Genomic DNA, 72,089 nt, shown 5'->3' with positions numbered 1-72,089 from the left:
CTGCGGTTGGCAGGCGTTCGCCCGCGCGCAGGGCCTGAGCGGGAGGTGCACCCTCCACTTCAAGTATGACGGCCTCGTGACCCTCTATGTGAGGGTGTTTGGGGAAGACGGCCGCCGCATGGGGTGCTGCCCCAAGGATGATAGCAGCATGATGAGCTTGGCCTTAGCGATGGTCGTGACGACGATGAGGGTGAGCTTGCCCTTGGCGACGGCCACGCCACCTCCAACAGCGGCGGCTTCTCTTCCGACGAGAGCACCAGCAGCGGCGGCTACGATGAGCCATCGTGCCGCCGGGCTTGGATCGGGGAAGGCGACTGGCCATCGCATTGTCGTGCTCCGGTGAAGCGGGAGGAAGGCTCAGACTAAGCTTCGGGCTTTGCTGGAGCCTGGCCATGGGAGCTGTTGCGGTCATGAGGCCTACTTTTGTTTTTCCTTTCCTTTCTCATGCACTTGACAAAGTAGAGGGCCCCGCTGGGGTGTGTAATGAACTGCGGCGCTTGTGCCACTATGTTATGTTTGCTACTTTGATGTTGTGTCGTGATACTTGTGTTTCCACTAGATGCGGTCAGGGTAACTTAGCTCGATGTGCTTGTGGTAGTCTCCCATGTCGCGAGGGCGCACCTTGCCTGGCCTGCCGATCCTTAGGAGACATTGTATAGATACAGAGTTTCTCTTTGTTCTTCGGAAGGCCTCACAAGGCGCCCCGTCCAACCTCGTGTGAGCCACCAAGTGTGGGTTTGTTGCGGCTGGCACACCGCGTCGTGCTACCCGGAGGCACAGACATAAGAGGGTGCGCATGCCCACAAGCTTGTTCAAGAGCGTCTCGGGAGGATTAAGGACGTTGAAGCCTGGCGAGGTGTGGTTACGGGCGAGCCCAGGCGACACATCTGCCTAGCCCCTGTGCGCGAGGAGGAGCGACGGGCAACCTCCACTCTTCCTGGGGCAGGACGGAAAGGCAAGCGAACAAGAGAGAAAACTCCAACTCTGGCGAACGAAAGACGCAAAAACTCCAAATTCATTCAAGAAGTCGAAAACCAGATACAGAAAGCAAGCAAAGAACAGCCGCATCCGGCACCTAGACTAGTCTTCATGTCTTCCCACCAGCACGGAGCATGGGGCCTCCAGTAGGACATGGATGGGAGCCCCCATGAGGCCCAGGGGTGACCTCAGGAGACTCTGGGGCGTGTACAGACCCAACTCATTATTACGTGAGAGCGTCACGAGCAGAGACCTTCACAAGCATGGGGCCTTGCTTCATGGGTAGAACTTCTGGAGGTGCTAGATGTTCCAGGCGTTCTGGATGGGGATCCCGTCCTATGTCTCCAGGCGCGCGGCGCCAGGCCTGGAGACATGGGCGATCGTAAACGGGCCCTCCCAAATGGGTAAGAGATTGTGCAGCCCTTCCTTGGAGAGCATCCGCCTCAGGACGAGATCACCCACCTCGAGCGTCCTGGAGTGGATGCTGCAGCAGTGGTACCGCCGCATCGCCTGCTGGTACCTCGCAGCTCGAAGCAAGGCTTGGTGGCGGCGTTCCTCCCCCAGCACGACGTCCATCCCCCATGAGGTGTCCTGGCGTGCCTCATCAAATGCCAAGACCCGTGTGAAGCAATGCCTGACCTCGTGAGGGAGAACCGCTTCAGCTCTACAGACGAGGAAGAATGGAGTCTCACCCATTGACTTGGTCGCGGTGGTGCGGATGGACCACCGCACGGACTGGAGCTCATCGTGCCAGCCCCTGCCGCAGTCCTGGAACTTCTTCTTGAAGGTGCTGGCCTTTAGGCCCCTCAGGACCTCTGCATTGGCGCGCTCAGCCTGGTCGTTGCTCCGGGGGTGTGCCACCGAGGCGTAGCATATCTACCTTCCAAGGTTAGCACAGTATGGTTTGAAAAGGTTGCTGGTGAACTGCGAGCCATGGTCGGTGATGATGTGATTTGGAACCCCGAACCGGCTCATGAGGCCCTTGATGAACTTGAAGGCTGACCCTGCCGGGATGGTGCGGATGGCCTCCAGCTCCGCCCAGTTGGTGAACTTGTCGATGGTGACGTACAAGTAGCGGTAGCCTCCGGGTGCTCGAGGAAACGGGCCTAGGATGTGCAGCCGCCAGACCACGAACGACCATGAGAGCAGGATGGCCTGGAGGCTTTGGGTAGGCTAGTGGATTTTCTTGGCAGGAAACTGGCAGGCCTCGCATGATCTTACTAGTTCGATAGCATCATCGAGCACCGTGGGCTAGTAGAATCCACTGTGAAACGCCTTGCCCACGAGGGTGCGTGATGAAGCGTGATGCCCGCAGTCCCCGTCGTGTATGTCAGCCAACAGCTTGCATCCCTGCTCCCTGGAGATGCATCATAGAGAGACACCGTTTGGCCGTCTCCGATAGAGCTCACCGTCATGGATGAAGTACGCGGTGGCCTGGCGGGCCACACGCTCTGCGTCTTGCTCCTTCTCTGGCAGGGTACCTTGGAGTAGGTACGCCTTGAAGTCCTTGGTCCAGCACCCCTCCTGTGGTTCAAGCACGAGGAGGAGGCAGGCTCCCGAGGTCGGCCGCAAGATGGGGCGCCTGAGAGGGGCGCTGGGGGGAGCTCCTCTCGCGGCGACGCTGGTTCCGCGGCGGGGGGAGCTGCCAATGGCTTGAAGAGCCTCTCCTCCAAAATGCTAGCCTACTGAGGCAGGTGCCGAGAAGCCCTCTTGGCGATGTCGTCCGCCTCCTTGTTTGTGCCGCGTGGCACGTGCTGCAATTCCAGGCCTAAGAATTGTTTCTGAATTTTGCATACCTCCTCGAGGTATGCCCCCATGTGCTCGTCCTTCAGCTTGTATGCTTTGTTGGTGAAGTTAGCGTGGAGCTGGGAGTCGCCCCTGATGGTGAGGCACCTCACTCCTAATGCCGCCGCAGCCTTGAGGCCGGCGATCAGGCCTTCATATTCCGCCATGTTGTTGGAGACCTTCTCGCGCAAGAGAATTGCGTGAAAAAGGGCCCCCCCTTTAATGTGCAAGCGAATTGCGTGAAAAAGGGCCGCCGGCAGGGCCCGTCCATAGTTAAGCTTCGGGGGTTCCTGCGAGTCAGTCCAAGGAGAAGAACACAATGCATGACCACACTTGCTATCCTGCCACTGATCATTCCGCAAGAAGATGAAGGCAGTGAGGACCTGGTGAGGTGGCGTGCACGGGGTAGGCTGCGAGCGAGAGCTCGATCACTCAGATTTATCAGCGTTGCAGGGACGAACCCAAGCACAAGCATCGTGCCAGTACGTGTAGCCCCCGTTGCGGGATGAGCAAGAGGCGGGTCCGTAGCGTGGGGAGGCCATGAATGGCAAAAGGGGGCCAGGCAAGCAAGTGATAATCATAAAGCAACTCATGGAAGAAGGTAAAGCAAGTTATGATAAATGCAGCAAGGATACATGCCGCAGGGACGGACCCACGCAGCTTGGGGATAATGCGGCTCGAGGAGCGCCCCCAACTGAATGAACTAAGGGTGTCACCTGGCACCGTTGCTGAAGAGATGTTGGAGTAGTTGAAGACGCGTGCTGCAGAAGTCGCTCCTCATGAGTCGCCCAGGCCCTAAACCTCGGGAGGCTCTGGAGGCCCAGGCGACTCGCAAGGATCCATCGCCAGCTTCGCCAGGATCGCTTGGTGCCTAGCCTCACGAGATTCCATGACGCTCGGCATGTGGCGCTGATGCACGATAGCCCTGCTTAACAAGCCGCAAGGCATGCGAACATAGCTGTGAGGAGGGTCCTCGCATCGGCCAACGCGAGACAGCCAGAAAAGCTCCTAAGCCACGACCCTGCTGAGCCCGGGGATGTTGACGCAGACGCGCAGCTCACTGTCCTTGCCGGGGCAGAGCTGCATCGGGTGGTGGGCGACGGTCGCCCCGCATAGCTCTTGCCTCCCGAAGCTCCTCGATTGCTTTGGTGATGAACTCCTGAGTGCCTGGCGCCTCGCACCCCGTGCTTTCTTCACGGGAGCGCGCATTGAAGCATGCCTCCACATGGTGCCCGAGCGCCTCCCTCGTGACGTTGGCCAGGCCAAAGGCCCTCCGAGGGAGAGCCCCCGAGCCCACCTTGAGGGGGGCGCCGGGTGCCCCTTCCTATGCGAGAGGGGAAGGCGCCCCGTTAGTGGGTGCAGAGCTTGTGGCGGCACCTCTGGACACCCTACTCTCCTGAGGTTCTTGGCGGAGCAGCTTCTTCTTCTTGGGGACCACCTCAGGAGGGTAGGCAGCGCCCTCGTTGTCTGGGTCCTCGATATCCGCGGCCTGGTAGGCGTGCTTGAGAGAGCACACCGTGTCCTTCTCCTCGCAGCCAATCGTGATGATGTCACGGCTCCCTGGCATCTTGAGGATGTTGTATCCATGGTGGGTGACTGCCATGAACTTGGCCAGGGCCGGGTAGCCGAGGATGGCATTGTACGGAAGGAGAATGTGAGCGACGTCGAAGTTAATGAGCCTGGTGCGGTAGTTGTCACGGGTGCCGAAGGTGACAGGGAGGCAGATCTGCCCAATCGGGGTGGTGGAGCTGTCGGTCACTCCTGAGAAAGGCTTGGTTGGCTGCAGATGATCGTAGGACACCTGGAGCTGGTCAGATGTCTCGATGGAGAGGCAATTGAGCCCCGCACTGCCATCGATGAGTGTCTTGGTGACGATCATGTTGCTGATGGTAGGTGAGCAGAGCATTGGGAGAGCGCCGGCAGTTGCCGCACAATTGAGCTAGTCGGAGGAGCTGAAAGTGATGGTGCACTTGGACCACCTGAGCGAATGTGTTGCCTCGAGCTTGGGGAGGGCTGCATTCACGTCACGCGCAAACTTCTTGAAGATGCGATGGGAGGCTGGGGCCTGAGCATCGCCTAGGATGCAAGCGACGACACGAGGCTCCTGGAAGCCCCCAGCCCCCTCGTCCGGGTGATGGTCGTCGTTCCTCCTTGGTGGTGGCAGCAGCAGGGGAAGGCCAGTGTTGCCCTGAGGGCGGTCCTCGTGAGGCTGATCTCTCCAGGCACCCTCGCGACGCTGGCCCTGCCAACAGTCCCCGCGAGGCTTGTCGTGCCACTCCTAACGAGGGTCGCGGACGTCCCAGCGTCCTCCACCTTGGCCTCCTCTGTGGCCGTAGCTTCGATCGTTGCACTCAGGGCGTCGACCAAGGCGCCCGTCGTGGATGGCTCTGAGCTCATGAAAGTCATTGGTGTTGTGGCTATGCACGTTGTGGAAGATGCAGAACGAGTGGCTCCCCTTTGATGACTTCGGATGATCACAGTCGCGCTTCATCTCTGGTTCGGCCGCGAGTACAGTTGGTCCCTTGCGCTTCACGTCCTTAGCCTTGGTCTTCTTTTCTTCTGGGTCAACTTCAGGCAGCTCGAGAAGGGAGAGGCGTCCCTCCTCGGCTCTCGCACACTTGGTCGCCATGTTAAACATCTCCAGAACCATGCACAGGTCCCCGTGTATGGCGAGATCCTCCTTCGTCTTGACATCATGGACGCCATCAGTGAACGCTGAGATGATGGCCTCATCTGACACCTTGGGGATTTTGAGGCAAACGCTATTGAAGCGCTGGATGTACTTCTGCAAGGTCTCTCCTGGCTGCTTCTTCATGCACCATAGGTCACCCGTGGCCGGCGGGCGGTCGCGAGTGCCCTAGAAGTTGGCGACGAAGCGCTCTCGCATCTCTTCCCAGGAGGAGATCGATACAGTGGGGAGGTTCAGGAGCCATTAGCGTGCGCCGTCCTTGAGGGCCATGGGGAACCAGTTCGCCTTAACCTTCTCGTTGCCATTGGCCACCTCAATGCTCAACTCGTTGAGGTGCAGGAACTCAACAAGGTCAGGGGTGTCGTCGTAGTGTGGCGGCAGGTCGGGCTTGAACTTCCCTGGCCAGACGATGCGGCGTAGCTCTGGAGTGAACGCGCGGCATCCAGCAGTGGTCGCGGGGGCCCTTCGTGGAGGTGGAGCCTGGTCTTGTCGCCCATGCGCCGCCGCTGTAGGCGGCGCTCGGTCTTGGCGTGGCGGTGCTGGGAGCGCACGCGCATTTTCTTGTGGCCGCTGCACCACCTAGTAGCTTGCCTCATCGTGCGTGGGTGCCCGACACTGCAGATCATGCCGCGGAGCCTCCCGCGTTGGCTAGGTGATGGCGTACTGCCTGGGAGGTGGAGGAGGTGCTCCGTGAGCTACATCGCCCACATGAGGTGGTGGTTGAGGCAGCGAGCGAGATGGTGCAGCAGATTCTCCGGCGGTGCTGATGAGCTCGGCGATGCGGTCGAGCCAGTCCTTGTAGAAGTCATCGACCGGGCGGTAGCGCATGAGCTCGCGTGCCATGAGCAGCGCAGCCTGCGCGTTCGCCGGGCCACGATGAGCATGGGAAGAAGAAGTAGTTGGAGTCAACGACGGAGTGGCGGTGCGCCTGTCCCGCCGCACGGAAGGATGCAGCAACAAGGACTTCTGTTCATGGCCCGCGGGGCTGGTGGTGGCATTCGCCACCGGCGATGGGGGACGACAAGGGCAGCCATCGCCCACCGGTGCTGTCTAAGCGACGCGGGCAGCGAGAGCGGCCTGGTGCCTAGCATGATCTTGACGAGCGTCAGCCATGGAAGCAATGGAGCGGTGGCAAATCGACCGATGGAAGAGAGGCTCCGACGCACCCCTACCTGGCGCGCCAAATGTCGGATTTCGGGTTCCGCCGACGCTTGAGAGGTTCGAACTCTGGGGTACGTGCAAAGAACTCAACCTCCCCAGTCTGCCTACTCACCAATCTCACAGCCTAGCTCGACGAACTCGAAGGAAAAGGGGACACAATAGTTTACCCAGGTTCAGGATACCTTGCGGTGTAAAACCCTACTCCTGCTTTGTGTTGGATTGGCCTTGAGGGGCTGAGGATGAACTAGTACAGCGAGAGAACAACCTGAGGAGGAGTGTTCTTGGGCTTAAGTGAGCTGGTGAGCTGATCAGGGTGGAATGGATCCGATCTATGGTGGTGGCTGTTGTCCTGATAAAAGTAGTCTTCGCCTGCAAAAGCCTCTGGTTGTGACGCCGTGGTGGGCTCAGCGATGACCTACATCTTGCCGTCATGGTGGTCTTGGTCTTGTTGCATGGGAATGGAAACCTTTGGCTGATTCCTCGGGACTCTACGTCTGTGTTTGCCTCCTTAGCACCAAAGAGGAAACTGCTACACAACGCCCGCTGGCACCCACCTGGCCTTGGTTGTCATGGCTCATGTCATCCGAACCTTGCGAGGTGAGGCTTTTATAGAAATCTCCGCTCCTCGGGAGCCAGCCTGAGGAGGCTGCTCCTCGTAGAGGTCTTGGTGTCGTCCGCCTCGCGAGGCTTGGCCCCTCACGAGGGTCTTCCGTTGTTGATGCCGAAGTTGCACCATACCAGGCTGTCGGTGAGCCACGCTGTGGGACGCATGCAAGCAAGTCTGGGTAACCCCCGTTCCCAGAATGCCTACAAATTCACAACCTCAAAGTCACAAAGATGTTGGTTGACGGCGGGGCCGGGTTGAATCTGATCTCCGCAAAGGTTATCGGCAAGATTTAGATAGCAGACACTACAAAAAAAAGACACATCCGTAACATTTTGGGCCGAACAAAAAAAATTCTGTCATACTTATGACACTTCTATGACAATAATTGTAACAAAACACAGTATCATGATAGATGTTTTGGGGTCCAACTTCTATGACAAAAAATCATGACAGAAAATGGGCTTTTCGTCCTGGGCGGGCCGGAGACGCAGCTGCATGACATTCTTTGGGCCATCCATGACGGAAAAAACCATGGTAGAAGCGAGGGCGAGGAAAATATCAGGGTGTTCCCGGTTACGGTGGGTGGTCGGGGCCGAGCGATGCGTGTTTCTCTCATACACGCACGCACATAGGTGCAAGGCGTTGGGCTCTAACTGAACCCGAGCGAGGCATTGGGCTCTAACTGAACCCGAGTGATTGCACTCTAGGCTACGCGTTACTGAACCCGAGCGATTGATCGATGGCTGTTAACTGAACCCGATCGAGCGATTCCTTCGCTACTGCTGCTAACTGAAGCTGATCGATGCTGCCTCTGGATGAACAGTGAGCGTTGCTGGGGGGGTTGGATGAACAGTTCCCGGTGGGGGTGGACGAACAGGACCTCGTAGTGTTGCCTCTGGATGAACAGGACCCCGATCGATCGAGCCGGTTGGGGCTAGATGAACAGGACCCCGTGGAGGGCTGGATGAACAGGACCACCCCGTGGAGGGCAGGATGAACAGTAGACGGTGGAGGGCTGGATGAACAGTAGCCCGTGGAGGGGTGGTTGAACAAGAGTCTGTGGAGAGGGCTGGTTGAACAGTAGCCGATGGAGTAGCGCGCGGTGGAGGCTGGATGAACAGGAGCCCGTGGATGAACAGTCGCAGGTGGAGGCTGGAGGAGGTTGACGGTGGATGAACAGTAGCCCGTGGAGGCTGGATGGGGTCGACGGTGGAGATGAACAGTATCCCATGGAGTCCCGTTTTGCGGTACGCCACACCCCACCCGATGAACAGGACCCCCGTTTCGACAGTAGCGCTCCAACATAAGTCCGTTTCCTCCGTTTTGTGGTACGTCACACCCCTCCTGATCAACAGGACCCCCGTTTCGACCGTAGGAGGTCTGTTTCCTCTGTTTTGCGGTACGGCCAGACTCCTCCTCGATGAAAAGGATCCCGTTTCGAAGGTGGCCGGTCGAACCCAAGGCCGTTTCCTCCATTCTACGGTACGCCAGGCCTCGTTTCCATCGGCTGCTCTGTCCAAGCCGGTTGGCTCCCACGCATGATGTTGCCTCCCGATGAACACGATGCATTCCGTTGCCTCCCCATGAAGACGACGACGACACAGTTTCTCCGTTCCGACCCAGCCATGTACACGAGCCTTGGCCGTACGTACGCGCGAGTAGGCATTCGAGACCCCGCCCGTATGTACGTATGTGGCCGTATTTACTTTCTTGCACCCTGGCCGTTGTACGTACTTGTACATGCTACGTGCGCGCCTCTACTACGACACGTGCGCGCCTCTACATCGACCAGTATGTACGTACACGTTCGCGACCAGAATGACAACGCTATGTACGCTTTGACCAGGTGGGTCCCGACTGTCAGGCACTTCCTTGCGTGTGAAGATGTAGCTGGTGGGTCCCAGCAATCAGGGGGCAAATCAGTTTTTTTGCCCGGACACACTTCCTTGCATGCGAAGATGTAGCTGGTGGGTCTTAGCAGCCCGGGGAAATGTTTTTTCGCGAAATATGGTGGCTCGTCCGGTGGGTCCCCACTGTCAGGTGGAGGAATAATTATTTTGCGCGTAATAAGGAGGCACTTCCTTGCTGCGGCCGTGGACCCAGATGCCAGCCTTTCCATGTATAGTACTCTTCCGATGGAAGTCGTTCCTTGACCATGTTGACCACGCCGCGCTGAGAGCACCAACGCGGTGGATGACGGCGAGGCCTAGGAAGGGGATGACGTGGAGTCGGGGAAGACGCGGCAGTGGATGCCCACGCGTAGAGGAGTATGAGGGTTCACTGGTTCGCTGCGGTGTGAGGCTACCGTTGCCGCAGTATAACAGGGGGTGTGGGTGAGTAGAGGGATGGCCTGGCCAGCGGTGGGGGTAGTAGGGGGCGGTGAGGCCTCCGCAACATCGCAGCCAGCCACAGGAGGCAGGAGCACGAGGCACGACCGGCGCTGCTTTGGGTGGCTGGAGCAAGAAGACCAGAGGTTGAAGAAGCACTACGGCCATTGGATGGACATCATACGGTCACTTGAGCTAGAATCGTTCATATTGACTAAGTTGACAACGCCCTCCGTCCCCGTCAACTTAGTTGGCCCACAAGTCAGCCTCCCACTATTGTGGGTCCAAGCTAGTAGGGGGGTATTCATTTTTTGTGCGTAATAAGGAGGCACTTCCTTGCGTGCGAAGATATAGCTGGTGGGTCCCACCTGTCAGCGGTGGGAACGTTTTTCGCGAAATACAGAGGCCCTTCCGGTGGGTCCCAGCTGTCAGCTGGAGGAATTATTATTTTGCCCGTAATAAGTAGGCATTTACCTGAGTGCGGCCATGGACCCAGCTGTCAGCCTCTCCACGCACAGTCTACTTCCGATGGTGTCGTTCGTTGACCACGTTGACCACTCCACCCCGAGCGCATCCAAGGTGGTGGACGACGGCGAGGCCCCGGATAGCAACGAGCCAGAGATGGGAAGACGCGGGAGTAGAGTCGCAGACGGATAGGTGTACGAGGGTTAACTGGTTCTAGTGCGGTGTGGTTCGGCAGTCGGTGGAGAAGAACAGGAGGTGCGGAGGGGTGGAGGGATGGCCTGGCCAAAGGTGGAGTAGTGATAATCCCCAAGTGCAAGGAATCATCATAGCAATTTCCAAAGGTGGAAGTGATAAGTATATACTGTCGAACCTACAAGGAGCTAAAGGTAAGATCAATATTCTCTCAAGCCCTATCTGCCACTAATACGACTCTACGTACACCAAACGTTTGCTTCCAACTAGCAACGAGAAATAAAACTATGTTTTGGGTATGAAGAGGATAACTTTTTATGATATCGGAGAGCTAAAATATAAAAGTAGGTTCTGTTATCATGAAGTTAGAATATAGTACTAAATATTATAAATAGCGAGTGTGGAATAATGGTGGATCGGTGTGCGGAATTGTCCTAGGCAATCGTTAACAAGACCGGTAATCACTATTGAAGTTTCATATGAGGGAGAGGCATAAGCTAACATACTTTCTCTACTTGGATCATATGCACTTATGATTGGAACTCTAGCAAGCATCCGCAACTACTAAAGATCATTAAGGTAAAACCCAACCATAGCATTAAAGCATCAAGTCCTCTTTATCCCGTATGCAACAACCCTCTTACTCGGGTTTGTGTTTCAGTCACTCACGCAACCCACTATAAGCGAATCATGAACGTATTGCAACACCCTACAGCGGGAACCCCTCATGCTTGCGCGACATGGAGGGTACCATAGGACGGCATCAAAGTAAAACATACAACTCATACCAATCTAGATCATCAATCGACCCAAAGACAAAAGATATCTACTCGAAACATCATAGGATGGCAACACATCATTGGATCATAATATGTGGCATAAAGCACCATGTTCAAGTCGGGATTACAGCGGGGTGCGGGAGAGTGGACCGCGTAAAAGAGATGAGGATGGTGATGATGATGGTGATGTTGATGAAGACGATCACCGCGGCGATGATTCCCCTCTCGATGGCACTCCGATGCCACCAAGAGAGAGGAGGAGAGGTTCTCCCCCTTGTGCTTCCTCCTCCATGGCTTCCCCTGGATGGGGAGAGGTTCCCCCTCTGGTCCTTGGCCTTCATGGTGATGATGGCCCCTCCGGGATCCTCCTCCATGCCCTCCGGTGATGATGGCCCCCTCTGGCAGGGTGCCGGAGAGGGCCAAGATTGGTTTTCAGTGGCTACCGAGGTTCTGGCGGCGGAACTCCCGATCTAGGTTAATTTTCCGAGGTTTATATTTATAGGAATTTTTGGCGTCGGTCTCACGTTAAGGAGGTGCCCGAGGCGTCCACGAGGCAGGCCCACGTGATTGGGGAGGGGGGGTGGCGCCCCCACCCTCGTGGACGCCCCGGGACTCTCCTGGCCCAACTCTTTTACTCCGGGGTCTTCTTTTGGTCCATAAAAAATCGTCAAAAATTGGTACATCAATTGGACTCCGTTTGGTATTCCTTTTCTGTAAAACTCAAAAACAAGGAAAAAACAGAAACTGGCACTGGGCTCTAGGTTAATATGTTAGTCCCAAAAACCATATAAAATAGCATATAAATGCATATAAAACATCCAAGGTTGATAATATAATAGCATGAATACTTCATAAATTATAGATACGTTGGAGACGTATCAGCATCCCCAAGCTAAATTCCTGCTCGTCCTCGAGTAGGCAAATGATAAAAGAAATAATTTATGAAGTGTGAATGCTAGTAAGTGCATAAGTTTCATCAATGATTGTTCCAATCACTTTTTCTAGCATAATTATATATCATAACAGTAGCTCATTTTTCATAAAACTTTTCATGATCAAGTAACAAGCTATTCACATGTTAAAATATAGATCATAAACTCTCTTGAAACTAACAAACTATATTCTCATTCATCCAACAATTGCAATTCATCTTATTTTCAGGAAGGGTCTATGTCAGAGCTTTGATTTAGCAAACTCCACATACTCAACTATCATTTAGTCTTTCACAATTGCTAACACTCACGTGATATTTATGGGTTCAAAGTTTTAATCGGACACAGAGAAAGATAGGGGCTTATAGATTCGCCTCCCAACTTTTACCTCAAGGGTAATGTCAACAATAATAGTTCATGATAACTTACATCCAATTGGATATATATGTCAGGATCTTTCCAACACAATGTGCTTGCTAAAGGATAAAATGTAAAAAGGAAAGGCATGACTCTTGCATAAGGGTAGAAGATAAAAGTAAAAGATAGGCCCTTCGCAGAGGGAAGCAGAGGTTGTCATGCGCTTTTATGGTTGGATGCACAAAATCTTAATGCAAAAGAACATCACTTTATATTGCCACTTGTGATATGGACCTTTATTATGCAGTCTATCGCTTTTATTTATTCCACATCACAAGATCGTATAAAGCTTATTTTCTCCACATTAATAGATCATACATATTTAGAGGGCAATTTTTTATTGCATGCACCGATGACAACTTACTTGAAGGATCTTACTCAATCCATAGGTAGGTATGGTGGACTCTCATGGCAAAACTGGTTTAAGGAATGTTTGGAAGCACAAGTAGTACCTATACTTGGTGCAAAGAATTTGGCTAGCATGAGGGGGAAAAGCAAGCTCAACATGTTGGATGATCCAAGACAATATACTTTATTTAGGATATAAGAAAACATAACCCATTGCGTTGTCTTCCTTGTCCGACATCAACCTTTTAGCATGTCATATTTTAATGAGTGCTCACAATTACAAAAGATGTCCAAGATAGTATATTTATATGTGAAATCTCTCTTCCTTCAATATTCTTTCATGAATTGTTCAAGTGACCAATTCTACGTTTGCTAACTTTCAATAAGTTTACTACCTATACTTATTCTATGTGATGTCATTACTCCCCATGGTATAAGCACATGAAACATATATAAATTCAGATTTATGATATTCAATTATTCAACCATTTACTCATAGGATATACGTGAAGCACGTGAGTAAATGACAAACTACTCCAAAAGATAATAGTGAAGGACACTGAGTAGTCAAATAATTAACTAGCCATGGGAGGATTCTTTTTCATTTAATATTTCAGATCCAATGATTTTATTTGAACAGCAAGTAAAATTGAAAATACGCTCCAAGCAAAACACATATCATGTGACGAATAAAAATATAGCTCTGAGTAAGGTATACCGATAGTTTTGAAGACGAAAGAGGGGATGCCCTCCGGGGCATCCCCAAGCTTAGGCGCTTGAGTCTTCCTTGAATATTACCTTTGGGTGCCTTGGGCATCCCCAAGCTTAGGGTCTTTCCACTCCTTATTCTCCTCATATCGATATCTCACCCAAAGCTTGAAAACTTAAATCACACAAAACTTAACGGAACTTCGTGAGATAGGCTAGTATGATAAAGAGTAAACCATTCACCTTGGTACTGTCAAAGACAAAGATCATAATTGTTATCACTCAATTCCTACTATACCATATCATTTCTACAATTTATATTGATGAATATAAGTCATAGAAACTACAAAACAAGCAAACTATGAAATGAAAACAGAATCTGTCAGAAACAGAACAGTCTTTAATGATCTGAACACTGACCACACTTCTTATACTCAAAAAATTATGAAATAAATTGGTGGACGTGAGGAATTTTTCTATTAATCTTCTGCAAAAATAATCAGCACCAAATCACTCTTCTGTAAAAAAATGGCAGCTAATCTCGTGAGCGCAAAGTTTCTGTTTTTTACAGCAAGATCACATTAACCTTCACCCAAGTCTTCCCAAAGGTCTTACTTGGCACTTTATTGAAACAAAAGCTATAAAACATGATTACTACAGTAGCTTAATCATGTAAACACACAAAAACAGTAAGGGTAAATATTGGGTTGTCTCCCAACAAGCGCTTTTCTGTAATGCCTTTTAGCTAGGCATGATGATTTCAATGATGCTCACATGAAAGATAAGACTTGAACATAAAGAGAGCATCATGAAGAATATGACTAGAAAATTTGAACCTAACCCACTTTCTATGCATAGGGATTTTGTGAGTACACAACTTATGGGAACAACAATCAACTAGCATAGGAAGGAAAAACAAGGATAACTTCAAAACATTAAGCACATAGAGAGGAAACTTGATATCATTGCAACTCCTACAAGCATATATTCCTCCCTCATAATAATTTTCAGTAGCATCATGAATTAATTCAACAACATAACCATCACATAAAGCATTCTTTTCATGATCTACAAGCATAGAAATTTTTCTACTCTCCACATAAGCAAAATTCTTCTCATTCGGAATAGCAGGATCACTAGTTCCTAGAGTTGACACTCTTCCAAACCCTCTTTAGATGATAGTATTATTCATACTCCAAAATATATAAGTGAAGTTCATGGATCATTATACAATTAATATAAACTACCCAATGTCCAAGCTCAAAATGTATAAGTGAAGCACACGAAGAATTCTATAAAACCATACTCAAAAGATTTAAGTGAAGCACAAAGACCAGTTCTATAAGATTATACTTAAAAGATATAAGTGAAGCTCATGAAGCATTCTATAAATAAATGAAGGTATATCTCATCCTAGCATGGTTCATAAAGGAAGAACAAAAAAAACAAAGGACGCAAATCATGTGAACGAAACAAAAACCGAGGTATACCGATAATTGTTGAAGAAGAAAGATGGGATGCCAACCGGGGCATCCCCAAGCTTAGATGTTTGAGTATCCTTATAATATTTACTTGGGGTGCCTTGGGAATCCCCAAGATTGAGATCTTGCCTCTCTTTATTCTTCTCACATCGGTAACTCCTCGTTCTTCGAACACTTCATCCACAAAAAACTTTAACAAAAACTTTGTGAGATCCGTTAGTATAATAAAGCAAATCACTACCTTTAGGTACGATTGAAAACTCATTCGAATTTCGTATTAGAACTATATTTACTGTATTCCAAGTTCACCATGGTTCATACCCCCCGATACTACCCATAGATTCATCAAAATAAGCAAACAACACACGAAAAACACAATCTGTCTAAAACAGGACAGTCTGTAGTAATCTGAAGGTTTAGTAAACTTCTGTAACTCCAAAAATTATGAAATAAATTTGAAAATTTGAAAAAATTGTACATAAGTAAAGTGCAAAAAGTTTCAGACCCATTTGACTTTCCAGTAAAAAATTTAAAATCACGCGCTACAGCCAAAGTTTCTGTTTTTGTTCTGCACATAGTAAACAAGCAATTTAATCATCCTAAAACCAAAGCTTGGCACATTATTTTTATAATAAAATGGATATATATAAGGGGATAATTATTTACAGAGAAACTTCCATAAAAAATTATACATTTTTTCCGTGATCATGAATACAAGTGCTCAAGGTCGACCCTCACTTCTTCAATGCATAACTTTCCAATCACTTCTCTTTTTGAAAAAAAACTTTTTAGGCATGAGAGGCAAGTAAATTCTTTTTGTATTTTTCATTTTTTATGTTTCACCCACAACTAAACAGAAACAAAAATTAAAAACAAAATCTACTTAGTGAAGAAAGCAAACAAGCACATACGAGAATATCAACCCCACGCCATTGCTCCCCGGCAACGGCGCCAGAAAAGAGCTCGATAATCCCCAAGTGCAAGGAATCATCGTAGCAATTTTCAATGGTGGAAGTGATAAGTATGGATTGTCAAACCCACAAGGAGCTAAAGGTAAGATCAATATTCTCTCAAGCCCTATCTTCCACTGATACGACTCTACGTACACCGAACGTTTGCTTCCAACTAGCAACGAGAAATAAAATTATGTTGTGGGTATGAAGAGGATAACTTTGTATGATATCTGAGAGTTAAATATAAAAGTAGGTGCTGTTATCATCAAGTTAGAATATACTACTAAATATTATAAATAGCGAGTGTGGAATAATGGTGGATCGGTGTGCGGAATTGTCCTAGGCAATCGTTAACAAGACCGGTAATCACTGTTGCAGTTTCATATGAGGGAGATACATAAGCTAACATACTTTCTCTACTTTGATCATATGCACTTATGATTGGAACTCTAGCAAGCATCCGCAACTACTAAAGATCATTAACGTAAAACCCAACCATAGCATTAAAGCATCAAGTCCTCTTTATCCCATACGCAACAACCCCCTTACTCGGGTTTGTGTTTCAGTCACTCACGCAACCCACTATAAGCGAATCATGAACGTATTGCAACACCCTACAGCGGGAACCCCTCACGCTTGCGCGACATGGAGGGCACCATAGGAGAGCATCAAAGTAAAACATACAACTCATACCAATATAGATCATCAATCAACCCAAAGACAAAAGATATGTACTCGAAACATCATAGGATGGCAACACATCATTGGATCATAATATGTGGCATAAAGCACCATGTTCAAGTAGGGATTACAGCGGGGTGCGGGAGAGTGGACCGCGTAAAAGAGATGAGGATGGTGATGATGATGGTGATGTTGATGAAGACAATCACTGCGGCGATGATTCCCCTCTCGATGGCACTCCGATGCCACCAAGAGAGAGGAGGAGAGGTTCTCCCCCTTGTGCTTCCTCCTCCATGGCCTCCCCCTTGGATGGGGAGAGGTTCCCCCTCTAGTCCTTGGCCTTCATGGTGATGATGGCCCCTCCGGGATCCTCCTCCATGCCCTCCGGTGATGATGGCCCCCTCCGGCAGGGTGCCGGAGAGGGCCTAGATTGGTTTTTGGTGGCTACGGAGGCTTCTGACGATGGAACTCCCGGTCTAGGTTAGTTTTCCGAGGTTTATGTATTTATAGGAATTTTGGGCGTCGGTCTCACGTCAAGGAGGTGCCCGAGGCGTCCACGAGGCAGGCCCACGCGCCTAGGGGGGTGGGCATGCTCCCCACCCTCGTGGACGCCCCGGGACTCTCCTGGCCCAACTCTTTTACTCCGGGGTCTTCTTTTGGTCCATAAAAAATCGTCAAAAATTGACACATCAATTGGACTCCATTTGATATTCCTTTTCTGTAAAACTCAAAAACAAGGAAAAACAGAAACTGGCACTGGGCTCTAGGTTAATAGGTTAGTCCCAAAAACCATATAAAATAGCATATAAATGCATATAAAACATCCAATGTTGATAATATAATAGCATGAATACTTCATAAATTATAGATACGTTGGAGATGTATCAAGTAGCGCTTTACAGCGAAGCGTGCTAAGTAGAGCTGCTAGCAGTAGGAGGCGGGAGCAGGTGGTCCTGGCGGCGCTAGAGGAAGAGGACGAGAGATTGAAGATGAATGATGGTCGTTGGATGTAAATCCAATGGCTAACGATGTCAGAATCATTTGTTGACTAAGTTGACAACGACTTGCATTGGCTTCGACCTATTGGCCCACATTTCAGCCTCCAAAAATGTGGCACGTATTCAACCCATTTTTTAGAATTTACAGTCTTTTTTGCATGGTAGAATTTACAGTCCATTTGATATCTTTTTTTTTGAATCATAGTCCATTAGCTGGGCTGGGTGAACAAATAATGTAGCGTCCATCCGGCCCATTTATTTTTTTCCTAAAAAATTACATGCCATTTGCACTTTCTCGAAATACATGATTTTGCTGGGCTTATTCTAATTATAATGTTGGGGTGGGTGCAGCAATGTTATCAAAAAATAAACAAGGGCTGAGCATTTTGTTATATATATATATATATTTAAATAATAAGTGATTTATTATTACATTGGTCCTTAAATCTTACCAAGGTTTTGTACACAATCACCAGGATTTTCGTTGCCAACAAAATCTAGGATTTTATTGTTAAGAAATTTATTTTTATAAGTTAATAAGATGTGGGATATTGTTTTCTTACATATGTAAGTATCTGTTAAATATATGATGACAATAACAATAATATATAATAACATATAAAATAATTTAAATATATATAATATAGTTAGAAGGGAAACATAAGTTGGACCAGGCGTTCCTATTCTTATATAGAAAAATATCACAGACCTCTACGTTTTCTTCAAAAAAATACATAAATTGGGCTGCCGATGTTTCAGGAAAAATAAAACCTCGGATGGGAGGTCCATAGGCCAGTTAATACATGACGACCCTCAAGAAAATACAAATAGGCCTATGGACCTTCCATCCGAGGTCGTGGGCTGAGCATGTTAAAAAAGAAAGCCTAGACGGGGCAGCCCAAAACCCAGCTGATACTTGCTGCCCCAGTGATAATAAATGATACCTGCCACCTCCCCGACTTCGTTATGAATTTATCTCCGATAGTAACTACGTTGAAGCACCTAAAAAACTGTAACTATGTTGACAAACCCGTGGGCCCCAACGTCAGTATAGCATTAGGAGGAAGTATTTTTTTCTATGAGGCACTTGCTTGCGTATGGCCATAGACCTGATGAGTCCCGACTGTCTGCCTCTCCATGTACAGTCCTCTTCAGATTCCTCTCCTTTGTTCAGCATGTTCACAATGGGAGACAACGGCGTCTTGGCGAGCGCACAAAGGCGCAGGAGAAGATCTGACCACCTGAGGAAGTGCCTTATTAGTAACGAAACAACCGAACTAGTCTAGTGGCCGAGTGACACTACCCAACAACTGTTCCGCCCAGGTTCAATTCCACCTGTGCAGAGAAAATATCTCCAAAAATTTTACCTCTGCCTTTATTGACATGCGGGTCCCAATTGTCATCTATGCACACCACGGCCAACACTTGCCAAAACTTCGTCCCTCATTTTCTCTGTTTTTCGCACACTCGACATTGTGTGGGCATCTTGAAAATAGCATATCTTTTTGACTGTGCATCATATGAATATGTGCTATGCATGAATGTTGATCAGCATGATGTTAACTGGCTGGTAGTTCCAGTTTTGACCATGAATAAAACTTCCAACATGATGTTAACACTATTTGAAAAGGATGTGTTAATATAAATGCTTTGCCTCTGAAAGTTCCAGTTTCTTATCTGAAACTGAACTTGGAGTTTCTTATCTGAAACTGAAACTTGCAGTTTCTTCTCTGAGAATCACCTGTCAGCGACTGAAAGGCAGGGGAACCTCTCGTCTCCATCATCTCCATTCCAAAACCACCGCCTCGCCTCTCCCTCTTCTCCATTTCAAAACCACCTCTCTCCTCTCCGTCATCTCCATTCCAAAACCACTATCTCGCCTCACCCTCTTCTCTATTGCAAGACCACCGTCTCTCCTCCCATCTTCCAAAGCCAGCACCGGACCACTCAGAAGGACATCTATGGAGGGGATGCATCAGCGAATCAGGAAGATCGCCGGCGGCGACCAGGCAAAGTTAGCCAGGTTGAAGGAGATCCTTACTTGATTTGACAATGAGTGGGAGATTTTGAGGACGGTGAGGGCGATGTGGCAATGTATGTGAAAGAGCGAGGCGACGGCGATGAGGGCGACGATGTAATCCTCGGCGGCAGTCACGCCGCAGTCCTTCGAGTTCATCGAGTATCTCCTCTGGGCGATGGAGCAAACAGATTCGCCCAAGGAGAAAGTCAGGCAGAGGTGGTGGGCATACAGGTCGAAGGTCGAGCACCTAGAGGATAATGAATCGATCAAGTACGGTGTGCCGTTCGTGAGGGTGCAGAGCCAGCCGGGGCCACAGGAGTATTCGTTCTCCCACCATTGAGGAGGCCGGATGGCGCAACATCGCTTCCTCGCCGTTCTCCACGGTTCCCTCGACGCTCGCCCCGTTTCAACGGTGTCGGTAGGGTTTAAGGTAAGCTTCGCACTAACCTAATCTTCCATCTGCTCATGCTTACAATCAGTGTGACAACTAATAAAAATCATGCTTACAATCAGTCTCCGAGTACTACGCCAATCACCCTAAAATAGCTCTGGACCTTTGGGTCAAAGTTGTGACACTGTGTACAAATAAAAAAATAGATTGGTGCTTCTTTCAGAAAAGAGTACACCCCTAGAAAACTGCCAATATAAGCTACTTGTATTTTTTTAAGTCTAAGCTACTAGTATTTGGTTAGAGGATTTGCCGCTGAGAAAGATCCGTCCACAGTGAGCGCCACACATCCCACTGATGGTGGTGGATGCCAATGCTTAGATGGAGCAGGGTTGGTGTCGGTAATTTTTACTTGGCACCTCGCACTGTGCATATATGCCGGTTCCATCCGTACATTTGTGGAGTTCCACCAAAATGCAGTTGAATAACCCTGTTTGCACAGATAATGAAAAGGCGTGATTACATTATAGTGGCACTAGTTGATGAAACATACACTAATAAACAGAAAAAAAAATATTACATCATACTGGAAATTAACCCAAGTCTCTCCGATACACCTTCTACCAGTGATGAACATCAGTGTACAGCGGTAGTACAAGGAGGGGCCTTGAGACATTCAAATCTCTATTTTTGTGCAGATCAACTAAAATTAAGCACCCCAGTTTGCAGAAACGCTTAAACATTAACAATGGGACTAGTTGATTAAAGATACATTAACAAAGAGAAGCACTTTCTTTATCTACATTGGAAATGAAATGATAGAGAGGACACTCGCTGTATTTGAACTGTATTATTACTTCATTTTATCAGTGACACTAGGGTCGAGCAGGTCGCAAACGAGGTGTACCGTGCGTCGCAAGGATGAAGGCCGTGGGTGCTTAGACTGGGATGCTGAAGCTGGCTCTTTCAGTCCCTATCTTCCCCCTGATGTTTCTGTGGTAGCATTTGGGTTGTAATCCAAACTTGGTCAAGCTGGTGCTGCATCCCCCTACCTGCCTAACTTATGTGGCGAACTTGTCTCCTGCTAGTACTCAGTTCGTTCTAGTAGTAGTTGCATAACTGCCCGTTTACACTGAGATGTTGTCGGAAAATGGTTCTCTATGGTTGGGTTTCTTTAATGAAATCCGAGGGAACCCCCTCTTTTCATATATAAAAAAACAGTGGCACTAGCGGTGCCAATACATTGCCTCAAATTAATAGTGCCACTAGATTAAGGTGCAAAATAATAGCATTACTGCTTTATCATGGCGGTGCCAAAACAGTAGCACAAGAGCAGGATCAACATGCAGGATCTTTGGCAAACAGTCAAACCAAAAAGGAACATACCTCGTGATGGGAACCATATCTGCAGTCAACGCCATCGTAGAAGGGATGACACCAGTCACCAACATGGACGATTCAATTCATGGGACCTTTTGGTGCAGTTCACCTAAAATGAAGCAATGTCCCATGAGCTAGCAGCTTCTTCTTCTTCTTTTTTAAGAAAAAGGCTCCAGCCCCGGTTGCATTTCCACCAGAAAACGAAACCCACAGAGCTTCTTCTTCATTAGTTGCAATAAAATTGAGCAACATCAAGGTTGGTCGTGAAGCTCCTGGAAAGTAGGCAGACCAGGACAGTTGCATCTCTAACGAAAAGAAGCAACTTATCTTAATGGGAAATTTAGCAGGACATGAAAAAGTGTCATTGATTCATATTACTGGAGGCATTACATTGAAAACAACATTGGTTTAACGTGTCCTTACTTTTAATAGTGCGAATGCTACATTTTACCAGTGGCATTACATAAGAGCGGCTCGGGGCAACAAACATCAGAAGAGGATATCTGGGTTGGTCCCATTTTTGTTCGGTATATAGCCACCTTATACTGTGTGAGGCTAGCAAATCTAGTGCTGGACTTACTCTGTTGACTTGTCCCCCAGTCCCCACTTTCTTTCCCTTTTCAACCAATTGATCGGGTTTATATTGAGTTTGTACTGCGTTCCCTTTATTTCCCTATTAGACCTAGAGACCAGTTGGATAGCCAGTCTCTGCTACTTTTCGCCCCCATTATTTCCTCTTTCGACCAAGTCCTAGATTCAGGTAACAAATCTTCCCCCACCCCACCCCCTTTCTTCCTTGTTTGAACCAAGTACTACTAGATTCCAGTGCATGAACTAGTTTTACCTCTTAACAGTAAAAAATTAGGTGGTTTTCGAACAGCCGATCGATCCTATCTACACGAGGGGGGCTGAGAAATAGTAAAAGATACAAATGCAGCGACATTAGGAGCTCGGGAAGTAGAGCAAGGCCGGTTTCTAAGGAAGTTATACCTGAGGGTCACCGGGATGTCGCTAGGTGGGCGGTGGGAGGCCGGATCTGCCCATGCTACGGTAGCGAGGAAGAAGGGGTGGGAGGCCCCCCCTCGCTAGCGATGCTTGGGAGAGAACGGCAAGGCACGTTGATCGGGACGCACCGGCAGTGGGTAAGTGTCGTCGCCGAGGACGACCGCGTGAACGTTGCACCTTCTCACCTTCCCCGGCGGAGAGGGTCCGGCTGGATTTGGGACCAGCGGTGAGTAGACAGAGAGTGTGTGGCCACCGCTGTCGTGTTTAGATCTGGAGAGGACGATACAGTGTGAAGAGAGCAACACTAGCAAGCAAGCGCGGAGGATCTTGCCTATATAGTGGAGTACTAGTTTTCTTTTGCCTACCGGCCGGAGCCGGCTTGACCTTGGCAATGACTGTCGAGAAGTCTTCATGCACGTGCCCCGGAGGCGCAGTTGTCGTCATTTTGATATGAAGCACCGGATTGTAACATATAACACGAAAAAATGCCACATGACAAGAAATCATAACCTCGCTGTCCAAAGGAGACAAGATGAATCCCGACAGACAAACTAGACGAGGATCAAAGCTGAAATTAAAGATAAACTCGTAGAAAAGGGGTCTGTTGATAGATGTCCTAATTAACATAGCCGACTTAACCTAGATGGCAGCCGAGTAGTCTTCGTGCATGTACCCCCAATGACTGGCCCAACTCAGTTGTCGCTGTTTAACCCTTGCAGTGATCTAAAGCACATGCCACCTAATTTTGCGAGATGACAAGAAACCTTTTTTTAGATTTCTCATCAGAACTACATCCCCGTACAACACAGCCTGCACGATATGTAGACGATAGCCAATCTAGGCGTGTCTGCTGGAGTCTGGTCACATGCATGGACGAACTGATCTTTCGTGTCTTGTAGGGATCGTCCAGGTACCAACGTATGTGCTTCTATTAAATCACCCGACTTGCGGGGCTAGGGAGTGTGCCTATGGTCGGTTCTCAATTGTGGTCCCACATGTGTGTGCAAACGCAATATGACGCATGTTCCATTCGGAGAGCGGCGTGCCAGACCAACCGACCGTCTGGGGTGCGACGCGAACGCGACGGGCGTGTTGTATACTCCGTACATGTGTACCGCCGTTTTCTTGAGGCTTTGCTCCATGGCGCAATCCATGGATACAAAATTAGTATACTGTACTATTTAAAAGTCGAGGGCGGGGCTTTTCCCGTGCGGTAGGCGGGGCAGTTCCGCCTAGTCAGTTCGACAGAGACGCGAGAAGATGAGGGAGTAGGCTGCTGCAAACGTAGGGTTGTGTGATTTGACAGTGAGTTACTGCTGGGCAGGTGGGGCCCGGTGATTTGACTTGCCATTATCATTTTAACAGCGGCGCTATGACCGACTTGAGTCTCCCGATTCCTGACCACCTCCATACAGGTGCCTCTCCCGATGCTCCACCATGTAGAGGCTGGCTCTTGCTTGAGAGCCCACTCCTCCACTTTTCCCTTGCCTCTTTCCCCCAGATATGCAAAAATGCCATGTAAAGCGGGCTTATAGCCCGCTATTGTACTTGATCCTACAGGTGCTAAGCCTTCCACATTGGCATAAAGTCTGATGTGGCAAGTTATTTAAGAAGAGGGAGACTAGTTTGGTGACCCCAGGAAGAAACGGTGATAAGCGCGTGTACCTAGATGAAGCAAACTTAGCAACAAAAAACTAAGCACCTATGAATTGGGGACTTGAGTTGCTAAGCCATTTAATGCCCATAGCACCTCATCTAAGCACCATTTCATTGGAAGAGCTCACTCCTTGGTAAATGCAATAAATACTACGAAGAAAGAGATAGAGAGAAGTAAACAAAAAAAATACTCTTATAGCCAACCTTATAGCTAACCTTGTTGTATGAGTGACTAAGTGATGACTATGTATGACATGCCAACATCAGATAGCCTAATGCACTGTGTTAAATCTCCAAGGGCGCGAACGCGCGAGCGAGGCGACGGTCGTGGTAGGTGCGAGCATGATACGGGCTGCTCGTAGCCCTTGGATCTGAGATCGAACGGTCGCATGCTAAGTTGCTGAAAATTTGCAGAATAACCCTCCAGGATAGGATATTCACCCATAGGTCTAGAATCATGCCATGCAACCGTTCGATCTCAGATACAAGGGCTCTCAGAAGCCCGTATCATGGGAGAATGGAAATCTTCATATCACCTGTAATTTTCCCGACGCTTGACATGACATCGAATGCCATTTAATTGGGCGTCAAGTAGACATGACATCTAATTGGGCCCCCATAGTACTGTGCATGAATCCATTTATCCACCAGGCAAGCCACTACCCTGCCATTCGCACGCACCCCCCACTCAACATTTTTACAATCGATAAACCGCTCTTAGTCGTCCTATCCTTTCACATTACGGCAGTTCCACTAATCCTAACCCTCCTCCCAAATCCATGGCATCCCAAATCTCCATGATCGGCGGTGAGTACAAGGTTAGAACCATCACCGACGATGAGTTCTACGTCATCTACACCCGTTCTTCCGCAAAGGTCAAAGAATGCCTTGCTCGCTTCAAACGCATGTTCGAAAACCCAAATGATGAGTGGGTCGCTGGGCTAGATGTTGAGTACACCACAGTTCTGGGAAACGAGAAGAATCTAAAGGAGGCAGAGAAGAAGAAGCCCGTCGTGATCCAGGTTTGCATGCATGACTTATGCTTGGTCTACCACATATGCCATGCCGACGTTGAGTGCCAGGATTTTAAGAACTTCCTCAAGGATGGCCGAGTCAAATTCGTTACTGCAGACTTTAGGAACGATAAGGAAATCCTGGGTTGGATAGGCCTTGTTGTAGGCGACCCCTTCGACCTCCAGAAGAAAGGGCTGGTGCCCTCCCGTGATCAGCCTTCAATGCTGACCCTGGCAGGAGCCATGGTTCATCCTTCGTACGGTACACTGAAGAAACCTCCGTTCAAGTTTCATCATGCATGGGAGTGGAATGTACTAGATATAGACCACATCCACTACGCTGCAATGGATGGCTACATTTGTTTCAATATCTACAAGGGTTGGATGAAGAGCAAGAGCCAAGTGTGCAGTTCAAGCAAAGAAGTATCGGCCAAGAGGAAGAGGGACAAGGACGAAGTCGAGGACGTGGATGAGGAGTCCGAGTAAGGTGGCAGTATCGTTGCTCATGGTGGTTCTAATGCAGTGTCTACCAGATTAGTTGCTTAGTTTAATTTCAGGTGTGCTTAGTTTTATTTGAGGGGTGTGTTGTGTTGAGCCCCCAGCAGAACTATTTTATGTTTCTTCTTGTTATATTTCGTACATTTCATCTTTTAGTTGATATAGTACTACCACTCGTCTCTTCACATTATATACGTACATATATATGGCCAACATCATATGGCCAACAATTTAGTTGTCAAAGAATTTCAGGGTGCTTAGTTTTGTCAAAGAATTCCAGGGTGCTTAGTTTTATTTGAGGGGTCTGTTGTGCTGGAGACCATTAACTTATCATTGTGAGAATCGGCTTATTTTTGTCATGTAACATTGTCAACGGGTTGGACGTGAAAATAACAATGTCTAATGGCATTTCTAATATACACTACCTCCCCCAGATTTTCTTTACAGAGGCAACATAGAACTATATGAGTGCCCTGTTAAATTTTGGAATTATTCCGGGTTCGTTTGGCCTTTTTTATACATTAATTGAGTTTCTGGTCATTTAATGTGCATAATTCAAATTTGAACTACAAGCACATGCTCTCGTGCACCAAAGTTGACTAAAAAATCACATGTATGTCCTCAGGTGAATTTCTAGGTCACATGCAAGAAATGGGAATGAAATTCAAACATCTCGGCATCGTGGTTCGGCCAAGAACATTGAGAAGCTTGATTTAAAAATTCTTGTAAATCCAAAACACGCCTCAAAATCATGAAACTTGGCATGGTGTCATGTCATGGTACTACCATGCTGTGGTAAATTTTTTGCAGAATAGGAACAAGTTTTGGTATAAGTTTCTTGCAAATCGGAGCTTCTCTCAAGAAGGCTCGTGGTTCTGAGAGGGAACGTGTCACCTTTGTGTATATAATTCAAATTTTAAATACAAGCACATGCTCCAGTGCACCAAAGCTGGTTGAAAAATCACATGTGTGTCCTCGGGTGTAACGCCCTCGATGCGGCTATATCTGCCACGTGTCGAAGCACGACTTAGAGGCATACCGCATTGAAAGCAATGTCGCAAGTGAGGTAATCTTCACACAACCCATGTAATACATAAGGGGAAGAGATACATAGTTGGCTTACAATCGCCACTTCACACAATTACATGAATAAAGCATTACATCATCCAAATACAATCAAGGCCCGACTATGGAGCCAAAATAAAAGAAGACTACCCCAAAAGCTACACAGATCCCCGATCGACCCCAACTGGGCTCCACTACTGATCAACTAGAACGAAACAACACAAAGGACAAGATCTTCATCGAGATCCTCATTGAGCTTGGTTGCATCATCTGCACGGTTCAACGGCACCTGCAAGCTGGTTTTGGAAGTATCTCTGAGTCACGGGGACTCAGCAATCTCACACCCTCGCGATCAAGACTATTTAAGCATATAGGAAGAGTAACAGGAATGAGGTGGAGCTGCAGCAAGCGACTAGCATATATGGTGGCTAAGATACGCAAATGAGAGCGAGAAGAGAAGGCAAAAGCACGGTCGAACAACTATGATCACGAAGTGATCCTAGAACAACCTACGCCAAACATAACTCCAACACCGTGTTCACTTCTCAGACTCCGCCGAGAAGAGACCATCATGGTTACACATGCGGTTGATGTATTTTAATTAAGATCAACTTCAGGTTTTCTACAACCGGACATTAACAAATTCCCATCTGCCCATAACCACGGGCACGGCTTTCGAAAGTTCAAATCCCTATAGGGGTGTCCCAACTTAGCCCATCGCAAGCTCTCACGGTCAACAAAGGATATTCCTTCTAGCGGGAAGACCCGATCAGGCTCAAAATCCCGGTTACAAGACATTTCGACAATGGTAAAACAAAACCAGCAAAGCCACCCGAATGTGCCGACAAATCCCGATAGGAGCTGCACATATCTCGTTCTCAGGGCACACCGGATTGTCCAAACTTCCGGTAGGCCAGCCCAGAGGTGCCCCTGGTGGCCACCGGCGGCTGACAGGTTGGACCAACACTCAGAGGAGCACTGGCCCGGGGGTTTAAATAAAGATGACCCTTGAGTCTGCAGGACCCAAGGGAAAAAAAGGCTAGGTGGCAAATGGTAAAACCAAGGTTGGGCCTTGCTGGAGGAGTTTTATTCAAGGCGAACTGTCAAGGGGTTCCCATTATAACCCAACCGCATAAGGAATGCAAAATCCGGGAACATAACACCGATATGACGGAAACTAGGGCGGCAAGAGTGGAACAAAACACCAGGCATAAGGCTGAGCCTTCCACCCTTTACCAAGTATATAGATGCATTAATTAAATAAGAGATATTATGATATCCCAACAAAATAACCATGTTCCAACAAGGAACAAACTTCAAATCTTCACCTGCAACTAACAACGCTATAAGAGGGGCTGAGCAAAGGGGTAACATAGCCAAACAACGGTTTGCTAGGACAAGGTGGGTTAGAGGCTTGGTTTAACAATATGGGAGGCATGGTAAGCAAGTGGTAGGTATCGCGGCATAGGCATAGCAAAAGAGCGAGCATCTAGCAAGCAAAGATAGAAGTGATTTCGAGGATATGGTCATCTTGCCTGAAATCCCGCAAGGAAGAAGAACGAGTCCATGAAGAAGACAAACGGGCGTAGTCGAACGGGTCCTCACAAACGCGAGGTTATCGGAACCAACCCGAAGAAGCAACACCGGAAAGAAGCAAACAACATAGTAAACAAACAACACATGGACATAGCATGATGCACAACCAAGTATGATGCATGTCCGGTTTAATGATACATGGCATGGCATGGCAAAGAGCACAAACAATCCTACAAATTAAGTGGAGCTCATTATGCAACGAAGTTGCATATTGAAGAAAACACCACATGACCTATTTAGTTCTCTCTCGTTTATGTACCCAACAAGATTAAATGTTGTTAGCATGGCAAGAGGTGAAACATGATGAAACTATCTAATCTAGGCAAGTTTAAATGAGGCCGGAACAACAAAACAACAAGTCCGGAAACTCCTCATGTGCATATTTTGGTTATGGTACTGTTCTGCCCTAAACCATATTTTATAGTTGTTAAACATGCAAAGTGAGGCCACCATGTTAAACTAGGCAAACTTCTACCCCATTTACATATAAAGTTTGTTAGGTTCGGAGCTACGGTTATTAAGTTATGAAATAAAGCATTTTAGCAAGTTATTTAAGCAAATTTAAACAAACAACATATTAAACATTTTCAACATGGATGAAAAAGACATATTATGAAACTAGATGAAAAACTAAGCAAGTTTCATATACAAAGTTTTTACATGTCATGCTTAGATCATGAGTTATAATATGCATGAAGACTAGGGACTAAACTATAAACTGGCAGTTTTCTGGATAAATAGGAAAATCGCTGATAGAAAAAAAAATAGACGCGGGCCGAAACTGTTAGCCCATCAGAACTAAAAAAACACTGGGTGGCCTCACCATGGGCTTCGGCCCAGTCAGAGGAGGCGGCTGGCAGGCTGTATCGAACCAGGTGGAGGGCCGGCCTCGCTGCGTGCCTGGCGCGTAGCGCTTGAGCAGGGCGCGGTCAACGCTCAAGCAGAGCAGGCGTCCTCTTGCTCGACAAGAAGCAGAGCCGCCGCGGCGCGGTTGCGGGCACAGGGAGACGCAGCTCCGGCGGGCAGGGGCTGGTGTCGTGGCGGCGGAGCAACGCGAAATCTGGGCGGGGGTCGAGGTAGAGGCGGCGGAGAGGTTCCCTGGCTCGAAGCCCTCGCTCGGGGATTAGCTGGAGGCATGGTGGGAAAGCACGACTCGATCCCGAACTGCTGCTTGCAGCAGGGTAGGCAGAGGCTGACGGTGAGGAACTTGGACGACGGCAACGGATTTGGCGCGCAGAGGAGGCCAGCGGGACGAAGAGCAGCTCGGGTGCGCTCGGAGTCGCCGACGACGGGCGCCATGGGGTTCGGCTGCGGCTCTATGGTGGCGCGTTCCGGCGATGACGGCCGGAGCAGAGGAGTCGAGGCCGCTACGGGACTTGAGGAGCTCGGCAGGGGCTCAGCCATCCATGGTGGCTCCTGGTTGTTTCCTGGTCAGAATGAAAAGGAGAGATGATAGACGGAGGGGAAGATGAACAAGAGGACAGGAAGAGGAGGCGAGGTGACAGCGACCTGTTGGGTAGAAGACGACGGCGGGTCCAGCAGAGCTGGGACCTCGAGGTGGAGCCGCACGAGGTGGCTCGGGAGGCCCTCTCCTTGGGTGCTCGGGCGAAGAAGCTTCGGTGGCGAGGCAGATCAGCCGAGGAGACGGGCGCGCAAGGAGGAGCTCGGGCAGGGGATCCAGGGGCGCGGTCCCGTTGGAGCTCGAGGGAGGCAGCGGATCAATGGGTTGACTGCTGACTGAAATCGAGGGGAAGCAGAGGCTGGCGCTGGTTCATAGAACGAGGGGGCTAGTGGATCGGATCTGGGAGGATCCCAAGGTGGATGCGGGAGGCTGTAGGTGGCGGTGGTTAGAGGGGACAAAAGTCCTAGAATTTAGGGTTAGGAGCTATTTATAGTATGTAGGTGAAAAGGAGAGGGATGATCTAGTCCCTCCGATTGAAATCAGACGGTCCGAGAAAAATAGGTAGGGAGCCCAATTAAGAAAATGGTGATATTTTGTACATGTTTGGGGATGATCCGGACACAAAGGTGACGACTGCCCGGGTCAGGTCCGAGACAACTTTTCGGACGCGCGCGCGAGGAGGGCCTCGGGCTGACGAGAGAGGTTAGGTATGGCCTGACGGTAGGTAGAGAGCTGTGTAGACGGTCTCGAGCTGAGAGAAGAGAAGACAGGGAGGCCGGGCGACTGTTTCCGGAGACCGAAAACGTCCGACGATTTGACCGACTAAACTGCCGCTATAGTTATCCGTCGGGGCGTCAAACGAACTCCAAATGCGATGAAACTTGACATGCGGTCTATCTACACTATAATAAGACCACACGCCAACTTTCATCCCATTTCGAGAACATCTTCCGGCCACTTATAAAATATTATTTTGGACATGCCGCGGGCGCGTGCAAGTGTGGTTGGGCTCAGAACGGGCAACGGAGAGAACTGGGAAACCCGGATGGATGCAAGTTTTTAAAACATGATGATGCAATGCACATGATGACATGACAAGATGCAACACACAAGCGAAAGACAAGGCAACAACAGCGAATAACTGGCGGATAACTGGCACATCGGTCTCGGGGCATCACATCGGGTAAATTTCTAGGTCCCATGGCAGAAATGGGAATGAAATTCAAACATCTGGGCGTCATGGCTCGGCTGGAAACACTGAGAAACTTGGTTTTTTAATTCCTGTAAATCCGAAACACACATGAAAATCATGAAACTTGGCTTGGTGTCATGACGTGGCACCAACGTGCGGTGGTAATTTTGCCGTCCGATTTGCGAAGGCGCACACATTAACAATCAACAAAGTCATTTTGGAACAAGTGCTGTCACGTTAAAATCGGAAAAACAAGTATTATTGAAACCATGGGCGTTCTATTTACCATTTACATGCCGCCATGCGTCCCCTTTTTTTATTAGCTAGGAGGCGCCATGCAGGGCAGCTATTTGAGTACGGGAGGCGTGCGAGCCCTTTGACCTCCATCTGCCGTGCACCTCTCTCCCAAGGTCTCCATTAATGGTGCCCGAGCCTCTGTTTAATGGCATGGCAATGTCTCACTCGACTGAGATTTAAGAGAGAAAAAAGAAAATCTAAAAAGAAAATTTTGCACGGATCTTGATGTAAGATCCGACGGACCTATATAGCATCTATGCGACTTATAGCAAGACTGATAAATATATATAAGGACGACGAGAGTGGATAATAATTGTCTTACATAATTAGGAAGATAACTAAAAAACCACATGCGGCTAAGCCCGAAATACACAAGGGAAAAAGAAGAAGGAAGACGCATACAACGATTTGGCTCGCTGATCTCTACTTTATTTATGCGCTGCAGGTCGCGGAGACTAGTTCTCGCGGTGGGCGATGATCTCTTTCATCAGTTTCATGTCCTTAATACGCTGCCTGGCAACATCCATGGATTCCTCCACCAGCCTATTGCGCTTGATGCGGAGCATGGCATTCTCGTCCATAAGTTTCTTGATGATGACGCCCGTCCTCTGCAACAAGGCAGCGGTCTCCTCCTCCTGCTTCGCCCTTCCGGCGATCCTCACCCTCAGCAGGTCGCATTCGCCTCAGAGCTTCCCATTGCCCTCCCCTACTTGTCGGATGACGCCGGTAGCTTCGTCCTGCATCCTCAACCAGCCGGAGATCTAACCCATTTGGCTATGGACTATCGCATTCATGCGCCTGTAAGAGTCCTCGCCTGCCCGCGAGAAATTTTCCCAGGCCGCCGCGGCGCGGTGGGACCTTCCTGCTACTTCGGCGGCATGACGGGACATCTCTGCTGCTTCCGTGGCGTGGCCGGACTAGTCTGCTACATCGACGGCACGGCGGGACCTCCGTGCTGCTTCGGCGGCGCCGCGGGACCTTTGTGCTGCTACTGCTGTGCGGCTGGACATGTCGACTGCTTTCACGGCGAGGCGGGACATCTCTCCTACTTCCTCTTCCATGCTCACCTCTCCCTGGTGGAAATCTATCGACCCAGAACTCACGCTGGCTATGGCTTGATTGACTTGATTGTTTTTTGTGGATGAGGAGTTGAGGAGAAATGTGCAGTCATCTTAGTATAGTAGTATTTATAACCGAGTACTACTAATACGCTCCTAAGTGGGAAACCATTTAAGTTGTGATCAGTGTGAACAGGTTTGCAATTAAATATAGTGTGGTAGTAGTAGTAATTTGGAATGTGACGAGACGCGCTCAAAATTTATTGACGGTTCTAGTTTCGAAGTGCGGCACTATTCCCGGATGGCGTAACGTCGGCACTTTTCTCAACCATGGTGTAGCATATGCCATGGTACTAGTTCTTTTTCTACTGTTGTGTATGTGCAAAAACTGGCACCGTCGGATACATATCTTACGCTTCGCATTCGACAGGAATAGCCTCGTGGCGAGCTATAGACTAGTCTTTTTTCAGACGCATTACACCTATCTCTAGGGACTTCTCACATGCACCATCACTGCTCCCTAGGTAGAAGCCACCCACATACAGTTGTATTCTGAGAAGAGGTGCACGCACGCACTTGTCCTATCTCACACACACATCTGTAGCTATGAATTGTAGTGTTCTCAACCATCCGATTGGCTCTATCATAGGTTTCACGTTGCTCCTTGGTCTTGAGATTGAGAAGTTTAAAACGCGGAGGCTAAGATGGAGGCGCGAGGTTTTGGTTAATGTGCGGGCCGCACACGGCACCAACACGACACGAGCTTCGTCTGCCTGGTGCACATGCAGTCGGGTGAGTTGTCCAAGTATAGACACAACCAGGCCCTCGTCGGTATCCGCGCCTCGACTTTGGCTGGTCATAGCAGAGAGTAGCATAGACTAGTTACTAGACTATGTTACTAGTACCTTCATAGTGGGTAGTGTCATATAGTATATGCATAATTTGGCGACGAGCGCTCTCTATATGTACCACCTTTTTTCTTTAATTACATCTTGTTAGTTTTGCTCCATGGCGCAATCCATCGATACTACTACTGTACAAATGTATACATTTTTAAAAGGCTAGAGGGCGGGGCATTCTAGCTTGGTCCTTTTCACGAGAGGCGGGGGCCTTTGTGATTTGACGGCTCATTACTGCTGGAAGGCGGGGCCTTGTGATTTGACTGCTCGTATAAATGTGCTGACGACCTGAGGAGGAGCAAAGAACTGTGCGGTATACTCAAGTTTTCCACTGGAGTACGACAGAGGAGCACGAAACACGGCAGCCCAGTGCCATATCCTCTACTCTCTACTCTTATTATATATTACTAGCAAGAGGCATTGTTCTATTGGCGATAAAGAATGATCTAATTTGCTAGTCATGTCATTTTTAGCATTGTTCTATTCATGCCTCGCAGAGAAGGTGACACATGCGGCCAAACACCCAAAGCAAAATAAGAAACACGGGAGCAAAAGAAGGAGGATTATCACCCCAAAACAAGAAGGAAGATGCACACACAAGTCTGGGGCGCTGCTCTCACTACATGAAGGGTTGCTGGCCGTGGAGTCGTAACTGTTTCTTCATCGCCTCCACGACCTCCATCTCCTTGCGCGTCTCCTCTGCCATCTTCATCATTATGTCCATGACACGGGATTTCTCGACGCGAGCCTTCATCATCTGTTCCACGGCCGCATTACGTACCTTGACAGCAGCCGGGTGCTCGATGCGGAGCTTCGCCAACTCCTCCTTGTGTTCCATGACGAGGTCCTGCAGCATCTTCATCGAGGAACTACTATTCTCATGTAGCTTCTTCCAGCTGGTGTTCTCCTCCTTCAGCAGGTCGAGTCATGGCAGATCTTGTCCTTGTCCTCCTGAAGTTGCAGGATTTCGCCAGTCGCCTTCTTCTCTGAGGCAATGCTCTTCTTAATCAGCATCACCAAGCCGGCGGTCAACCCCCCCTGCTCATTGAGCTCAGCGGGCATGTCGTCGAGGCTCTCCTTCAGCAGGTCCACCAAGCCGTGGATGAACTCCTTCTGCTTATTGAGGTGCTTATTGAGCTAATCGGGCATGCCGTCGAGGGATAACGACTCCAGCACTGCATGTTCACCTCCGTGTCTAGGGCACTCCTGGGAGCCATCGCCTTCCCGTGAGAGATCTTTCGAGGTCTCTACGTGGCAGTGAGCCCTCTCTTTTTTTTCCGTGACCTTGGTTGCCACTCGCTTGTTACGAGTAGTTCTCGACCTAGAGCTTTGCACACCGGCCATGGCAAGGATGGACGAAGAAGGAGGACTTATGAGGAGGAAGGTAGAGTAATTTTCGGTTAGGTAGTTCCCCTTTTTATAACCTAAGTACTAGCACTATTACTAAAACCTACATAGTGAGAACACGTTCAGGTTTGGTACGTACTGGTAGGTGTGAGCAGGCTTGCACTTAATTGTAGCACTAGTACTTTCGAATGTGATGGGAACAAGGTAAAGATTAATTGATGGTTTTTGGTTTCGAGGACCAAAATGGCTCCCGATGAGTTTAGTGGAACATAAATTTCAAGTATACTACACTGCTCATATGCGTAAATATTATGTTACTATCAAAAATTGGCACAAAATACAAAGGAGACCGATGGAAGTACTACTAGCAACCCATGATTTAACTACTCGCATGCGCACAGTGGAGTAGTAATGTCTTTCTTCCGCCCTCACGTCCACTCAAGTTGCATGTGCTGTATTAATTGACCATCAATGAAGTGAAGGACTTTACACGCGTCAAATTATCACATGGGGTGGATCTTGGTACAAAATTGCGTCCGCCTGTGTACCCGCGTGTGCGTGCGAGGGAATGAGTGCGTGCGTGGACATCTTCACTTTGTGCATGTACCACCAGTGTGGCTCAGGGAGGATGAGTACATACTTCTGGAACCATCAGCACGTCACTTTGATCAATCCACACAAGGATGTCGCGACAACGCCTCCACATGTGCCATGTGGCTTCATGAACTGTAAGAGAGACACTGTGTAGCGTGCCATTGTGTTTTGCACATACTCGAAGTACTAGTAAGGTACACATGCATTGCACGTGTCAGATTTTGCAACCAAATTATGAATAAATACCACACTGTAGCATGTAAGCTCTGAGTCATATATGCCTGATGTAGACCTTCGTTTAATTCTTATAGTTCATCTCATTCAAAATCAATTAGTTTTTTATAAAAAACCTATGGCCTCTTTGATTCGTAGGATTTCCAAAACGCGGGAATAGGAAGAACATGGGATTAGAGTGGAATGTCGTCTAGAATCCTATAGGACGCTACGAGTGTTTGATTGTGCATAGAAAAAACACAGTATTCTTTCAAAGAGGTTTGAGTGGATGGGATGTTTCCTATGAAATCTAGTGCAAATGAATCATATGGAAAAATTCCTATGGTTTAAAATCCTATGAATCAAACAACCAAGATAGGAAAAATTCCTAAGGATTAGAATCCTCCAAAATTCCATCGAGAATCCTTTGAATCAAAGAAGCCCTTAATCTATTTTACGATTCATGGAATTGTGCGTTGTAAAGCATAAAGTAAAAACAAATAATGGTAATTCAACTAGAAAAAAAGTTTGGGCAGTTATGATACGGAAGATTCTAGAACAAAGGAGAACCACTATTGTTTTGAGATTTGTGCATTATGCTTAAGTTCAACCATGGACTCTGCTAGATTGTACATGTGGCAAAATCTGGTGGGGGCTAGAAGATGGTGCGAGGGGCCGAGTGGAGGGAGACTATGAAGGAGTGCACAACTGTGAGATTGATATTTAGAGAGAGGGGGGCAAGAACGTGCGCTGTTGCGCGCAGTGGCGGAGCCATGAAAAATGTCCCATGAGCTAGGGGGCCAAGAATTGCTAATCCTTTACGAGGAGGGCCAATTCATCAACTTAAACCATTTTTACCAGCAATTGTCTAATGATCACATTCATATTAGCCTCAATATATAGTGATGTTAGGGGGGGAAGGGCCCTTGCTGCCCCCTGTCTTCGCCATTATGCGCGCGTCTGAGAGATGAAGCGGAAGGCATGGATGATGAGAGGGGGCGTTGGATATATAATTAATGTGGGTGTCTTAGCTATATATGTAATCCTATATAGAGAGGTATAGATTGATCGATGTTGTCGGCATTCCGGGAACGGGGGTCCCCAGACTTGCCTGCCTGCGGCCTGCGGCGTTGCTCAAAGGGGGGCCCAGCGCGGCCCATCTTCACCAACACAAACCCAAGACCCTCGCGAGGGGCCAAGCCTCGCGGGGCGGACGACGCGAAGCTTCCTCAGGCACGGCCTCGTCAGGCTAGCTCACGAGGAGGCGGAGAGATCAAGGTGGGGTACCTCACGAGGTGCCCGTGACGCAAGCCATGACGACCGGGGGCGCCAGGCGGGTGCCAGCCCGCGCAGCGTCCTCCCTTCCTCTTTAGTGCAAAGGGGGCAAGCGCAGCCGTGGAGTACCGAGGCATCAGGCAAAGGTTGCCATTTCGGTGCAACGAGACCAAGACTAGGAGGACTACGAGATGGAGGTCACCGTGGAGCCCAAGACGGCGTCATCACCAGAGCTTTGCGCAGGCAAAGACTGCTTTTGTCAGGATAGTTGATACTAGTTGTCCCCCTTCAAATTAGCCCGCCATTGTTGGCTCCCTTCCCGCTCAATATTTGGGAAGAGGACCAGGGCCTCTATAAATAGGACCAGCCACCCACAGGCAGAGAAAAAAGACAGAAAGAGGCGAGAGGCTAGAGGCTGGGAAGAAAGAGCTGGCCAGAGAGTTGGAAAGATAGAGAAGGTCAGGTAGAGAGAGAGAGAGGGGTGACTGAGCTCCTCCCAGCAGTTCATCGTCCCAGCCAAGAGCAGACCCTCGCGAGGCTGTTCTTCCTTGTATTGTTCATCATCATCAGCCCAAGAGGCAATCCACCACACCACACACTGGAGTAGGGTATTACACCACAACGGTGGCCCGAACCAGTATAAACCCTGTGTCTCTTGTGTTGTTCATTCCTTAGTTTAGATCCTAGTAAGGCGGAGGAGTGCAGGTAGGTAGGAGGCGAAATCTCCGCGCGCACCCCAGTGTTCGAACCTCAAGGGTCTGCCGGAACCCAAAATCCGACATTTGGCGTGCCAGGTAGGGGTGCGCCGGGATTCGTCTTCCACCACCCCGTTCTCCTCCGACCATCACGCCCATGTCTGACGCTCGTCGGGCCCACGCCGAGCGCCGGGCCGCGCTCGCTGCCCGCGTCGCCCAGACGGCCCCTGTCAGCGGGCATCCTCGCCCTTCCCCCTCACCCGCCGTCAACGCCACCACCGGCCCGGCGGGGGACGAGCAGCAAGCATCGTCCCAGCATCCGTCCGTGCGGCAAGACGGCCGCACCACAACTCCCTCGCTCACCCCAGTTGGTTCTTCGTCCCGCGCGCTCCGCGCGCCCATGGAGGCTCGGGCTGCACTCATCGCGGCGAACGAGCTCCTGCGTTACCGTCCCATCAACGACGTCTATGAAGAATGGCTCGACCGCGTCGCCGAGCTCGTCCGCGCCGCAGGGGGCTCTCCTGCGATGTCCGTTCCGCTGCACCGCACCCCGCCCCGCGCGGGCAATGAAGCTCCGGCGACGCCCCGGCCGCCTCCTCCTCAAGAAGGCGCCATGGCTCCAAGGTGTGTGGCCCCTGGGCGGAACCCGCTCCGTCAGGCGCCAGCGCAGCAAGAGCAGAGCTGTCAAGAAGTCCCTCGCCTGCAAGAAGCTGCCCGGGCGCTCCCTGCTCTAGCACGTCGCGACCATCCTCCTGCTCCCGCACGTCAAGACCCCGTGCTGCTCCTAGCTGCAGCGCATGGGGACATGCAAGACCAAGTTCCCCGTCATCCAAGGCCTCCCGTGGCCACGGCAGGCTGCCGCGCCTTCACCGCCGAGCTACGCAACGTCGCGTGGCCCGGCAAGTTCAAGCCATACTTGCGTCCTCGCTACGGCGGCACGGCTGACCCTGCGGAGTTCCTCCAGCTCTACGAGCTGGGCATCGAAGCTGCCAACGGAGACGAGAAGGTCATGGCGAACTGGTTCCCCATGGCACTCAAGGATGGGGCCCGCACCTGGCTCCTGAACCTGTCTCCAGGCACAATCTCCTCCTGGGACGAGATGCGCACCCGCTTCATCGCCAACTTCCAAGGCACTCGCGACCGGCCACCCGCCGTGAGAGACATGCGCCGCATCAAGCAACAGCCCGGGGAGACCCTGCAGAAGTACATCCAGCGCTTCAACAACGCGCGCCTCAAGATTCCCAAGGTGACTGAGGAGGCCATCATCTCGGCCTTCTCCGACGGCGTGCGCGACGTCAAGATGAAGGAGGAGCTGGCAATGCATGAAGACCTGTGCACTTCCCTGGAACTGTTCAACCTGGCAACCAAGTGCGCCAGAGCCGAGGAAGGGCGTCTCTCCCTCCTCGAGCTGCCTGCCGCAGACCCGGAAGAGAAGAAGCCCAAGGCCAAGGATGTGAAGCGCAAGGGGGCTGTCGTGCTCACGGCAGAACCAGACACCAAGCGGGGCAGAGATCAGCCCGAACCTTCCAAGGGCAGCCGGTACTGTGTGTACCACGACCTCCACACCCACAACACCAACGAATGTCAAGAGCTCCAAGCCGTGCGAGAAGGAAGGATCGGCCGTCGCCCTGACCGCAGTGACCGGGGCTACGGCCGAGGAGGAAGAAGGAACGCAGGACGCTGGGAAGACCGTGGCCCGCGCCAAGGGTGGCACGATCAACCTCGCGAGGATCGCTGGCAAGGCCCGCCTCGCGAGGGAGGCTGGAGGGATCAGCCTCGCGAGGGAGACTGGAGGGATCAGCCTCGCGAGGATCGCCCGCAAGGCAACGCAGGCCTCCCACCGCTGCCACCGCAGCCAAGGAGAAACGAAGACCGCCACCGGGACAAGGGGCTGGGGGCTTCCAGGAGCCGCGCGCGATCGCCTACATCCTGGGCAGGGCACAAGCCCCAGCCTCTCAGCGCATCTTCAAGCAGTTTGCCCGCGAAGTGAACGCAGTCCTCCCCAGGCTCGAAGCCACGCGCCCTCTCAGGTGGTCAGCATGCGCCATCACGTTCAGCTCAGCACATCAGCTCAAGTGTGCGGCTACAGCCGGAGTCCTCCCGATGCTTTGTTCCCCAATCATCAGCAACGTGGTGGTCACTAAGACCCTCATCGATGGCGGGGCAGGGCTCAACGTCCTGTCCGTGGAAACATTCAACAACCTCCAAGTGCCCTACAGCCAGCTTCAGCCAACCAAGCCTTTCTCCGGTATCACCGACGGCTCAACGGTCCCGATTGGGCAGGTCCGCCTCCCTGTCACCTTCGGGGCACGCGACAACTACCGCACCGAGCTCATCGACTTTGACGTCGCTCACATTCGCCTGCCGTACAATGCCATCCTTGGGTACCCAGCGTCGGCCAAGTTCATGGCCGTAACTCACCATGGCTACAATGTCCTCAAGATGCCAGGAAGTGGCGGAGTCATCACTGTGCCATGTGAAGAGAAGGATGCGGTGTGTTCCCTGGAACGAGCCTTTCAGGCCGCGTCACTGGAAGACCCGGATCGTGGAAGTAGGAGGCCTCCCGAGACCGCCCATAAGAAGAAGAAGACATCGTCCGGCCCGACCACTCAGGAGCCAGGCCCCTCTAGGCCCGCGCCTGCCCGAGGGGAACCTCCTTCCATCGCATAGGAAAGCGCGCCCGGCGCCCTCCTCAGGCAGGGCTCAGGGGCTCTCCCCTGGAGGGCCACTGACCTAGCCAGGGTCACGAGGGAGGCGCTTGGGCACCACATGGAGGCGTGTTTCGAAGCATGTTTCCCTCAAGAAGGAGCAAGGCAAGGAGACCCAGACCCTCAGGAGTTCGTCGGCAAGGCCATTCAGGAGCTACAGGAGTCAAGAGTCATGAAAGGTGGCCGCCGCCTACCAGCAGTGGCTCCCCATCCAGGCGAGGATGGTGGGCTGCGCGTCTACATCGACATACTAGGGCTCAACCGAGTCGCCTCTCTAGAGCGCCTCTGGCCCTCGCGAGTGGGGCGCTGCGGAGGCCCACCCCACAGCTACGTTCGCATGCCTTACGGTTTGCCGAACGCGGCTGACACGTACTAGCGCCTCATGAGGGGCATCACGGAGGCACGGGAGGCCAGGCGGTCCGCAGCCCTGGCAGGGATGGAGATGGCCCGTGAGGAGCCGCCAGTGCCTCCGAAGCCTCCCGAGGCCCCTGGGCCTGGGGGCTCGTGAGGATCGGCTCCCGCAGCCCACCGAGCTTGCTACACCAACGCTCCTTCGTCCTCGACATCATCATATGACATATTTTCGAGTTCTATTTCCAGTTGGGAGCGCCCCCCCAGGGCTGCATTATTCCCAGGCCGCGTGGGTCCGTCCCTGCGGTGTGTATCCCTTTTTATTCCATCTTGTTAGCTTACCTTGTTGGGGGCGCCCCTCGGGCTGCATGATCCCCAAGCCGCTCGGGCCTAACCCAGTGATGTCCGCATTCCCAGCATCTATTTAAATGAATCCACTCCTTCGCGGCTAATGTGTTTTACCTAGTTGCCTGCTCAGCTGAAACCAACTAATGGAGCTGCTCCCAAACGGCACGACGCTTGCGCATGGGTCCGTCCCTGCAACGCCGACAAACCTGGATGGCTGAGCTCTGGCCGCGGCAGCCCCGCATAGCGTCACCTCGTCAAGCCTTCAGTGCCTCACTACCCCTCGGAAGCAACCAACGGCTGACTATCAATTGTCATGGCAACCCCTTGTTTTTTCTATGATGGACCTACAGGACCTCCCGAAGGAGCTGCGTCAGGCGAGGCCCTTGTGGTGTCTCCTTCGCTCCCGTCCGCGCGAACCGCTTGCACGTTAAAGGGGGGTGCCTGAGCGTCGCGACTCAGGGCTCCTACTGGCTCTCTAGCCCTCACCCTCTGGCCTTGACCACGGCATCGCGACCTGGCATACCAGTGACGGCTGAGACTCGCTCGAGGGCCGGGACCCGAGGACGTAGAGCAGAAAGGGGAGCAAATGTGAGAGGGGAGAGACACGTGAGGACCTCGCCGAGCAACCTCGCGCCTGCCGATGCACGGACCCGGTGACACACTAGAGAGCGGCCCCTGATCCTCGAGATAAGTCATCACCCGGAAGCGTCAGCTGCCATGGCACCATCCCCGCACCTAATGCTACCCTGTGTTAGCGACGCCGCTCTCCTTTCTCACCAAACAACGGCTGCTTGGGCGCCAAAGGGGACCTCCTGAGCATCGCGACTCAGGGGCTCTTACCGGACTCCGGGTCGCTCACCTCCTGGCCTTTACCACGGCTTCGCGACCTGGCATACCAGCGACGGCTGAAGCCGCCTTGGGACTGGGACCTGTCGGCGCAGAGCACCAAGCCCTCGTGAGGTTCGAAAGGGAGGACTGAGCTAAGACGGAATGAGCAACTCGTGCAATTCTACGACAAGGGTTATATTAACAAAACAGGATCACAGGCACCTTACAAGCCCCCACGGGGCGCGTTTTTGATTCCTCGCAGGGAACAAATCCTAAAGGGACACAAACTACGCACGACCCTACAAAAGACGCCATCATCAACAGTGGGCCGTCGAGCACCGACGCCAACCCCATCCAGATCAGAGACGGCGGCGGCCTGACGAGCCCGCCCTGCTCCAGGACCGGCGCCGGCTCGGGGGCTCGTAGCTGTCGTCGCTCGTCTCCGGAGTCGCGAAGAGCTCGCCAGAGTCGCTGGAGCCTCCGACGCCTCCACCGCCTGAGGAGCCGCCAAGGGAGCGGTTGGCAGGCCCAGTCCTCGTCGCGGCAGGGTCCGGGCCACCTTCCCCGGGGCAGCACTCCAGCCGGCGCCCGCTCGCATCGAAGACCTTGAAGAGCATCATCGAAGCACCGTCATAATCCAAGTGGACCGCGAAGACGCCCCTTACCCTACAAACCCGGGCGATCTCTCTCCAGCCCCGAGTCATGAAGACCTCGCCCGGGGCAACGACCGCGACCTCTGCCTCGGTCGCGAGGGTGCTGCAGCCGGCGTGCTGCAGCCAGAGATCCAGGGGCTCCCCCTGCGGGATGATGGAGGTGAAGAAGGGAGGAAGGCGGATCCAAGACTAAAGAGGAATGGCGACGTGGAGCACGAACTCTCGGGAGGAGCCCTCGGTGTGGACCCCAGGGGAGGAGACCCACACCTTCATGACCCATCGGCGCCGATGGCGGCGCCGCCCATGGCAGTTAGCATCAGCTCCTTCGGGGCCCTCGACGTGGGCGTACAATGGCAGCAGGAACCCCAGCGGCACCCGCTCGCACCAAGGCCTCGACACCACCTGAAGGGCCCCTTCGTCCGGGCCACGGGGGACGAGCCATTTCTTCGACGGGAGTGGGTCTGGCTCCTCTCGGGGAGCTTTTCCCTTCTCTGCCGCCGAGAACCTGCGGATCGGAGCCATCGCAGCAAGATGGAGCAAGGATCGGGAAGAAGGAGAAGCAAGGAGGGATGGACTGGAAGGGCGCGCGCTGTCCCGTACTTATGGCCGGCGAAGGCCAACCGCCGACCTCCACGATTACAGGTAATCATGACCCACTTTGCATGCAGGGACTTGTTCAATCCGTGCAGTTGCGAGGCGCCATGGGGAAGTGGAGACGCCCACGACCAACCAACCACCACGCGGCACCCAAGGCCGCAGGCTGTTAGGGCCCGCGGCGCTCCGCTCTTGCCCTTCCGCCTCCCTGCACGACCAAGTTCGGGCGCGCCTTGGGCCCGGGGGCTACTGTCGGCGTTCTGGGAATGGGGGTCCCCAGACTTGCCTGCCTGCGGTGTGGCTCAAAGGGGGGCCCAGCGCGGCCCATCTTCACCAACACAAACCCAAGACCCTCGCGAGGGGCCAAGCATCGCGGGGCGGACGACGCAGAGCTTCCTCAGGCGCGGCCTCGTCAGGCTGGCTCACGAGGAGGCGGAGAGATCAAGGCGGGGTACCTCACGAGGTGCCCGTGACGCAAGCCATGACGACCGGGGGCGCCAGCCCGCGCAGCGTCCTCCCTTCCTCTTTAGTTCAAAGGGGGCAAGCGCAGCCGCGGAGTACCGAGGCATCAGGCAAAGGTTGCCATTTCGGTGCAATGAGACAAAGACCAGGAGGACTACGAGACAGAGGTCACCGTGGAGCCCAAGACGGCGTCATCACCAGAGCTTTGCGTAGGCGAAGACTGCTTTTGTCAGGATAGTTGATACTAGCTGTCCCCCTTCAAATTAGCCCGCCATTGTTAGTGGTACCAGCAACCCACAGGCAGAGAAAAAAGACAGAAAGAGGCAAGAGGCTAGAGGCTGGGAAGAAAGAGCTGACCAGAGAGTTGGAAAGATAGAGAAGGTCAGGTAGAGAGAGAGAGAGGGGTGACTGAGCTCCTCCTAGCAGTTCATCACCCCAGCCAAGTGCAAACCCTCGCGAGGCCGTTCTTCCTTGCATTGTTCATCATCATCAGCCCAAGAGGCAATCAACCACACCACACACTGGAGTAGGGTATTACACCACAATGGTGGCCCGAACCAGTATAAACCCTGTGTCTCTTGTGTTGTTCTTTCCTTAGTTTAGATCCTAGTAAGGCGGAGGAGTGCTGGTAGGTAGGAGGCGAAATCTCCGCGCGCACCCCAGTGTTCGAACCTCAAGGGTCTGCCGGAACCCGAAATTCGACAGATTTGGACATGGTAAATAGGGTGAGACCTCACTAGATATATAGATTGATCGGTTTATGTGGAAAACTATGAAAGACCTAGCTATACACACACACACATAGAGGAACATCGATCGTTGCGCATGCACGTGAGAGATAAAGAATGCCCGATATGATGGAGAGGGGGATGTGTGTGTGTGTGTCCCTTCATGGGAGACCGACCTGAAGAAAAAGATTGCATGTGTGCGATGGATAATGCCGTCTGGTAGTGTGTGTGCATGCATGCAGGAGAGTAAGTTAGTGGTACAATTATAAAGAGTAGACCAATGTGTGCGTGTAAAAGACTAGGTGAGGTCATAATCAATGTAAAGTTGAATTCAAATATTTGAATAAGAGATCATGATGTTTGAAACCCATGCATGCATGAATATAACGGAGATCTGCTCGGTGTGGTTTGGAAACGAGCATGTTGTAATGTATACACATTGAACAAGGTCAGACTGGTTTGAATTTGAGATACCAATGGCAGACATCATTTGGCCACATTGCATCCGTGCATGGACACACTATTCTAATTGGAGATGATGGGTGGCTTTCGCATCACATATCTATATCTATACCCCCATATATATTATATTTTATATTTTTTATATAGTGTGCGGATAACTTTAACTTTGAAAGATGGTCGTTGGATGAGGCCAATCCGATGGTGCAAAGCTGGAAAATTTGAGCACTATTGGTCGTTGGATATCATCTAGATTCCACCAGATTTTGCCACATGTACAATCTAGAAGACTCTATGGTTGAACTTAAGCATAATGCAGAAACCTCAAAACACAAGCACTTCGTCTTTGTTCTAGAATCTTCCGTATCAGAATTTGATGTCTACTACACAACCTTCTTCTTGTAGACATTGTTGGGCCTCCAAGTGCAGAGGTTTGTAGCACAGTAGCAAATTTCCCTCAAGTGGATGACCTAAGGTTTATCAATCTGTGGGAGGTGTAGCATGAAGATGGTCTCTCTCAAACAACCCTTCAACCAAATAACAAAGAGTCTCTTGTGTCCCCAACACACCCAATACAATGGTAAATTGTATAGGTGCACTAGTTCGGCTAAAAGATGGTGATACAAGTGCAATATGGATGATAGATATAGGTTTTTGTAATCTGAAAATATAAAAACAGCAAGGCAACTAATGATAAAAGTGAGCACAAACGGTATTGCAATGCGTTGAAACAAGGCCTAGGGTTCATACTTTCACTAGTGCAAGTTCTCTCAACAATAATAACATAATTGGATCATATAGCTATCCCTCAACATGCAACAAAGAGTCACTCCAAAGTCACTAATAGCAGAGAACAAACGAAGAGATTATGGTAGGATACGAAACCACCTCAAAGTTATCCTTTCTGATCAATCTATTCAAGTGTCCGTAGTAAAATAACACGAAGCTATTCTTTCTTTTCAATCTATCATAGAGTTCATACTAGAATAACACCTTAAGACACAAATCAACCAAAACCCTAATGTCACCTAGATACTCCAATGTCGCCTCAAGTATCCGTGGGTATGATTATACAATATGCATCACACAATCTCAGATTCATCTATTCAAACCAACACAAAGTACTTCAAAGAGTGCCCCAAAGATTCTACTGGAGAGTCAAGATGAAAACGTATGCCAACCCCTATGCATAGGTTCATGGGCAGAACCCGCAAGTTGATCACCAAAACATACATCAAGTGGATCACGTGATATCCCATTGTCACCATAGATAAGCACGGCAAGACATACATCAAGTGTTCTCAAATCCTTAAAGACTCAATCCGCTAAGATAACTTCAAAGGGAAAACTTAATCCATTACAAGAGAGTAGAGGGGGAGAAACAGCATAAGATCCAACTATAATAGCAAAGCTCGCGATACATCAAGATCGTACCACCTCAAGACCACGAGAGAGAGAGAGAGAGAGATATCAAACACATACCCTCAGCCCCGAGGGAGAAGTACTCCCTCCTCATCATGGAGAGCACCGGGATGATGAAGATGGCCACCGGAGAGGGATTCCCCCTCTGGCAGGGTGCCGGAACGGGTCTAGATTGGTTTTCGGTGGCTACGGAGGCTTCTGCGGCGGAACTCCCGATCTATTCTGCTCCTCGAAGTTTTTAGGGTATATGGGTATATATAGGAGGAAGAAGTACATCAGCAGAGCCACGAGGGGACCATGAGGGTGGAGGGCGCGCCCAGGGGGGTGGGCGCACCCCCTGCCTCATGCCTTCCTCGTTGCTTCACTTACGTACACCCCAAGTCTTCTAGATTGCTTCCGTTCCAAAAATAAGTTCCGTGAAGTTTCAGGTCAATTGGACTCCGTTTGATTTTCCTTTTCTATGATACTCTAAACAAGGAAAAAAATAGAAACTAGCACTGGGCTCTAGGTTAATAGGTTAGTCCCAAAAATCAAATAAAATAGCATATAAATGCATTTAAAACATCCAAGGTTGATAATATAATAGCATGGAACAATAAAAAATTATAGATACGTTGGAGACGTATCAGCATCCCCAAGCTTAATTCCTGCTCGTCCTCGAGTAGGTAAATGATAAAAACAGAATTTTTGATGTGGAATGCTACCTAACATATTTATCCATGTAGTTCTCTTTATTATGGCAAGAATATTCAGATCCATAAGATTCAAGACAAAAGTTTAATATTGACATCAAAATAATAATACTTCAAGCATACTAACAAAGTAATCATGTCTTCTCAAAATAACATGGCCAAAGAAAGCTATCCCTACAAAATCATATATTCTGGCTATGCTCCATCTTCATCACACAAAATATTTAAATCATGCACAACCCCGATGTCAAGCCAAGCAATTGTTTCATACTTTTGATGTTCTCAAACTTTTTCAATCTTCACGCAATACATGAGCGTGAGCCATGGATATGGCACTATAGGTGGAATAGAAGGGTGGTTGTGGAGAAGTCAAAAAGGGAGATGATAGTCTCACATCAACTAGGCGTATCAACGGGCTATGCAGATGCCCATCAATAGATATCAAATGTGAGTGAGTAGGGATTGCCATGCAACGGATGCACTAGAGTTATAAGTGTATGAAAGCTCAACAAAAGAAACTAGTGGGTGTGCATCCAACTTGCTTGATCACAAAGACCTAGGGCATTTTGAGGAAGCCCATCAATGGAATATACAAGCCAAGTTCTATTATGAAAAATTCCCACTAGTATATAAAAGTGATATCATAGGAGACTCTCTATCACGAAGATCATGGTGCTACTTTGAAGCACAAGTGTGGTAAACGGATAGTAGCATTGCCCCTTCTCTCTTTTTCTCTCATTTTTTGGGGCCTTTTCTTTTTTCTTTTTTATGGCCTCTTTTTTGGGGCCTTTTCTTTTTTTGGTCCAGAGTCTCATCCCGACTTGTGGGAGAATCATAGTCTCCATCATCCTTTCCTCACTAGGACAATGCTCTAATAATGATGATCATCACACTTTTATTTACTTACAACTCAAGAATTACAACTCGATACTTAGAACAAAATATGACTCTATATGAATGCCTCCGGTGGTGTACCGGGATGTGCGATGACTCATGAGTCACATGTATGAAAGAATTATGAATGGTGGCTCTGCCATAAATACGATGTCAACTACATGATCATGCAAAGCAATATGGCAATGATGAAGCGTGTCATAATAAACGGAACGGTGGAAAGTTGCATGGCAATATATCTCGGAATGGCTATGGAAATTCCATAATAGGTAGGTATGGTGGCTGTTTTGAGTAAGGTATATGGTGGGTTTATGGTACCGGCGAAAGTTGCGCGGTGTACTAGAGAGGCTAGCAATGGTGGAAGGGTGAGAGTGCATATAATCCATGGACTCAACATTAGTCATAAAGAACTCACATACTTATTGCAAAAATATATTAGTTATCGAAACAAAGTACTACGCACATGCTCCTAGGGGGATACACTGGTAGGAAAAGACCATCGCTCGTCCCAGAACACCACTCATAAGGAAGACAATCAATAAATAAATCATGCTCCGACTTCGTCACATAACGGTTCACCATACGTGCGTGCTACGGGAATCACAAACTTCAACACAAATATTTCTCAAATTCACAACTACTCAACTTGCATGACTCTAATAATACCATATTCATATCTCAAAACAATTATCAAGTATAAAACTTCTCATAGTATTCAATGCACTCTATATGAAAGTTTTTATTATATCCCACTTGGATGCCCATCATATCAGGACTAGTTTCATGACCAAAGCAAACTACCATGTTGTTCTAAAGACTCTAAAATAATATAAGTGAAGCACAAGAGTTCATATATTTCTTCAAAATAAAACCACCATTGTGCTATGAAAGGATATAATTGAAGCACTAGAGCAAATGACAAACTACTCCGAAAGATATAAGTGAAGATCAACACTACAAAAAAAGACACATTTGTGACATTTTGGGCCAAACAATTTTTCTCTGTCATACATATGACACTTCTATGACGATAATTGTGACAAAACCCGGTATCATCATAGATGTGGTGGGCTCCTACTTCTATGACAAAAAATCATGTCAGAAAATGGGCTTTTCGCCCTGGGCGGGCCGGAGACGCAGCTGCATGACCTTCTTTGGGCCATCCATGACGGAAAAAACCATGGTAGAAGCGAGGGGGAGGAAAATTTCGGGGAGTTCCCGGTTGCGGTTGGAGGTCGGGGGCCGAGCGATGTGCATTTCTCTCGTATACGTACACGTGTATGTGCGAGGCGTTGGCTCTAACTGAACCCGAGCGAGGCGTTGGGATCTAACTGAACCTGAGCTATTGCACTGCAGGCTACGTGTTACTGAACCCGAGCGATCGATCGATGGCTGTTAACTGAACCCGATCGAGCGATTCCTTCGCTACTTCTGCTAACTGAAGCCGATCGATGTTGCCTCTGGGATGAACAGTGAATGTTGCGGTGGGTTTTGGATGAACAGTGAGCGGTGGCGTTGCCTCTGGATGAACAGGACCCCGTGGTGTGGAGGGCTGGATGAACAGTAGTCGATGGAGGGGTGCCCGTCGAGGGGTGGTTGAATAGGACCCCGTGGTGTGGAGGGCTAGATGAACAGTAGACATTGGAGGGGTGGTTGAACAGTAGCCGGTGGAGTAACGCGCGGTGGAGGCTGGATGAACAAGAGCCCGTGGAGGCTGGAGGAGGTCGACGATAGCCCGTGGAGGCTGGAGGAGGTCGACGGTGGAGATGAACAGTATCCCGTGGAGTCTCGTTTTGCGGTACGCCACACCCCTCCTGATGAACAGGACCCTCGTTTCGACCGTAGGAGGTCCATTTCGTCCGTTTTGCGGTATGCCACACCCCTCCCGATCAATAGGACCCCCGTTTCGACCGTAGGAGGTCCATTTCCTCCGTTTTGCGGTACACCACACCCCTCCTGATCAATAGGACCCCCGTTTCGACCGTAGGAGGTCTGTTTCCTCCGTTCTGCGGTGTGCCAGGCCTCGTTTCCATCACCTGTTCCGTCCAAGCCCTCTCAATGAACACGACCACGCATTTTGTTCCGACCCAGCCGGTTGGCTCCCAAGCGTTCCGTTGCCTCCCGATGAACACGACGCATTCCGTTGCCTCCCCATGAACACGACGCATTTCGTTGCCTCCCCATGAACACGACGCATTCCGTTGCCTCCCCATGAACACGACGACGACGCTGTTACTTCGTTCCGACCCAGCAATGTACACGAGCCCTGGCCGTACGTATGCGCGAGTAGGCGTTCGAGACCCCGCCCGTATGTACACATACGTGGCCGTATTTTCTTTCTTGCACCCTGGCCACTGTACGTACGTGTACATGCTATGTGCGCGCCTCTACTACGACACATGCACGCCTCTACTACGACACGTGTGCGCCTCTACATCGACCAGTATGTATGTACACGTTCGCGACCAGAATGACAACGCTACGTATGCTTCGACCAGGTGGGTCCCGACTGTCAGGCACTTCCTTGCGTGCAAAGATGTAGCTGGTGGGTCCCAGTAGTCAGGGGGTGAATAGTTTTGTTTTTTTTGCCCGGACGCATTCCTTGCGTATGAAGGTGTAGCTGGTGGGTCCCAGTAGTCAGGGGGGAAACGTTTTTTCCGCGAAATATGGTGGCCCGTCCGGTGGGTCCCCGCTGTCGGGTGGACGAATAATTATTTTGCATGTAATAAGGAGGCACTTCCTTGCTGCGGTCGTGGACCCAGCTGTCAGCCTCTCCATGTACAGTCCACGTCCGATCGAAGCTGTTCCTTGACCACGTTGACCACGCCGCGCCGAGAGCACTAGTGTGGTGGACGACGGCAAGGCCTAGGAAGGGGACGACGCGGAGCCGGGGAAGACGCGACAATGGATGCCCACACGTAGAGGAGTATGAGGGTTCACTAGTTCGCTGCGGTGTGAGGCTGCCATCGTCGCAGAATAACAGGGGGTGTGGGTGAGTAGAGGGATAGCCTGGCTAGCGGTGGGAGTAGTAGGGGCGGTGAGGCCTCCACCGCATCGCAGCCGGCCACGGGAGGCAGGAGCACGAGGCACGACCGGCGCTGGTTTGGGCGGCTGGAGAAAGAAGACCAGAGGTTGAAGAAGCACTACGGCCGTTGGGTGGACATCGTATGGTCACTGGAGGTAGAATCGTGCATATTGACTAAGTTGACAAAGCCCTCCGTCCCCATCAACTTAGTAGGCCCACAAGTCAGCCTGCCACTATACTGGGTCCCAGCTAACAGGGGGAGTATTCATTTTTTGTGCGTAATAAGGAGGCACTTCCTTGCGTGCGAAGATATAGCTGGTGGGTCCGAGCTGTCAGCGGCGGTAATGTTTTTTTCGTGAAATACAGATGCCCTTTCGGTGGGTCCCTGATGTCAGGTGGAGGAATCATTATTTTGCGCGTAATAAGGAGGCATTTCCTTGCGTGCGGCCGTGGACCCAGTTGTCGGCCTCTCCATGTACAGTCCACTTCAGATGCATGTCGGTCGTTGACCATGTTGACTAGGCCACGCCGAGAGCACCAGGGCGGTGGACGACGGCGAGGCCTAGGAAGGGAACGACACAGAGGCAGGGAAGACTCGGCAGTTGTTTCCCACGCGGAGGGGAGTACGACTGTACGAGGGTTTACTGGTTCGTCTGCCATCGCCGGAGAATAACAGCAGGTGTGGGTGAGTAGAGGGATGGCTAGGCCAGCGATGGGAGTACGGTGGGGCGGTGAGGCATGCGCGGCAGCAGAGCCGGCCGCTGGGAGGAGGGAGCAGGTAGTCCCGCCGGCTATTGTTTGAGCGGATGGAGCAGGAAGAGCAGAGATTGAAGAAGCACGACGACCGTTGGATGGACATCGTACGGTCACTTGAGCTAGAATCATGCATATTGACTAAGTTGACAAAGCCCTCCGTCCCCGTCAACTTAGTAGGCCCACAAGTCAGCCTCCCACCATGGTGGGTCCCAGCTAGCAGGGGGAGTATTCATTTTTCTGTGCGTAATAAGGAGGCACTTCCAGTGGGTCCGAGCTGACAGCGGGGAACGTTTTTTTTCGCGAAATACGTTGGTCCGTCCGGTGGGTCCCAGCAGATAGGGGCAAATGTATTTTTCATGAAATACGGTGGCCCTTCCTGTGGGTCCCAGCAGTCAGGGAGGAAACGTTTTTTCTGTGAAATACTGGTGGCCCGTCCGGTGGGTCCCTGCTATCAGGTGGAGGAATAATTATTTTGCGCGTAATAAGGAGGCACTTCCTTGCGGCTGTCGTGGACCCACCTGTCAGCCTCTCCATGTACAGTACTCTTCAGATGGAAGTCGGTCGTTGACCACATTGACCACGCCGCGCCGAGAGCACCACTGCGGTGGAGGATGGCGAGGCCTAGGAAGGGGATGACGCAGAGCCGGGGAAGACACGGCAGTGGATGCCCACGCGGAGAGGAGTATGAGGGTTCACTGGTTCGTCTGCGGTGTAAGGCTACCGTCACCGCAGAATAACAGGGGGAGTGGGTGAGTGGAGGGATGGACTGGCCAGCGATGGGAGTAGTATGTGGACGGTGAGGCCTCTGTGGCAGAACAGCTGGCTACGGGAGGCAGGAGCATGCGGCATGACCGGCGCTGCTTTGGGCGGCTGGGGCAAGAAGACCAGAGGTTGAAGAAGCACTACGGCCGTTGGATGGACATCGTTGACCACGTCGTGCCGAGAGCACCAGGGCGGTGGACGACGGCGAGGCCTACGAACGGAATGACATGGAGCCGGGAAAGACACGACAGTGGCTGCCCACACGGTGGAGAGTACAAGGGTTGACTGGTTCGGCTACTGTCGCCAGAAAATAACAGGAGGTGTGGGTGAGTAGAGGGATAGACAGGCCAGGGATGCGAGTATGATGGGGCCATGAGGCCTGCCCGGCAGCACTGCCGGCCATGGGAGGCGGGAGCAGGCGGCTACGATGGCGCTGGTTTGGGCAGCTGGGGCAAGAAGATCAGAGATTGAAGAAGCACGATTGCCGTTAGACTGACATCTAACGGTCTGACGCTGGTAGAGTCGATTGTTGACTAAGTTTCTTTTTTGAGAAACCTTCTGTACACATGAACTTAGTAGGCCCACAAGTCAGCCTCCAAATCTGTGGCAGACAACATAAAGCCCATTTGCTATTTTTTATAATTTGCAGCCCATTTGCTAATTCTTAAGTAATTTATTACAGCCCATTTTCTGCCCAGGACCACGGTCAAAAAATTCAACCTTATTTTGCATATTTCGGTGGAGTCCGAACTGTTGTAATCCCGAAATGATAAACATTTTTAAGAACTTATTGATTTGCCAAAAAAATCGGATTGTTTTTGTAAGCAAATAAGACGTGGAACAATTGAGTTGGTTTAAGGGAAAACGAGTGGTAAAAAATCAGCGCTGGGTGGGAAAAAACAACAAAAATAAGGATGTAAATATGAAAAGGGAATTTTATGTGTTTTCAATATAATGATACGTGTATATGAACTAGTAAAACTATAGGTAGAGATTAGAAAACGGATGTAGGACATGTGTTTCAAGAGGATAATAGAACTGGGTTGTGTGTTTGATTCAATAAAAAAACTGCCCGCGGATGTTGTAAGACAAAATATAACTAACGCTGGCGGGCCAGAGGCCAGTAGATACCTGCTGGATCTTTGTGCCACGTTGTCATCATGGGATGGGCCTGTTAAAAACAAAACCAACCCTGGGCAGTCTACAACCCAGTTGAAACTTGCTCGACCTGAAAAACCAATATATGTGCTCAATAAACGAGAGAATTCTGCAAGTACAGACTGATAACTGGGATGCAGCACGGATATTGTTTTTTTATTGTGATAATAAGTGCATGCACTTGTTTCGAAAAAATTGGAGAACTGGGAATTCGAACGGCGGGTGCTTAAGCTACCCACCAAATAAAAATCAGGTGCCTGAAAATTCGTTTCGAAACAAATGATTCAGCTTTATATCCACGTCGACCCTCGGCATGATGGTTGGAAGCAAATGCAAGTTCATACCAAAAGATCGTTAACAACAATACCAACTTGCGGACGACAAGGTAGTACAACTACCAATACCAAACTAACTTACAATCTTTTTACTCCGGGCCCTAGTGTTCGTCTGGTAGAAAATCTTGCAGAGGACCAGCTCCCGCTCCTTCTCTTGCTCCAGGTCCCCGAGGTGGTACTGGTGCATCACCCAGTTGGTCCTCTACTGGTCGAAGTTCTTGTTGGTGTGCAGCACCAGAACCTTTTTTGCTGCCCGTCTGCCGGCCGTTGACCATCACCGGCAAGGTATTGCCAGTCTTGTGCCACATCACGTGCATGCCGCACTCCGACTGTATCTTGTGACGCGTCCACGTGCCCCTTTTGAACGCCCTGGAATTGCGCTGGAAGAAATGCTTCCTTAGGCCACTCAGTGTGATACCTGCAGTATTGTGGAATACAGGTTTTAGTGTATCTAGTTGGCATTTTCATAACATCTTTGGCATGTTGGAGTCACTTGTTTCACTTTTTATTAACTGTGAAATGGTAATTGCTTCACCAGGTCTGCGTATAAAAAGAAAAATAGAGCTATAAACAAATGAATATGTTTGTGCAAGTAGACGGCCGATCGGTGTCTTACCTGGAAGTTTCTCAGGTTGGGTGTAGCATATGCCGTGCTCGCTGTCGATGGTTGGTATGAACAAATCGATGACATACTAAAATCTCACGCTGTCAGCACTCACTTTGGCCTCAAGGTGCTCGATCAGCTCCTGATCCGTGGGATCGAACTTGATGCCAGCCGGCGGCACCGGCCAATCCTTCTTCGACTTGCATCGGTAATTCCAGTTATATGGTACCTCCAGAATACCCGAACACGCCGCCGGGATTGTTGTGTCACCTCACGCGCAGCGTGTTGTCACGTCAATTCAATGTGTGGACATGATGAATAATTTGACCAACGTATACTAGTACTCCTACCGTACTACTTACTAGTCGTATTTAGTGTCACAATTTATACATAGGTTTAACTAACAAGTACGCACTTGAAGCCTAACTTATATATATATATATATATGGCTTCTGCACAGCATCTCCATCATCATTATCAGTACATCCTACGCAGGTGAGTTAGGATGCACTTGATCCAAGGAAGGTATCTATCCTTCAAACCAGAGGAGTGCTTCAAACTAACAATAGTACATAATATCCAACAAAAGAGGGTCATGCTACAGCAGCAGAATACATGGCCCAGTCTAGATATCAGCACAAATCAAGTTGTGCATATTTGCTGCTGGCATGAAGCACATCACTGCATGTCGGGTTTGCAAAAGCCATCCATCGCATGGAAGCTTGATGCCTTTCACACCCTGAAGATTATCTGGCAACAAGCTGTGTCGACGAATCTCTGGATATGGTGATTCATGAAACCCATGGTATAATGTGTAAACACAGCCCCCCCCCTCGCGAATGGAAGTTGCATAGTACAGTAATCATTGCCGGTGATATGATCGATGATTGGTTGGATGATCGGATAATTGAGCCCAAGGAACAAGGAGTGGTTGCCGAGGCTGTAAACCCGCCTCCAGTTGAATACGCCTGGCCCAACGGAGCTGGGATCTTTCTCGAACACGAAGCAGCCATCGCCATCAATGTCACGAACGCCCCACGCATTGTACTGCATGTGGTCTGATGTAATGGTTTGGTCAATTTGGTACGTGCGAATGAGCATCGAATGACCGCCGTCAGCTAAACGAGCGATAAACCACCACCCATCGGCTAGTATGATTCCAGGTCCTGGAATCATGAAGGCCAGTGCATTTGCGTCTACTGCAACAATTCAAATTGGAGACCAAAAGGACAAAAATAAACAATCATGTTCAGAGTATGTGTGGAATTAAGATTATTATAACAGTGACACATATCATAGACAAAGAATTGCAATGCCGTGGTCATAATCATACCCCAAGTTAAAAAATAAGTCAATGGCTTTCATATTCTAGCAATATGTCATGGTTCAAACATCATGTAACAATGAGAGGAAAACAACTATGACAACGCATACTCATATTCTACCATAGCACTTACTACTACTGTTCTCATATCAACTCTAAGCAGTAACATGCGTTGTTATAAAAATCTTGTAAACGAGAGTAACATATAGCAATCATGATGTTATGCTCATAATATGTATTCTAACAATCATTAGATGCCAATTGTTCTCATATCAACTCTAACAATAACATGTGTGGTCACAAAAATCTAGGAAATGAGAGGAACATATAGCAATGATGTGGTTATAGGCATGCTATGCATTCTAAATTTGTAACAAATGAACAGGCAGACGTATTCATAAGGTAAAGATGAGATGAGATAGAACAATTACGCGACGATGGATTCCACCAGTATAGGCAGCCAATCTGTGCGTCGACCGCGTAAACGATGCCATCATGCACTATAGCATCAGACAGAAATGTTGCCTCAACAGGATTGATGATGAGCCATAACCATGTATGGCGACCGGATTCCAGATAGACTAATCCCATGTTGAACAAGGTAATGAGTTTGTAATCCATGTAGTCTTCTGATGGTGTGGGCACTTTGCAGATTTCAACTTTCTGCAAACAGAGGTCGAGCCAAAAGCTTGACGCGTCTTGTGCATAGTAGGCAGGAGTGACCGGCGGGCCGCGAGGCTCGATGGCGGCGGTATCCAACGATGGAAGGGTGATCTCTCGCTGGGTGTAGATATACACGAGACGCCACAGACTACCGGTGTGGTGGATGAGGACGATCCGGTTGGCCTTCATGCCCGCCCAGTAGTGGCCGCGCATGAAGGACAGGTGGATGGGTAGTGGTAGCATGTCGAGGGGCACCACAGCAACCTTCGTAGGATCGTCAAGTCGGTGTCTGGTCCACCTACGAGGATCAGGCATCAGCAAGCAGGGTGTCTTGAAAAGAGCCAGCTGGTTGCAGACGAGTAGATGGTACAAAGACACCGAGCATGCGACCAGAAGGACGGTGCTGAGTAGGTCCATATGACTACAGATCTGCTCCAAGAGAACATCAGGGAGGGAATTCCAATCGCGGCTATGCGTGTCAGTCGGTTCTGCCATTGGGGTTTTCGGTGCCTGTGAGCCAGCGGGGAAGTGGATTCGGGCTGGTGAGCGAAGAAGCTTCTACTCGTGTGGCCGAGCAGTGAGCGGGGGGATATGGTACGTGCGAGCTACCAAGGAAGATGGCGCGGGCGGGCGAGCAGTGAGCGGGGGTAAATGGTGTGTGGCCGACGATGGGGAAGAGATGTAACGCCCCGAGACCGATGTACCAGGTGTCTTCCTGTTATTCACTGTTGTTGCCATGTCATTTGCTTGCGTGTTGCATCTTGCCATGTCATCATGTGCATTGCATCATCATGTTTTCAAAACTTGCATCCGTCCGGGTCTCCCCCTTCCTTCTGTTGTCCGTTCTGAGTCCAACCACACTTGCACGCGCCCACGGCATGTCCAAAATAGTATTGTATAAGTGGCCGGAAAATGTTCTCGGAATGGGATTAAAGTTGGTGTGCGGTCTTATTATAGTGTAGGTAGGCCGCCTGCCAAGTTTCATCGCATTCGGAGTCCGTTTGATGCCCCAACGGATAACTATAGCGACATTATAGTCGGTCAAAACGTCGGACGTTTTCGGTCTCCGGAAACAGTTGTCGGGCTACACTCCTCTCCTCTCATCTCAGCCCACTACTACTCACCGCCAGGCCCTATCTAACCTCTCTCGTCAGCCCTCCCTACCTATTTTCTCGGACCGAGCATATTATTGTGAGTACAATTAAATTACCTGCATGTTCAAATTCGCTCCCTAAATTCCTCTTCTTCTTTTTCTTCTCTCTATTTTTTCTTTCTTGTCTCCCTCTTTCTTTTAAGCAGTGCAAGTGAGAGAGGTTAAGAGAGCAGAGCCCGCGGTCAGGCGGCCTCCTTCCCCGTGGCCCATTTGGCCAAGGGCCTCCCACGCTCCCACCTAAACCAAAGCCCATCTCCCTCGAACCCCTCCTTCTCCTTTGTTCCCCCAAGCGCCGCCAGCCAGAGCCCGATCCCCTCGATCTCTCTCTCACCATCTCCCTCTCGTTCCCTGTGAGCCACCGCCTTGCGCCGCCCGTTCGTCGTCCCATGCCTCCGCCGCCGCCGAGGTCCATCAGGAAGGCCACCCCACGTGCGACCCGGCGCCTTGCTGCCTTTCCCCGCGCCGGGGGCTGTCTCCTCGCCCTCGTTGCACGCTCGTGGGCCACGCAGCCTGATGCCGGCCTCGCTGGAGCGCGCTGCCAGCAGCAAGTCGCCGCCGACCCTACCAGTTCCTCCGGCCTCACCGTCCTCTCCTTCACCTCCTCGCGCCCGCGCCTCCTCCTCCCTCCGTTCAGCTTCAAGCTCGCCGCCTCCCTGCCACGGCGTCCGTGGTGTATCGTCGCGCCGGCGACCACGACCAGCATCGTGCCTCTGCCGTCGCCGCACCATGTTCCTGCTCCGACGCCATCTGCCTCCCCCTTGCTGTTTCGCCAGCCATGGCCGCCTCTGCACCCGCACGTCGCCCCGGCAAGCTCTGCCCGCCCTTCTCCTTTTTCGGGTTCGTTTCCAGTTCCGCTCGACCCTGCTCCGGTTCCTGCACGTGACCCTGCGGCCTTGAGCTCCTGTGGTCTTCTGTGTTGGGGTTTGCTCCCGAGCTCCACCGTCAAACCCCGCTCCTACCTCCATCGAAGGCCGACAAGTCAAGCTCGACCCCGAACAGGGAATAACACCAAGTACCAGGATGACGAGGACCGCCAAGTTCGTCCACCGCCGTCAAGTGAATGACTACCGTCGCCGAAGACCCATGAACCAAAACTTCAAGTTTAACTATGTCGCAAGAACGAGACCGGCAAGTTCGAAGACCCCAAGTACCTCTTCGAAACGACCGAGTACCACTACCGTCGACCCTCGAAGACCTCGTGGACGTCAAGTTCTGTGTCATTGACCCCGAACCTCTATGAAAACGTGTACGACTACTTCCGTGGCCAAAGACCCATGTACAACTACCGTCGCCGAAGGCCGTCGAGTGAACGTCTACCCACATCGTGTATTTGACCAAGTTCCATGACGACCTCCGAGAAACTCGAATTCGCCAAGTTCTACTATCGTCGCCCTTGGAAACCTTGGATTCGTCAAGTACCTCTCCGAAAACGGACGTGAACCACTACTTCCCTTGAAGACCCGTGAATGTCTACTTCCACTACGCCGACTCGAACTGCTCCGATAATGCACGCTTCAGAGGTATAACGTCGAGATGACCGCCGTGGAGGAATGTTGTGTGATACGAGATGAACCCCGTGTTTGCAGCATGCCCGTTTGTTACGTGCACGACCCTCGGTTGCCATGCCGCCAACACATGGGACACCCGGTATCCGGGAGCGCCCCACCTTCTTTTGCTCGCTCCCGCCACTTCCTTTTGCACCAGTATCTCCATGAGCTACCGGAACCGATATGTTGCCGTGGCATCACTTTTGGACTCGTTGCCGTGGCACCCCTTTCGTTTCCGCCACGATGACAAATGCTTCATATAATGCTCTTATCAATATTTTCATAAAACTTGCATAAAACTTGTTCATGTCATCGGCATCATGATAACAACATTTAAAATGTTTAAAATTGTTGTTGCATTAAATTGCTAAACGCATATGGGGATTTACCGGATTTGTTGTTTGTTATATCCGGCCCCATTTAAATTGTTTAGATGGTATACTTTGTTATGCTACACCTCTTGCCATGTTAACCAACATTTAATATTGTTGAGTACCTAACCGAGAGAGAACTAAATAATTGATGTGGTGTTCCGTCAATATGCAACTCGTTGCATATTGACCTCCACTTAACTTGTATTTTTGTTTGTGCCCCTTGCCATGCCATGCATATTTAAACCGGACATGCATCATACTTGGTTGTGCATCATGCCATGATTATGTGTTGGTTGTTTATTATGTTGTTTGCTTCTTTCTGGGTTGCTTCTCGCGTTAGCTTCGGTTTCGTTCCGGAGTTGTGAGGATCCGTTCGACTTCGTCCGTTTGTCTTCTTCTTGGACTCGTTCTTCTTCCTTGCGGGATCTCAGGCAAGATGACCATACCCTCGAAATCACTTCTATCTTTGCTTGCTAGTTGCTCGCTCTTTTGCTATGCCTATGCTATGATACCTACCACTTGCTTATCATGCCTCCCATATTGTGAAGCCAAGCCTCTAACCCACCTTGCCCTAGCAAACCGTTGTTTGGCTATGTTACCGCTTTGCTCAGCCCCTCTTATAGCGTTGCTAGTTGCAGGTGAAGATTGGAGTTTGTTCCTTGTTGGAACATGCATATTTTGTTGGGATATCACAATATCTCTTATTTAATTAATGCATCTATATACTTGGTAAAGGGTGGAAGGCTCGGCCTTATGCCTGGTGTTTTGTTCCACTCTTGCCGCCCTAGTTTCCGTCATATCGGTGTTATGTTCCTGGATTTTGCGTTCCTCATGCGGTTGGGTTATAATGGGATCCCCTTGACAGTTCGCCTTGAATAAAACTCCTCCAGCAAGGCCCAACCTTGGTTTTAAAATTCACCACCTAGCATTTTCCCTTGGGAGTTGTGCATCCCGGGGGTCATCTTTATTTTTAAACCACCGGGCCAGTGCTTGTCTAAGTGTTGGTCCAAACTAGAGTCCCTTGTAGCGCCACCTCGGGGAAACTCGAGGGCTGGTTTTAGTTGTACGGATTGCTTATCCGGTGTTGCCCTGAGAACGAGATATGTGCAGCTCTTATCGGGATGTCGGCACATCGGGTGGTCTTGCTGGACTTGTTTTACCATTGTCGAGGATGTCTTGTAACCGGGATTCCGAGCCTGATCGGGTCTTCCCGCTAGAAGGAATAGCCTTCGTTGACAGTGAGAGCTTGTGATGGGCTAAGTTGGGACACCCTTGCAGGGATTTGAACTTTTGAAAGCCGTGCTCGCGGTTATGTGGAAATTTGTTAACGTCCGGTTGTAGAAAACCTGAAGTTGACCTTAATTAAAATACATCAACCGTGTGTGTTACCGTGATGGTCTCTTCGCGGTGGGGTCCGGGAAGTGAACACGGTGTTGGAGTTATGCTTGACGTAGGTTGTTCTAGGATCACTTCTTGATCATAGTTTCTCGACCGTGCATTGCCTTCTCTTCTCGCTCTCATTTGCGTATGTTAGCCACCATATATGCTAGTCGCTTGCTGCAGCTCCACCTCATACCTTTTACCCTACCTATAAGCTTAAATAGTCTTGATCGCGAGGGTGTAAGATTGCTGAGTCCCCGTAACTCACAGATACTTCGACACGTGGGAGATATAGCCGCATCGAGGGCGTTACAAGAGAGGAGGAAGAAGAAGAGAGGAGGAGGAAGAAGAGATGGCAGTGCTGGGTAAGGCTGATTTAGTAACACCAACACGCTGGTTCAGCTTATTAATTACGTGTCCCATCTGCTGCAGCGTGTATTGTCACTTCACTGCGAAGACTAGTTGAATAGTTCTCTCTGATCGAGATGGGGAATAATGGATCGTGAGGACTTCCTTTCTACAGTATGCCTATGCCTCTACGCTCACTTCACTCAGTTTGCTCCATACCTAGTCACTTGTTGAAATCTGTAGAAAGACAAATACTCCGTATTTGGGAACAGAGGGAGGCTTTTACTCCATACTATTTGGGAACAGAGGGAGTATCACCGTATGGAGGGAACAGAGGAAGCTTGAAATATGAACATGTCAATGGGAGGGAGTAAGCCCCATGCATGCATGCAACATGCAACACTCACACGTACACATGGACGCACGCAACACTCACGCACCCATGCGGCACACAGCACACGACGCAACACACACGCTCATGCTCAAGTGCTCAACCTACTCCTACGTCCACGAAAGACTGTACATTTAGAGATTTACACATTGACCAAGGCATAATTAACACCCAAAAGTAGCAGACTTATGTGTGCATGCGACCATTGAGATAAGAACATTAAATGAAGGCCATTGCATGCTGTAATTAAGGATAGACATGTAGCCTATACCTACAGCACAAGTTGGTGAATTAGTGAATCAATATCGATTTAGATTAAAGGCTAATTGCATTGGAAGTGTAGATGTACATCATGTACTACACTCTTTGTTTTATAGCCGATGTACACTCTTTGTTGGAAGACCGAGGGAGGACACGTGCATGCACTCACATACACAGCCAGGGCGGTTCGTGTGCAAGGGTTGGACTCTGTCGCGCCTGCGTAAAGTTTTGTTTAACTGATTTCTCTGCTCTGCCAACTAACAGGTGGGACCCAGAAACCAGGTGACAATTTAACCAGTCAACAAAGTGCCACGTCGACTATGTGGCCGGTCAGTAGGGTGCAATACGATGCTCTACGATGAGCTAGTGATCGTATAATCGTCGCAAAACTATATATAGTGACCGTAAAGAGTGTATTGTTACATACATTGATCTCCAGTGTATTTTTCTTTTTTCAAATTAAGCCATATTAATCGGAAAGGACGCAGTATGGACTACTACTACTTGTACTAGTACTGCTTTGATGTGTCCCATCAACTCGCCGAAAACGAGGAGAAGCTTGCTTACTACGCCTCTCCCTCGCCCACGCACGCGGTGGTTCGCATGACGAGGAGAGGGTTTTGACTACAGCACCCTCTCCCTCGCCCTCGCCCTCGCCCTCGCGGTGGACGTGCAGCAGTTCAATCGGTGTCAGATTGCCAGAAGCATATTGTACTATAGTACCATCATTGTTGGACCTTCTGAAGAGGCGAAGAGCCAAGTGGAAGGTTCACACGAGTACGAACTGTTGAACCTCCCGAAGAGGCAAAGAGCCAAGCGCAAGGTTTTATAGGAGTTGTGTAGGATCGAAAGTATGTCTAGAGGGGGGTGATTAGACTACTTGACCAAATAAAAACTTAACCTTTTCCCAATTTTAGTTCTTGGCAGATTTTAGCTAATTTAGGACAAGTCAAGCAATCATCACATAATTCAAGCAAGCATGCAAAGAGTATATAGGCAGCGGAAAGCAAATCATGCAACTTGCAAGAATGTAAAGGGAAGGGTTTGGAGAATTCAAACGCTATTGGAGACACGGATGTTTTTCCCGTGGTTCGGATAGGTGGTGCTATCCTACATCCACGTTGATGGAGACTTCAACCCACGAAGGGTAACGGTTGCGCGAGTCCACACAGGGCTCCACCCAAGGGTAATGGTTGCTCGAGTCCACACAGGGCTCCACCCACGAAGGGTCCACGAAGAAGCAACCACCCACAAAGGGTCCACGAAGAAGCAACCTTGTCTATGCCACCATGACCATCGCCCACGAAGGACTTGCCTCACTAGCGGTAGATCTTCACGAAGTAGGCGATCTCCTTACCCTTACAAACTCCTTGGTTCAACTCCACAATCTTGTCGGAGGCTCCCAAGTGACACCTAGCGAATCTAGGAGACACCACTCTCCAAGAAGTAACAAATGGTGTGTAGGTAATGAACTCCTTGCTCTTGTGCTTCAAATGATAGTCTCCCCAACACTCAACTCTCTCTCATGGGATTTGGATTTGGTGGAAAGAGGGTTTGAGTGGAAAGCAACTTGGGAAGGCTAGAGATCAAGATTCATATGGTAGGAATGGAATGTCTTGGTCTCAACACATGAGTAGGTGGTTCTCTCTCAGAACATATGAGTTGGAATGGTGTGTGTGTTCTGATGGCTCTCTCCTCGAATGAGAAGAAGGTGGAGGGGTATATATAGCCTCCACACAAAATCCAACCGTTACACAGTTTTCCAATCTCGGTGGGACCGAATCAATAAGCTTGGTCGGACCGAAAATGTAAACCTAGTGACCGTTAGTGATCTTCGGTGGGACTAACATGCAACTCGGTAGGACCGATGTGGTTAGGGTTTGGGCATAACGTAATCTCGGTGAGACCGATTACACAAACTCGGTGAGACCGAATTTGGTAATTAGCTAACCAGAGAGTTGGTCAGGCAAACTCGGTGGGACCGATTTGCTCTTTCGGTGAGACCGAGTGGAACTCGGTGAGACCGAAAAGTTACAAAGGGGAAACACTGAGTTTACATTGCAATCTCGGTGGGACCGATTCGCTCTTTCGGTGGGACCAAAAAGTTACGAAAGGGAAACAGAGAGTTTGCAACCCCATCTCGGTGAGACCGAGATCCCTATCGGTAGGACCGAATTGCTAGGGTTTGGCAGTGGCTAATGACAAGTGAAACTCAGTGGCGCCAGATAGGAAGAATCGGTAGGACCGAGTTTGGCTTAGGGTTTAGGTCATATGTGGATATGGGAAAGTAGTTGAGGGTTTTGGAGCATATCACTAAGCACATGAAGCAAGAGGCTCATTAAGCAACACCTCATCCCTCCTTGATAGTATTGGCTTTTCCTAAAGACTCAATGTGATCTTGGATCACTAAAATATAAAATGAAGAGTCTTGAGCTTTTGAGCTTGAGCCAATCCTTTGTCCCTAGCAGTTTGAGGGTTCCACTTTCACATCCATGCCATGCCAATCATTGAGCTTTCCTAAAATAATCATCTTGGAATAGTATTAGCTGAATGAGCTATATGTTGTTATGAATTACCAAAACCACCTAGGGATAGTTGCACTTTCAAGTTGTCGTCCTAGTAGGAGTGTACTACGACTATAGCGAACGATGCTACTGTATGATGCCGCCACATCACGTATATCCAAAGTTGTGCCACCTTTTTTTCTCAAAGAGCGTGTTGGAGCCCGTGCAACAACCACACAAGTTGCACGTACACATAACACATTTACTAGTAATAAATTCTAAAGGACAAATGCCAGTATGCCACACAAGTTCATCTCCAATTCATGTGATAAATTTGTGCACGGCTAGTCTACATATATTCACAGCGCTATCATTCAAAATTATCATACTCCACTTACACGTTATAGATGGGCTACATGTCCTCCTCCAGGTTCCAGTTCTAGGTGTTCTTCATGGATGGCACGATCCATAGCGGTGGGCAATGGGAATCATTGTCGTAGCTTTCTTGTCCGGTTCCGCACGATGGAGATTCATCCAAGCTGAAGCGGCATAAATCAGGGATAGCGTGTCCCAGCATGTCGTTCATCCGGCGGTGTGCACTGAAGACACAACCATGCTTCATGAACGGCAGGCCTTCTGTGTCGTGCACGGAAGGTGGCATCCGCTTTACAATGGGGTAGCTGTCCCTGATGAAAAGCGAGTACTCAAGAGTGTTCCTCGGCACCCACGTAGCATCACGGGGGTCGAACTCGGCGCCGTTCATCTGGTAGATGCGGCATCCCAGATCTGGACACATGGTGACGTACATAGTCAAGGTCCATGCATAATAATGTTGTGCTCAAATATGGCGGTCAGTAATATTGTGCAGCAAATAGTACTACTCCGGTATAGAGGAAGTAAAATAACCGGCTTATTATATATAGCCACTCTTCAAGGGCCTAGCTAGCTATACGTGTCCTCCAAGGCAAAAAGTACTCCTACTAGTACTACAAAGTATACTACTAGTACAACAATGAAAGAGAAGGCGAGAGGGTTAAGAATGGAATACCTGGGTAGATGGTGACGGTCCGATCGTGGTAGATTGTGTGACCATGTTGCACATCAGTGGTACCATGGGTAACGACTGCTAAGATAGTTGATCTCAATATGCCAAAGTCAGCTACAAGGTTCCAGGTTAGACCGAATCGCGGATGCAAATGCACATCCAGGATCGGCGATCTTATTTTGATCGGGGGATGACTGGTCCCTGCAAAATAATGGAGTACCGTTAGGGATGCAAATGATGGTTTGTGCATTCCGTTTGTAATCGCCCATACCATAGGATGGCAACCAGATGAAACAAGTCCCCTGGCTTGTCAGCGCAAAGATGCGGCGTAGATGGCGCACGACGTCTTCGAACGTGTAGGGGTACAAATTTGCCGCTGCCAACATGCGCCAGCCTCTGCCGTTACTACCTCTTGCATTGATGGCAATCCTTATGTCGAACACCGCAATGAGATAGTAATCGTCGTAGCGGCGTCGCTTTGTCGGCGGGTCCGCAATTGCTATCTTCTTCAATCTCATGTAGGCATCATCATACGTATTCAAGCCCAGCTAGTCCGAAAGGCCGATCCCAATGGTGGAGAAGGGGTCTACCAGAACGGCCGCACTGTTGTGGATGTTGTGCAAAATGATGGTGGTATCCAGCCGGAGGTATGCAAGACAATATTCGTTGGCATCAACCTAGACCTATATATAAGACGGTGGGCAGCGGAGAAATTACGGGATGGAAATGGAATAACTAAGTACTACATGATCAAACTCCATTCCTGACCTGCTCATCCGACAAAATCCGACTACCTCTCAACGTTGGCAACTCTAGTGGAGTCAACGTGCAACCATGGCCAGGGAGCGGTGGACTATTCGAAGTATTGTCCCATAGAAGAACCTTCTCCTCGAGGACGCATGGAAGACCAACAACATGGCCTGTTTAAGCAACGTCTTGAAAAAGTTGGTGCAGGAAGCACCGAGTCTTGCGGCAGTGAGGACGTCGGAGCGGCGTGTGATTTCTCCCATAGGATCGTCATACAAGGTCTCCCAGCCCCGACGAGGAGGAGAACCGCTTGGCGAATCCATGGGAGCAGCGACGAACTGCCTTCTCTTCGGGAGGAGGGGAACTGGCGAGGAGGAGATAAGAGCGTAGTAACCGCAGGGCCTCGTCCCTTCCAACTGTAGATCGTTCCTCAGCGAAGGGGTGAGGCTATTATTTACTACTAGTACTCCCTCCGTCCAGGTGCATAGGGAACCTAAGAAATGGCACCATGAACTAGGCATATGTTGATTGGACGCTCATCATGTTTTTCTCTCCCTCTAGTTAATCCCGCATTAAGTGTAATGCTGGTAGGACTAACCATGCATAGGCTAACGGATTGTTTCACACAATTCTTTAGGTCCAGCTTGCATGCATGCAAAGAAAAAGTAAATGGTAGAAGCGGCTGATTGGTTTGCATATGGAAGGGAGATAAATGTGAAGCTGAAAACTCTAAGTGCATTGGGGTAGGCATACGAGTCATTAGTGCTAACTAATGAAGGGCGACTAATATACTTGAAAATCCTAAATTCTCTTAGGTGCCTTATGCACCTGCATAGAGGGAGTACTAGCATTATGGAACATTATGGGATTGCATTATACTGTAAATAATAGCACTAGTAAGAAATTTTTGGCACTAGGTAGTAGTTTTTGGTGTGGATTAAGAAATTTTGGGTATGTTTTTCCCATTTTTTGTACACGCCAGCTAGTGTCAAAAACTTCTTACATTATGTGACGGAGGAGTACGTACTCGTACTGTAGCAGTACTAGTACTACTTTTCTCAACTAGTAGTGCGATGTACTATACTTCTAGTCTAGTCTAGTATAGTGCCCCAGTTTTGAACTCTTGAATCTCAGGGCCAAGGAGCTACAGTTGGAAGTGGAGGGTACTACTGTTCTCTAGAACCATCACTGTACTATCAATGCAGGGGAAGTACACCTGCTTAGTGGCCTAGTGGGTACTCTCAGTGCTCTATTCAGCCGCTCCTCTCACGTAGCTGGCCTACTCAGCCGCTCCTCTCACGTAGCTGGCCTACTCAGCCGCTCCTCTCACGCACACACTAGCAGCCTGTTTATCAATGACGGCTACTGCGGGGGCAGAACATTTGAGTTATTTGATACAGCGAGACTAGGCTTTTCGCTTCCATTTGTGGAGGTGTAATGGATCTCGTCGAACTTTGTTAGTAGTTCCTTCTTTATGAATGAGATGAAGCAAAGCTTTTGCCTCCGTTTCAAAAAAACACGTCAAGAGGAATTTCTTTTATAGTAGAGTCGATAATGGAGTGAAGTCCATGCGTGCAACACCACAAGCTACAGAGTAGTAGTAGAGCACTTTACGTACAGAGCCATATTGCATAGTTCCCAATGCCTCGCCAGGCTTTTCCGGCTCCTCGGGCTTAATTGGGAGGCACTAGTTTAAATATGCTACTAGCTGATGAGGAAGCTACAAGCGAGCTGCGGCTAGGGCGAGCACGCGAGCCATAGGATGCTGGGAACGAAAACCCGTTCACGTGGCTAGGTTGTCCCGTGCACCCTGATTGTGGGGCCGCACGTCCGTTTGACTTCAAAACTCAAACTACACGTGTAAAATATTGGCTCGCAGCAAAGTGTAGTAGTACTATTTAAAAAAAAGGCCACCGTGCGTTCGGCCGGGATCGAACCCAAAAAATGAGGTATACACTCCTGCGACCACTAGTAGTACTCGTTGGAGTGCAACACAACCTAGAATCGTCTTTTGTCGCTAGTAGTACGTACATTGTTCCTTACAAGAAACCCCTAAGAGCATGGTTAATAGTATAGCCAGCTTCTGGCTATAAGCCAGTGCCATGTCATCTACAGCCCATCTTATAGCCAACATGTACAATAATAGCTCAAAAGAGTATACTACTTTTTTATTATGTGGCCCACTTCTCATTTTCACAAAGTGCCTAGGAGCACGTGCTAGAGCTGGCTCTTCACGAAGAGCCCGCTTACCTTCTCTCTCCTCTTCTCTTTCCTCCAACTAAGCAGAAATATACTAGTTTATTTCTTATAGCCCGCTGACTCAGCTTTATTGTACTTGCTCTAATAATGCAAGAAACCACTAAAATGCCAAGAAACTACTACCACTTGCATATGTGGCAGACTTAAGAGAAGACTACCTTATCAACCATTGTACATGCTCTTACCAACAAAAATCCTCGAGTGACCTCCTACCTCCGGCCCGTCCACCTAGTCATCCTCGGCCATGGGACGCAGCTACCGCCGCTGGCAGAAGGCAAGGTCAAAACCGCCGGTGGTGCGGACCCCATGTTGCGGCAGCCTGGATGCCAGCTCCCTCCGGCGCTCACGGCCGCTAGCTAGCCAAGATAGCTCCGTCCAGCTGCTTGTCTGCAAGGTTTGCTAGCTAGATTGGCACGGCAGCGCCGTGGCTTGCTCGCGCGCGCCATGCTAAGGCCAGCCATCTGGCTCGAGCGAAGGCCAGCGCGGCGGCTTGCTCGCTCGTGAGTCACGCTCAGGCCAGCCTGCCAACTCGTGCGGAGGCCAGCGCGGCGTCCGGCCCGTCCGGCGGAGCGGCGGCCAACTCGGTCATCACCGGTGCCACCGACGAACACGCATCAATACTGTTTGAAGTAATGTTCAGGAAAAATAATGATTTGAGGGGGAATAACAGGATGGAAGGTCAGATGTGGGTCCCTCATGTCAACGGTCAAACAAAATGTGTTGGTTTAAGCTGCCTCGTCAGCACCGACGTGTGGGCCAACCCTGTCATAAATGGGTTTAAACGAGCTTAATCGGTAGGAGTACTAGGTAGTTTTGGCGTGGATTAAGAAATTTTGGGTATGTTTTTGCTTTTTTTTGTACAATAGATTCTTCCTGGGGCTGGTTGAAAGTGGCAGTTTTTTGTTAAATACTCTACATATTGTAAGTAGGAGTGAAAGTTAAGCTTTGGAAGCCAATAAGCAAGGCTAGTTACATAGTGCATATGTGTACATGATTGAAAGTAAATATCAACCATGAGTGACTAATATCTTGATGGAAAACTTGAAACTATGGAATACTAGGAAAAAAATGCATGGTTGGAAATACTAGCAATGTTCATGTCCGTTGCAACGAATCATAATTAGAATAATACTTATTCACAAACTTGGTACAAAACACTCTAATTTTGATATACATATGTCACTAGAGATATATTATGTTTCAATTAGAATATATTCCTTGGGCTGTTTTGGTGAGGTCAGGGAGGGATGTTGTTGGTTTTAAGATACTAATTATGGGTTTTTCTGCAAATTGGTAGACAAGTGGGATGTTGGTGAGAAAACGCAACAACTTACCTCATAATCGTTAGATGTAGATCTAATGGTCAGAAATGACGGATGGCAGACACACCAGCATCACCAACTTAGTCTTGTGTAGGAGTACTAGCAAGATCTGTGCATTGCATGCAACATCAAGATGCATTTTTTTATAAAACACTTGTTGTGATTGACCCTTGCGGGAGTAATCCCATGTGTAAAAACTGATGATATCTCGAGAAGTATGAGATAAGGTGAAGAGGAGTGGGGTGTGGTGGTGGTTGGTGGTCGAGCTAAGCGGAGGCATGGGGATTGACGACGCCGGCAGCGACCACCAGGCCAGTTTGTTCCAGAGGCTTCCTTTCTTAATTGCTCAACAATGAGGTTTGTTGGAGATAAGGATGAACGAGGGAAGGCCTTGTCTGCAAATGTGGAGAGGGGTGCGGGTATCTTTTAGTTTAATTTCCATCCGTCAGATATAGATCGGACGGTCTATATTGCAAGAAGGCACACGTACCATCATCACCAACTCGGTTTTTATATGAGAAGAAATATAATTATGGAGATACAAACGTATTATCGATACTTGCTTCCATAAACTAGCATCTACATTCTATTCAAAGCCTCGGCATGTGGGGCCTTAGCACAATGACTTCTTGACTGTGTAAAACAAAGATTTTCCCGTCGCCAACAAGGAGGGGGTGACGGCGGCGCACTTTTTGCCTTGCTCTAGTCCTAGTAGTCATACTAGGTGGCCTAAGCACGTGTAAATTTATTCTTTTTCACGTCTCGTGTTCGCCATACTGCAACGACTGTTGATGAATATATGGTAAGTTATTCACAGGGAAACCCTTGTTGACCGTGTTTGCGAGAGAGAGAGAGTGTGCGTGTGTGATATGTTAGAGACTGAGTCAATGATAACAGATTCTTTGTGTCTATGTGTGTGGAGGATAGAGAGAGACATGTACATGGGGCTTTGTGTTGTATAACGTGGAGACACATATACATAATTAGAGAGTGAGTGTGTGAGATACACATGCGGACATGAGGAGAGATGAGGATCCAGATAAATGGGTGTTTGTGCATGTCTGTGTGTGTTTGTGCATGCGTTTGTGTGTGAGAGGGAGAGAATGTATCTGGAGTAGAGAGACCACTGATGATGTAAACCTAGTATAAGGGAAGGGGGAATGGTGTGACATGTGTTGTAGCGAGATAGCACGGGTGCGGGCGGGGGGAGTAGACTATTTGGAAGAGACATTGAGTGTGTGTGTGGGAGAGGGGTGTGAGAGTGAGAGAAAGAGAGAGCTAGCGACGGAGAGAGAGAGAGACGAAGAGAGGGGGCTAGAGGGGTCGTTTGTGTCCATAAATGGCGTATAGATAGGGAGACAATGTTGATGTTGTCCGAAATTGGCCTATGAACGGAGACGCAAGGGAAGCGAGTCATCGTGTGTGTGATAGGTACTTCATGAGAGATCTAGAATAGATGGTGTAGAGAACAATGTGCGAAATCGAGAACGATTATACATTAGGGAGCTATGCAAAGAGTCAAGAAATATATGTATACAAGGAAGGAGTTGGGGCGGGTCCGCATGTGGGAGAGATAGAAAGAGGAGAGTAGTGCACAAGGAGACAAAGTGTGCTTGTTTGCAGTGGGGGTGGTGTGTGAGGTGATTGCGCGAGAACCACATAAATAGGGAGATAGACGTTTGGGGGCGACGTTTTGTGTGTATGGGAAATATACACTCTACATAGTGCGTGTGCTTGGGTAAGAGAGATAGCAGGAAACCTAGAGAGTGAGGGAAGAGATGTGTGCATGCCCGAGAGACAAAGTGATAGAGACCTATGTTGGGGTCCGGACTTTACAAGAGAGAGGGGTGTTAATGTGTTCGTGTGTTGGTATTTGGGGGAGAGAACGACTTCTCTATGTGTGTGTGTGGTGGTGGTGGTGGGGGGGTTGACTTTAGATAAAGAGTGAGGTGTCTATATTTGAGGGACTTTAGCGTAATTGAGATATTGTGCACTCATGGTTGATCAATTTGTTTCACAGTTTGTACTATGAGATAACGATACTTTTGAACATGCGTGATATACCTTGATGTACCAGAATTACAAACCTAAGATTGGAATTTTGGAATTCGACTCCATCATTAGCTTTTGTAATTCATTTAAACGGAGGTACATTTTTTAAGCCGGGATTTCGTGATTTCAAATTCATATATCAAACCTAGAGATATACACATACGGGCATGTTCAAACTTTATAATCATCCACTTTATTCATACACATACACATTTTTGCTTTTGTCATCATATTTAGGATAAACACATTTGGAATTTCATTTGAATTGGACCGTACGATGGTATTTGCTTGTAGTAGCTCAATGATACATATTTGAATTGAATGGACAATCTAAGTTTCGAGTTGGAGACATTGGTTTTCAAAACTTGCACATTTTTTTGCGTGCAAAACAAACAAATTGTCGGCCATGATATCATAGTCGGCCGTACGAGAGAAGAATACTTATAATTTTAGGCGCCAAAAGCTTTCAAACTTCCCGCTCACATCGAAATATCACGCGCCCGAAATTTTAGCCCTGCGATATTCCTGTTTTACCCCTGCCACATGAACGGAAAAGGGCTGCTTTGGTAACTCCATTGTTTTCCCCTCTTTGCCCCCAACATTCTTCCCCAGAGCCCCTCCCCTTCCCCTCCCCGACCCCCAACCACGGCAAGCCGCTGAATCTAGTCCTCCTCCGCAGGGGTGGACCTCACACCCCGCCAGATCTACCTTCCGCACGTTGGAACCCCCAACTGCCAACTCACCACTCCACCGGAGCCGCTTCAGCGACTGGCTTGTCCATCGCTCCAGATCTCCTTGACCGCCATCATGGTCCACCGCACTGGATCTACTTAACCGGCGCCCTCG

The sequence above is a fragment of the Triticum urartu genome, chromosome 6 (assembly GCF_003073215.2).
Source record: "Triticum urartu cultivar G1812 chromosome 6, Tu2.1, whole genome shotgun sequence".
In the NCBI taxonomy this organism is placed as follows: domain Eukaryota; kingdom Viridiplantae; phylum Streptophyta; class Magnoliopsida; order Poales; family Poaceae; genus Triticum; species Triticum urartu.
The sequence above is the reverse complement of the archived record's forward strand: the minus strand, read 5'-3'. Positions refer to the sequence as shown.